The sequence below is a fragment of the Triticum aestivum genome, chromosome 4D (assembly GCF_018294505.1).
Source record: "Triticum aestivum cultivar Chinese Spring chromosome 4D, IWGSC CS RefSeq v2.1, whole genome shotgun sequence".
Lineage (NCBI taxonomy): Eukaryota > Viridiplantae > Streptophyta > Magnoliopsida > Poales > Poaceae > Triticum > Triticum aestivum.
This window is the reverse complement of record NC_057805.1, coordinates 141,382,050-141,454,138: the sequence shown is the minus strand read 5'-3', so window position 1 is coordinate 141,454,138 and position 72,089 is coordinate 141,382,050.

Below are 72,089 nucleotides of genomic sequence, written 5' to 3'. Positions count from 1 at the left end.
GAAGAGTCTTGAGCTTTTGCCAAAATTTGTCCTTAGCATTTTGAGGGGTCCACATCTCTAGTCCATGCCATGCCAATAATTGAACTTCCTGTAATATTCAACTTGAATGGATATTGGTTCAATGAGCTATATGTTGTTATGAATTACCAAAACCATCTGGGGATTAGTTGCACTTTCAGGGGGGTCCCGACCCCCCCTCCCCCCCCCCGGCTCGGCCTCGCGCTAACGCGGCGGTGCGCTCGTTTGACAGGCGCAATGCGGTTATTCTGTTCCCCCTCCCCCCACGCACGCACACCCCCTAAAAAGATAGATAATGGGGAAAGTCATGTTACGGACTCGCGTGCGCATGTGACGCTGCGGCACGCCACGTCGTCGCCTTCTATGGCTCGTTCCTGGCTCGGCCTCGCCGGGATGGGGAGCCCCCCCAGCTCGGCCTCGCGCTAACGCAGTAGTGCGCTCGTTTGACAGGCGCAGTGTCGTTATTCACCCCCCCCCCCCACACACACACAAACCCACAACCCCTAAGATAGATAATGGGGGCAAGTCCATACAAGAAAAAATATGTGTCAGTACAACTATGCCCCTCTGTGCGGTGCTGGTTTTTCCCCTAAAAAGATAGATAATGGGGCAAGTCATGTTACGGACTCGCATCCGCATGCGACACCGCGGCATGCCGCGTCGTCTCCTGCTGCGGCTCGTTCCTGGCTCGGCCTTGCCGGGATGGGGGAGGGGGGCGATGCGCTTGTTTGACAAGCGCAGTGCGGTTATTCTGTTTCCCACACCCCATGCACCCACGCCCCCTAAAAAAGATGGCCTTCAGTCCATACATCAAAAAGTGTCAGTACGACTATGCCACTCGGTGCGGTCCTATATATCTTAACCGGATGTTTCATCAAAAATCCAAAAAAATGCTGAAAAAAATGAGAACAAAGAGAAAGCAAGGGAAACACACTATAAAAAAGTTGTCAGTTCAAGTAGAGGAGAACATTCAGTACTAAAAATAAAAAAATAGTTCTTATACTAGGCAAAAATAAAATCATACAAACTAGAGAAAAAATGCTAAGAAACCAAAAAATTGACCGCCCATGGGACAGACCGGCCCAACGCAGGTGGGTACTAGGACTCAAGCCAACAGTGAAACCACCGGCGAATTCCATTGTAAACCAGACTACAGGGCCAACCGACCAGGGCCCACGGGTCATGACAGAAAGCGAATGTCGTGTATAAGCGCTCAGGAATGTACTGAGAGGAGTTCGACCAGTAAGACTCGCGGCAGCACTTATAAACAGGTTGAGAGCCCCCTCGGTTAACTAGGTGGGACTAAACGCATCGCGCACGCGCACGCGGCACTGCACAGCCGCGCGGACGACCTATTTGGGCCGAAAACAATGGCTCCGGGGGAAGGCCCAATACAATAGTGCGACCCAATAATAATTCCTATCGATCACACATGAACCAAATTAAAAGGGACAAACGTAGATAATTTAAAAAAAACATCATAAAATATCCAGTTCAAAAAAAGAATGTAGAAAAGTTCAAACACATGTACGTTGTAAACAATAAAAAAATAAACAAAAAATACTTTTTTTGAAGATAACTATATAAAAGGATACTTCAATGTAGAAGATTGTAATAAAAATTTCAGAAACAAATTTTTAAAAAGTTCAACTACTAAAATTCAAAAGGTTCAAGTAAAATTAGTATTATGCAGCAAGATTAAAATCTTTTTATTTAAAAAATACTAGAAAATCACTATTCAACTAAAAAATTGTGCTCTAAATTCCTTTCAATAGTAAGAAAAAAATGCTCTACAACAAACGGATGCGGTTGGCCATTGACATACAAGATAGTTCAGTACTATCATTAACATCATGCCAGTTCAACAAACTCAACCCAAGGGGGCCTACATCCATCATTGGGTATATTTTTCATGTGCGAGCTATGTACATGAAAATATCCCAGTATAAACAAATGATGCACATCAGTTCAACTATAATTGTTGCAATTCAAAAATATAAAATATAAAAAAATAGTTGTGCTTGAGCCAAAATAGGAGGCATTACATTAAAAAAATAGCGCATACAATAGCATACGGACAAATTGTTCCAAACCATATGGTAATAACATAGACTTCAACCATCTCACATGCATTATTTAAAAAAATACTACAACATAATCAAACCCACACAAATCTCACAACTAGCGTCATTTGCCACATTTAAACCTGCAGCACATAAATTCTGAATGTCAGAGAGTCATCTTCCGTGGAGAACATAACAACATCTCCATTCTCAATTCCAGACTCTGCCACAAACTCCTTCCACCCAGTATTTAGGTTAATGCAACCATCAAAGTCGATGTGGTAGGCAACTTCCATCAACTGATACCTGTATTTGTCTGAAGTCTCCATCTTCAGTATCCCTGAACTAGGAGCAACAATCCTGATTCTGGGTTACACTTTCTGCAAATGGGCATGGGAGTAGAAAATAAAGTGAACACCTAACATAACTGAATATTTGCACAGATGTAGCAACTGTTGCATAACAAAGTGAAAAAAATACCCGAACCAAAACAAAAACACCAAACTAACTAGTGATATGTCCTGACTAAACTGAAGAAATATACATCTGACAAAAACAGAACAAGGATTATACAAAAAGGGATAAATATTGTTAACTACTGAACAAATACACACACAAATCCCTACTACTAACTTATGACAAAACCAAATAAAAATTATAGACAAACTATTGATAAAAATAAACTACAGATTCAGTCCATGGCATTCAAAAAAGAGACCTATAAAAGAAGAAAACAAAAAATAGAAAGACATACCCATGATTCCTCCAAGTCCCCAGCTGTCAGGCGACAAACATATGGAGAATGAAACCCATGGTTGCTGTACAGCAGAGACAAATGTTGCCCACGGTGCTGACTCTCGGTGAGCTCCAAACCAGATGTGTACACACAGTCGTCAGCTATGCATGCCATCTATGCGAGACACCCGCATGAACAATCCTCCATGGGAAACACAGGAAATGGAAGAAAACAACAGAGAGAAGAGGGAGGAACCTAGATCTGATTCTGGAAGAAGGAAGAAAAAGGAGGGGGAGACTGAGCCACACACCACACATAGATGGATAGAATTTATAGCTAGGAAGACTCACAGATTATAAAAATAATAAATAGGCAGGTGGGCAGCCAGCTGGTAGAAAATAGTTATTATACAAGTCATACAACATTGACTGTAAAACAATTCAACTTTAGATACAGCAGCAGTTCAAAATAACTATGGGAGCACATACGGCAGCAGTTCAAGTATCCATCACCTCGCGAGCAAGGCGTCTGTTGAACTCTGCCTCCACTTCCTCCTCAGCAGCACGTTGTGCCTTCTGCCTGCACCTGCGCCTCCTCCTCCTTCTTTGCTCTGCTACTGCAGCCCTCACATCGACGGCATCCCCCTCCTCCTCTGTGACCTCTCCCAGCTCAGGATCCATCTGGCTTTTTCTTTGGTGGCAGCTGGTGGAATGAAAGTGACAGAGGGCAGGGGCTTTATAGTCTAAGTGTAGATGGTTGGGTAGGCAGCTAGTAGAAACTACTTAATCTGATGTCAACACATAGTAATACAACTTGACAAGGAGCAGTCCAACTACACATATGGCATCCATTCAAACAACACATAAAAACACGAAACTTAATTCCACCGTTTGACCAGATTACAAGAAATTGTAGGGTACAGTCAGCCACCATATGTCGGATTACGGGTTCTGGCAAACCCTTGAGGTTCGAACACTAGGGTGTGCACGAAGATCTCTCTATTCCTAGCTTGCTCTCGCAACGATCTCAAGGCCTAGCTCGCCAAACCCAAGGAACAAGAGACACGAGAGTTTATACTGGTTCGGGCCACCGTTGTGGTGTAATACCCTACTCCAGTGGGGTGTGGTGGATTGCCTCGGGGGCTAAGGATGAACTGGTATAGTGGATGAACAACCTCCTGAGGGGAGGTGTTCTTGAGCTTGATGAGATTGTGAGATAGCCTTGGTGGAGTGGATCCGATCAAAGATGAGCCAATCCCTGACTATGGTGGTGGCTAGGCCTATTTATAGAGGCCCTGGTACTCTTCCCAAATGTTAGGCGGGATGGGATCCCACAACGGCCAAGTTTGAAGGGAGACAACTAGTACAAGCTATCCTGACAAAAGGTGGTCTTCGCCTGCCAAAGGCTCTGGTGGTGATGCAGCTGTGGGCTCCGCGGTGACCTCCGTCCCGTTGTCCTGCTAGTCTTGGTCTTGTTGCACCGATATGGAAACATTTGCATGATGCCTCGGGACTCCTCGCCTGCGCTTACCCCTTTATCACCAAAGAGGAAACTGGTACTCTGCGCCTTGATTGCCACATGGCGATTGACGGGCCGTGGGCGTCTTCGCTTCCCCATGCTGCCTCGGCAACCGTTCGACTTGACGAGACCCTGCTGCATGGAGAAGAAAACCATCATTACCTACGATCATGGAGGCCGGCGGTTGGCCTCCTTCTGGCTATAAATGAGGAGAGGGGCGGAGCCCTCGTTACTCATCTCTTCCTCCATTCCGCCTGCTTCTTCTTCCTCTTGGCTCCACCGCCTTGCAGCGACACTCATGGCGCCGACAAAGAGGTTCTCGACCGCAGAGAACAGGAAGGCTCGCCAGGAGGGACCCGGCTTGCCACCGCCTAAGAGGGGGCGTGGTCGCCCCCGCAAGCATGCCACAACCCCCGCTTTGGTCCCTCGTGGGCGCGGACGAACTTCTTCGGGGTCCGGCGCCGTCCTTGGTGGCCGCGGCGGTGTCTCTTCACGCGGTGGGAGCCGCCCGAGATGTGGCAGTCCTGCCCACGAAAGGAGGTGCGCCATGGTCGCTCGGCCTCCCCGGCCGCGATTCCACTCGGCGGAGGTGCTGCCGCAGTTCGTCGTGTGGTCGGAGAACCTGTCCGGCACCTTGCTTCAGCTTCCGCGCTCCTTTGCCGGCGAGTTGCCGGCCACGGGTCTTGGCGGTCTCTGGCTGCTCCAGCAAGGCTTCGTGGGTCGCGGTGGAGGTCTCTGTCACGAGCAACGTAGCCATGGCTCGCGGCTGGCAGACGTTTGCCCGCGCGCGCGGTCTGCACAGACGGTGCACCCTCCACTTCAAGTACCATGGTGCCGCGACCCTCTTCGTGAGGGTGTTCGGGAAAGACGGTCGCCGCGCCGGGTGCTACCCTGAAGACAACGATGGTGACGAAGTGCTCGGCCTTGGCGACGGTTGTGATGAGGATGAGGGTGAACTCGCCCTCGGCGGCGGCCGCGGCTCGTCCGGCAACAGCAGCTCCTCCTCCGGCTAAAGCCCCAGCAGCGGCGGCTATGACCAGCCGCCACATCGTCGGGCTCGCTTCGAGGACGGTGGTGGGTCGTCCTGTCACCACGCCCCAGTGAAGCGCGAGGAGGGCTCCGGCTGAGTACGGGGGGCCGATCCTCGTGAGCAGCCACGTTGTAGGAGCCGCTTTTGCCTGTCCTTTCATTTCCTCCTGTATCACAAGAAACAAGTATGGGGCCCTGCGAGGGCGTGTAATGGATCGTAGTGCTTATGCTGCTTTGTGCTATGTCTATTGTTTCCGGGTTGTGTTGTGGAATATGTGCTTTATGCAGGCGTAGAGGGGTAACTTAGCTTGATACATCTGGGGTAGCTTCCACCTTGTGAGGGCGCGCGCCTCCTGGCATCTGGTAGGGCTTCCCTGCTGCCGACTCGGGCTACATTGCAAAGCTGCGAAAATTCGTTAGGAAATCCTTGTCCCTCCTTGCGCGAGGCCTCAGGCATGGGCTGATCATGGCCTAGCGCACCACGTCGCGGTACCCGTGGGGCATGGACTTAAAAGGGGGTGCACCGATCACAAGCTCAATCAAGGGCGCCTCGCGGAGACCAGGGGAGCGCGCACGCGCGCACACCTGTCCAGCCCCCTCACGAGGCGCGCGAGGGAGAGTGTCGGGCAACTGCCGCCCTCCCTGGCGCAAAACAAAGAATCGAGGGAAGAATCAGAGAGAAGAGGGGATTCAACCAAGCCATCGAGAAACACCAGAACTTCAAATTCCATTAAAAGGGGTGCAAGCCAACTATAGAAAGCAAATGAACAGCCGCATCTGGTACCTAGTCTAGTCTTCTTACCAACGCGGAGCAAAGTGTTGCCACTAGGACATGGGAGGGAGCCCCCGAGGCCCGAGGGCGGCACTCCGGAGACTCCGGGGTGTGTACAACCCCACTCATTATTACGTGAGAGTGTCACAAGCGGAGACCTTCACGGGCACTGGGCCTTGCTTCATGGGTATAACTTCGGAAGGTGTTGGATGTTCCAGGCGTAATCGATGGGGATCCCGTCCTGTGTCTCCACGCGCGCGGCGCCAGGCCTGGAGACGCGGGCTATCCTAAATGGGCCCTCCCACATGGGTGAGAGCTTATGCAGCCCCTCCCTGGAGAGCACCTGCCTCAGGACGAGATCGCCCAACTCGAGCGTCCTGGAGCGTACCTTGCGGCAGTGGTACCCTTGCAGCGCCTCCTGGTATCTCGCTGCCCGGAGCGAGGCTTGACGGCGGCGCCCCTCCCCCAGCACGAGGTCCATCCCCCGCATGGCGTCCTGGCGTGCCTCGTCAAATGCCAGGACCCGCGCGGAGCGATGCTTGACCTCGTGAGGGAGAAATGCTTCTGCTCCGTAGACGAGGAAGAATGGAGTCTCGCTTGTTGGCTTGGCGGCGGTGGTGCGTATGGACCACAGCATGGACTGGAGCTCGTTGTGCCAGCCCCTACCGTAGGCCTCGAGCTTCTTCTTGAAGGTCCTGGTCTTGAGGCCTCTCAAGACCTCTGCGTTGGTGCGCTCGGCTTGGCCATTGCTCCTGGGGTGCGCCACTGAGGCGTAGCATATCTATGTTCCAAGGTTAGCACAATACGACATGAAGAGATTGCTAGTGAACTGCGAGCCGTTATCGGTGATGATGCAGTTAGGGACCCCAAACCAGCTCATGAGGCCCTTGATGAATTTAACTGCTGACCCAGCCGGGATGGTGCGGACGGCTTCCACCTCTGCCCATTTGGTGAACATCTCGATGGCGACGTAGAGGTAGCGGTAGCCCCCGGGCGCTAGAGGGAACGAACCCAGGATATCCAGCCCCCAGACGACAAATGGCCACGAGAGTGGGATAGTCTGGAGGCCCTGGGTCGGCTGGTGGATTTGCTTGGCATGGAACTGTCAGGCCTCGCAGGACCTTACCAGCTCAGCTGCGTCATTGAGTGTCGTGGGCCAGTAGAACCCGCTGCGGAATGCGTTGCTAACCAGGGTGTGCGACAATGAGTGATGCCTGCAGTCCCCGGTGTGTATGTCAGCTAGCAGCTCGCTCCCCTGCTTCCTGGAGATGCATCGCAAAGAAACATCATTTGGTCATTTTCTGTTCAGCTCACCGTCCTGGATGCAATATGTTGTAGCCTGCCTGGCCACACGCTCCGCGTCCTCCTCTTTCTCCAGCAGTGTTCCTTGTACCAGGTATGCCTTGAACTCCTCGGTCCAGCACCCCTCCTGAGGCTCAAGCGCCAGGAGCAGGCATGCTCCTGAGGTCGGGCCACAGGCGGGGGTTCCCGAGGCTGGCGGCTGGGGGAGTTCGTCTTGAGGCGGTGCAGGCCCCGCGGCCGAGGGGGCCGCCGAGGGCTTGAAAAGTTCCTCTTCAAAGACATCACGCTCTTGGGGCTGGCGCATTGACGCTCTCTTGGCGATCTCATCGGCTTCCTTGTTTGTGCCGCGTGGCACATGTTGTAGTTCCAGGCCCATGAATTGCTTCTCCATCTTGCGCACCTCCGCGAGGTACGCCTCCATGTGCTCGTCCCTCGGATCGTACACCTTGTTGGAGAAGTTGACGAGGAGTTGTGAGTCACCCTTGATGGTGAGACGCTTCACCCCTAAGGCCGATGCGGCCTTGAGGCCGGCAATCAACCCCTCGCATTCCGCGATGTTGTTGGAGACCTTCTCACCCTGCTGGAAGTAGAGCTGGACGGTGAAGTATAACTTGTCTTGGGTGGGCGAGATGAGCACAGCGCCAGCACCCGCACCTTGGCGTGCGAAAGTGTTGTCGAAGTACATGACCCAGCCATCTGGCGCTTCAATTCCTGGCGATAGGGATCGGCTCTCGCCTGCTTCGGGCTCCAAAGCGTCAGTCCATTCTGCCACAAAGTCGGCGAGGGCGGCTCCCTTGATGACCCTCGTTGTGCCGAACTCCAGCTGAAACACTTGAAGTTCGATGTTCCACTCAGTGACTCTTCCCGCAGCGTTGGGGCTCCGGAGCACACTCTCCAATGGGTAGGCTGAGACGACCTTAATTGGGTGGCCTTGGAAGTAATGACGCAGCTTGCGTGAGGCCACCAGGAGTGCGAGCAAAAGCTTATGTGGCATGGGATATCGTGCCCTTGCGTCCCGTAACAACGTGCTGACGAAGTATAGCGGGTGCTCAATGAGGACGGGAGCGTCGATCGAGCCTGTGGCCCGCGGAGCTTGTGGCGCCTCTTGAGGTGGGGGGACTTCAGGAGCTTGGTCACCCATCAGGTCCTCCGCAGGCCCAGTAACACCGTCTTGTGGGGCCTGATCATCTGCGGGCGTCGTCGCGGCTTTAGCGGCGCCGTCTTGGCGCCGCACCGTCCCACCTGGAAGTATGGCATCACGTGGCGCGCTCTTGGCCTGGCGCTCCTCCCGGACAGCCACCAACACCACGCTGGCTGAGTGGCGCGTGGCGGCCAGGTAGAGCACCAGGAGCTCGAGGGGACGAGGCGCTACCATCACCGGAGGGCTGGTCAAGTATCTCTTGAGGTCTTGAAACGCCAGGTCAGCCTCTGCGGTCCACTCGAATGGGCCCTTCTTCTTCATCAGCTTGAAGAACGGCAGGGCGCGCTCCCCCAGCTTGGAGAAGAACTGCCCCAGCGAAGTCACGCAGCCCGCGAGCTTCTGCATTTCCTCGAGAGTTTGTGGCGGGCTCATATCTTCTATTGCCTTGACCTTCTCCAGATTGGCCTCGATCCCCCTGTGTGACACGAGGAAGCCCAGTAGCTTGCCGGAGGGGACACCAAAGATGCACTTCTCTGGGTTGAGCCACAGGTCCACCTGGCGCAGGCTGGTGAAAGTCTCCTCCAGGTCCTGGATGAGGGTTCTTGCCTCCCGAGATTTTACTACGATGTCATCGATGTAGGCTTCAGCGTTTCTCCCTAGCTGCTGGCCCAGGGCGATGTGCATCAGCCTTTGGAAGGTCGCCCCAGCGTTGCGTAGCCCGAACGGCATGCAGGTGTAGTAGTATACCACACACGGGATCGAGAAGGCCGTCTTCTCCACGTCCTCGACCGCCATCTTAATCTGGTGGTAACCCGAGAATGCGTCCAGGAAACACAGCAGGTCACACTCGGCGGTGGAGTCGATGATCTGGTCGATGCGTGGGAGCGGGAACGAGTCTTGGGGGCAGGCTTTGTTGAGGTTGGTGAAGTCGACACAGATGCGTTCCTTTCTGCCTTTTTTGGGCATGACAACGGGGTTCGCCAGCCATTCCGGTTACCGGACCTCGCGAATGATGCCCGCCGCTTCTAGTTTGCGAGTTTCCTAGACGATGAAGGACTGCTTCTCCGTGGACTGTCGCCGTGCCTTCTGCTTCACAGGCCGCACATTCGGGCACACCCTTAAGTGATGTTCGATTACCCCCCGGGGACCCCTACCAGCTTCTTGGGCTCCCAGGCGAATACCTCCTTGTTCACGCAGGAACTTCACCAATGCCTCCTCTTGGTCCAGGTCGAGGTTGGCGCCTATGGTGAGGGTAGCTCCCGAGGATCCATCCTCCTCGACCGGCACTTGATTTGTTTCGGGCCGATCCTTAGTGAACAGCAGCTTCTTTTTCACCGGCGCGGCCCCCTTAGCCCCTGGGGCGGCTTCGTCGGCGGGCGTGCTGCCGCGGCGGCCCTGAAGGCGAGCTTGAGGGCCGTCAGAGCCTCCTTGGTGTCTCCAGCCATGGTGAGGACGCCGCTGCTGCCCGGCATCTTCATGACGTTGTAGGCCAGATGGGTTGCAATGCCTCGGATGTAACATACCATAATTGTAACTCCAACTCTTGCCATTTCCGGCTACGTTATATGTTATATCCTCTGTGGTTGGGTTTTGTCCTCGTTTTGCATTTTGTTCATGTCATGCATTTCATCTCATGTCATCATGTGCATCTCAATTGCATTCGTGTTCATCTCATGCATCGTCCGTTTCGGAATCTGACACTCACACATGCACCCATTGCACCCCTCGAAATTCGTTTCATGAGCGGGAGAAAAAGGTTCTTGGAATGGACCGAGATTTGTCGAGTGGCCTTGGTACATCACTAGTAGGCCGCATGTCAAATTTCGTTTCATTTGCAGGTCGTTTGATGCCCCAACGGTTAACCGGGTAACCGCAAAAGCCCCTCTCTCATTGCAGCCCAACACCCCTCTATAACAGCCCACTAACCCATCTAAACCCCCTCCATGCTCTCCGTCATTGGATCACGATCGTGTGGGCAAAAACCGCACCTCATTTGGACTCTCCTAGCTCCCCTATCTATAAATACACCTCCCCCTCCTCAAATTGCGGATGAAACCCTAGCAATCTTCCTCCTCGCGCCGTCGGATACATCAGTCCGCGCCGGACACGTCACCCAGACCAATCCGGGGACGCCACCTCAACTCCACCTCATAACCACATCCTACCCATAAGCTTAAATAGTCTTGATCTCGTGGGTTTTGAGATGGCTGAGTCCTCGTGACTCACGGATACTACCAAAACAGTTGCAGGTGCCGATGATACCAGTGTAGGTGATGCTACCGAACTCAAGTGGGAGTTCGACGAGGACCTTGGCCGTTACTACGTGTCTTTTCTGGATGATTAGTAGTGGTGCCCAGTTGGGACGATCGGGATCTAGCATTTGGGGTTATCTTCTTTTCATTTGGATTTGTCTGTAGTAGGACTATGTGTGTACTCTGAATGATGTATGAATTATTTGATCATTGTGTGACGTGGCGATTGTAAGCCAACTATTTATCCCTTCCTTGTTCATTACATGGGATTGTGTGAAGATGACCCTTCTTGCGACAAAACCAAAATGCGGTTATGCCTCTAAGTCGTGCCTCGACATGTGGGAGATATAGCCGCATCTTGGGCGTTACAAGTTGGTATCAGAGCCTTGACCGACCATAGGAGCCCCCTTGATTGATCATAGTTATCCTCTGTTGAGTCTTGAAAAAAAAATCCGAAGTCTAGTTATATCGGAGAGTAGGAATTCTTTTTACTCCTCAGTCCCCTTCGTCGCTCTGGTTAGGCCTTCTGACGTAGATGTTTTGTCTTTCCTCTCCTCAATTTCACTAACAAAAATTTAGCATCACGCGGGTATCTTGGTATCGTTCCGATATTCTTGTGACGAGAACATTGTTCTTGGTGCCTCCTGACATTTAGGGGTTGTGGCAGTGTCCCGGGGAGTTGAGCTCCGAGGTGTTGTCGTCACAATTTTATCGTTGCAGTTCTGGAATACCTGAGTTCGTCGACATCGAAAGTCTCTTTTATGCAGTTAGTGGTGAGATAACCTCGACGACACCCATGAAGGAAACATGCCCTAGAGGCAATAATAAAGTATTATATATTTCCTTATATCATGATAAATGTTTATTATTCATGCTAGAATTGTATCAACCGGAAACATAATACATGTGTGAATACATAGACAAACAGAGTGTCACTAGTATGCCTCTACTTGACTAGCTCGTTAATCAAAGATGGTTATGTTTCCTAGCCATAGACATGAGTTGTCATTTGATTAACGAGATCACCTCATTAGGAGAATGACGTGATTGACTTGACCCATTCCGTTAGCTTAGCACCCGATCGTTTAGTATGTTGCTATTGCTTTCTTCATGACTTATACATGTTCCTATGACTATGAGATTATGCAACTCCCGTTTACCGGAGGAGCACTTTGTGCGCTACCAAACGTCACAACGTAAAAGGGTGATTATAAAGGTGCTCTACAGGTGTCTCCAAAGGTACTTGTTGGGTTGGCGTATTTCGAGATTAGGATTTGTCACTCCGATTGTCAGAGAGGTATCTCTGGGCCCACTCGGTAATGCACATCACTATAAGCCTTGCAAGCATTCTGACTAACGAGTTAGTTGCGGGATGATGTATTACGGAACGAGTAAAGATACTTGCCAGTAACGAGATTGAACTAGGTATCGAGATACCGACGATCGAATCTCGGGCAAGTAACATACCGATGACAAAGGGAACAACGTATGTTGTTATGCGGTCTGACCGATAAAGATCTTCATAGAATATGTGGGAGCCAATATGGGCATCCAGGTCCCGCTATTGGTTATTGACCGGAGAGGTGTCTCGGTCATGTCTACATAGTTCTCGAACCCGAAGGGTCCGCACGCTTAAAGTTACGATGACAGTTATATTATGAGTTTATATGTTTTGATGTACCGAAGGTGGTTCGGAGTCCCGGATGTGATCACGGACATGACGAGGAGTCTCGAAATGGTCGAGACATAAAGATTGATATATTGGACGACTACATTCGGACACCGGAAGTGTTCCGGAGAAGTTTCGGATTAAACCGGAGTGCCGGAGGGTTACTGGAACCCCACGGGGAAGTATTGGGCCTTAGTGGGCCTTGAGGGGAGAGAGAGGGCAGCAGCCAGGAGGTGGCGGTCCCCCTCCTAGGAGGAGTCCTAGTTGGACTAGGAGAGGGGTGCGCAGCCCCCTTTCCCTCCCTCTCCCTCTCTTTCCTTCCCCCCTCTTTTCCTAGTAGGACTAGGAAAGGGGAGTCCTACTCCTACTAGGAGGAGGACTCCCCCCTCTCCTTGGCGCGCCTAGGGCAGCCGGCCTCCCCCTTGCTCCTTTATATACGGGGGCAGGGGGGCACCTCTATATACACTTGATATACGATATTTTAGCCGTGTGCGGTGCCCCCCTCCACCATATTACACCTCGAAAATATCGTTGCAGAGCTTAGGCGAAGCCCTGCGTCGGTAGAACATCATCATCGTCACCACGTCGTCATGCTGACGAAACTCTCCCTCAATACTCGGCTAGATCGGAGTTCGAGGGACGTCATCGAGCTGAACGTGTGTAGAACTTGGAGGTGCCGTGCGTTCGGTACTTGATCGGTCGGATCGTGAAGACGTACGACTACATCAACCGCGTTGTGATAACGCTTCCGCTTTCGGTCTACGAGGGTACGTGGACAACACTCTCCCCTCTCGTTGCTATGCCTCACCATGATCTTGCGTGTGCATAGGAAATTTTTTGAAATTACTACGTTCCCCAACAGTGGTATCTGAGCCTGGTTTTATGTGTTGATGCTATGCACATGTAGAACACAAGTGAGTTGTGGGCGATATAAGTCATACTGCTTACCAGCATGTCATACTTTGGTTCAGCGGTATTGTGAGATGAAGCGGCTTGGACCGACATTACGCGTACGCTTACGCGAGACTGGTTTCACCGTTCGGAGCACTCGTTGCTTAAAGGTGACTGGCGGGTGTCTGTCTCTCTCACTTTAGTTGAACCGAGTGTGGCTACGCCCGGTCCTTGCGAAGGTTAAAACAGCACCAACTTGACAACCTATCGTTGTGGTTTTGATGCGTAGGTAAGAACGGTTCTTGCTAAGCCCGTAGCAGCCACATAAAACTTGCAACAAAAAAGTAGAGGACGTCTAACTTGTTTTTGCAGGGCATGTTGTGATGTGATATGGTCAAGACATGATGTGATATATTTGTTGTATGAGATGATCATGTTTTGTAACCGAGTTATCGGCAACTGGCAGGAGCCATATTGGTTGTCGCTTTATTGTATGAGATGCAATCACCATGTAATAGTTTTACTTTATCACTAAGCGGTAGCGATAGTCGTAAAAGCAATTATTTGGCGAGACGACAACGATACTACGATGGAGATCAAGGTGTCGCGCCGGTGACGATGGTGATCATGACGGTACTTCAGAGATGGAGATCACAAGCACAAGATGATGATGGCCATATCATATCACTTATATTGATTGCATGTGATGTTAATCCTTTATGCATCTTATCTTGCTTTGATTGACGGTAGCATTATAAGATGATCTCTCACTAAAATTTCAAGATAAAGTGTTCTCCCTGAGTATGCACCGTTGCGAAAGTTCTTCGTGCTGAGACACCACGTGTTAATCGGGTGTGATAGGCTCTACGTTCAAATACAACGGGTGCAAAACAGTTGCACAAGCGGAATACTCAGGTTAAACTTGACGAGCCTAGCATATACAGATATGGCCTCGGAACACAGAGACCGAAAGGTCAAGCGTGAATCATATAGTAGATATGATCAACATAGTGATGTTCACCATTGAAACTACTCCATCTCACGTGTTAATCGGACATGGTTTAGTTGCTTTGGATCACGTAATCACTTAGATGATTAGAGGGATGTCTATCTAAGTGGGAGTTCTTAAGTAATATGATTAATTGAACTTGAATTTATCATGAACTTAGTCCTGATAGTATTTTGCAAATTATGTTGTAGATCAATAGCTCGCGTTGTTGCTTCCCTGTGTTTATTTTTGATATGTTCCTAGAGAAAAATTATGTTGAAAGATGTTAGTAGCAAAGATGCGGATTGGATCCGTGATCTGAGGATTATCCTCATTGCTGCACAGAAGAATTATGTCCTTGATGCACCGCTAAGTGACAGACCTATTGCAGGAGCAGATACAGACGTTATGAACGTTTGGCTAGCTCAATATGATGACTACTTGATAGTTTAGTGCACCATGCTTAACAGCTTAGAATTGGGACTTCAAAGACGTTTTGAACGTCATGGACCATATAAGATGTTCCAGGAGTTGAAGTTAATATTTCAAGCAAATACCCGAGTTGAGAGATATGAAGTCTCCAACAAGTTCTATAGCTAAAAGATGGAGGAGAATCGCTCAACTAGTGAGCATGTGCTCAGATTGTCTGGGTACTACAATCGCTTGAATCAAGTGGGAGTTAATCTTCCAGATAAAATAGTGATTGACAGAATTCTCTAGTCACCATCACCAAGTTAGTAGAACTTCGTGATGAACTATAGTATGCAAGGGATGACGAAAGTAATTCCCGAGCTCTTCGTGATGCTGAAATCGACGAAGGTACAAATCAAGAAAAACATCAAGTGTTGATGGTTGACGAGACCACTAGTTTCAAGAAAAGGGCAAAGGGAAGAAGGGAAACTTCAAGAAGAACGGCAAGCAAGTTGCTGCTCAAGTGAAGAAGCCTAAGTCTGGTCCTAAGCCCGAGACTAAGTGCTTCTACTGCAAAGGGACTGGTCACTGGAAGCGGAACTACCCCAACTATTTGGTGAATAAGAAGGATGGCAAAGTGAACAAAGGTATATTGGATATACATGTTATTGATGTGTACTTTACTGGTGTTTATAACAACCCCTCGGTATTTGATACTGGTTCAGTTACTAAAGTAGTAACTCGAAACGGGAGTTGCAGAATAAACAGAGACTAGTAAAAAGGCGAGGTGACGATGTGTGTTGGAAGTAGTTCCAAGATTGATATGATCATCATCGCACACTCCCTATACTTTCGGGATTAGTGTTGAAACTAAATAAGTGTTATTTGGTGTTTGCGTTGAGCATGAATATGATTTGATCATGTTTATTGCAATACGGTTATTCATTTAAGTTAGAGAACAATTGTTGTTCTGTTTACATGAATAAAAACCTTCTATGGTCATACACACCAACGAAAATGGTTTGTTGGATCTCAATCGTAGTGATACACATAATCATAATATTGAAGCCAAAATATGCAAAGTTAATAATGATAGTGCAACTTATTTGTGGCACTGCCGTTTAGGTCATATTGGTGTAAAGCGCATGAAGAAACTCCATACTGATGGGATTTTGGAATCACTTGATTATGAATCACTTGATGCTTGCGAACCGTGCCTCATGGGCAAGATGACTAAAATGCCGTTCTCCGGAACTATGGAGAGAGCAACAGATTTGTTGGAAATCATACATACAGATGTATGTGGTCCGATGAATATTGAGGCTCGTGGCGGATATCGTTATTTTCTCACCTTCACAGATGATTTGAGCAGATATGGGTATATCTACTTAATGAAACATAAGTCTGAAACATTTGAAAAGTTCATATAATTTCAGAGTGAAGTGGAAAATCATCGTAACAAGAAAAATAAAGTTTCTACGATCTGATCGTAGAGAAGAGTATTTGAGTTACGAGTTTGGCCTTCAGTTAAAACAATGTGGAATAGTTTCACAAATTCATGCCACCTGGAACACCACAGCATAATGGTGTGTCCGAACGTCATAACCGTACTTTATTGGATATAGTGCAATCTATGATGTCTCTTACCAATTTACCACTATCGTTTTGGGGTTATGCATTAGAGACAGCTACATTCACGTTAAATAGGGCACCATCTAAATCCGTTGAGACGACGTCTTATGAACTGTGGTTTGGCAAGAAACCAAAGTTGTCGTTTCTTAAAATTTAGGCTTGCAATGCTTATGTGAAAAAGTTTCATCCTGATAAGCTCAAACCCAAATCGGAGAAATGTGTCTTCATAGGAGACCCAAAGGAGACAGTTGGGTACACCTTCTATCATAGATCCGAAGGCAAGACCTTTGTTGCTTAGTATGGATCCTTTCTAGAGAAGGAGTTTCTCTCGAAAGAAGTGAGTGGGAGGAAAGTAGAACTTGATGAGGTAACTGTACCTGCTCCCTTATTGGAAAGTAGTTCATCACAGAAATCTGTTCCTGTGACTCCTACACCAATTAGTGAGGAAATTAATGATGATGATCATGTAACTTCAGATCAAGTTACTACCAAACCTCGTAGGTAAACCAGAGTGAGATCCACACCAGAGTGGTACGGTAATCCTGTTCTGGAGGTCATGTTATTTGACCATGACAAACCTACGAACTATGAGGAAGCAATGATGAGCCCAGATTCCGCAAAATGGCTTGAGGCCATGAAATCTGAGATGAGATCCATGTATGAGAACAAAGTGTGGACTTTGATTGACTTGCCCAATGATCGGCGCGCCATTGAGATTAAATGGATCTTCAAGAGGAAGACAGTGATAGTAGTGTTACTATCTACAAAGCTAGAATTGTCGCAAAAAGGTTTTCGACAAGTTCAAGGTGTTGACTACGATGAGAGAGTTTCTCACTCGTATCTATGCTTAAAGTCTGTCTGAATCATGTTAGCAATTGCCGCATTTTATGAAATCTGGCAAATGGATAAACAAAACTACATTCCTTAATGGATTTATTAAAGAAGAGTTGTATATGATGCAACCAGAAGGTTTTGTCAATCCTAAAGGTGCTAACAAAATATGCAAGCTCCAACGATCCATCTATGGACTGGTGCAAGCATCTCGGAGTTGGAATATACGCTTTGATAAGTTGATCAAAGGATATAGTTTTATACAGACTTGCGGTGAAGCCTGTATTTACAAGAAAGTGAGTGGGAGCACTACAGCATTTCTGATAAGTATATGTGAATGACATATTGTTGATCAGGAAATAATGTAGAATTATTCTGCAAAGCATAAAGGAGTGTTTGAAAGGAGTTTTTCAAAGAAAGACCTCGGTGAAGCTGCTTACATATTGAGCATCAAGATCTATAGAGATAGATCAAGACGCTTGATAAGTTTTTTCAATGCGTACATACCTTAACAAGATTTTGAAGTAGTTCAAAATTGAACAGTCAAAGAAAGAGTTCTTGCCTGTGTTACAAGGTGTGAAATTGAGTAAGACTCAAAGCCCGACCACGGCAGAAGATGGAAAGAAAATGAAAGTCATTCCCTATGCCTTGGCCATAGGTTCTATAAAGTATGCCATGCTGTGTACCAGATCTATTGTATACCCTACACTGATTTTGGCAAGGGAGTGCAATAGTGATCTAGGAGTAGATCACTGGACAGCGGTCAAAATTATCCTTAGTGGAATAAGGACATGTTTCTCGATTATGGAAGTGACAAAAGGTTTGTCGTAAAGGGTTACGTCGACGCATGTTTTGACACTAATCTAGATGACTCTAAAGTCTCGGTCTAGATACATATTGAAAGTGGGAGCAATTAGCTAGAGTAGCTCCGTGCAGAGCATTGTAGACATAGAAATTTGCAAAATACTTACGGATCTGAATGTGACAGACCCGTTGACTAAAATTATCTCACAATCGAAACATGATCACACCTTAGTACTCTTTGGGTGTTAATCACATAGCGATGTGAACTAGATTATTGACTCTAGTAAACCCTTTGAGTGTTGGTCACATAGAGATGTGAACTATGGGTGTTAATCACATGGTGATGTGAATTATTGATGTTAAATCACATGGCGATGTGAACTAGATTATTGACTCTAGTGCAAGTGGGAGACTGAAGGAAATATGCCCTAGAGGCAATAATAAAGTATTAAATATCTCCTTATATCATGATAAATGTTTATTATTCATGCTAGAATTGTATTAACCGGAAACATAATACATGTGTGAATACATAGACAAACAGAGTGTCACTAGTATGCCTCTACTTGACTAGCTCGTTAATCAAAGATGGTTATGTTTCCTAGCCATAGACATGAGTTGTCATTTGATTAACGAGATCACCTCATTAGGAGAATGACGTGATTGACTTGACCCATTCCGTTAGCTTAGCACCCGATCGTTTAGTATGTTGCTATTGCTTTCTTCATGACTTATACATGTTCCTATGACTATGAGATTATGCAACTCCCGTTTACCGGAGGAGCACTTTGTGTGCTACCAAACGTCACAACATAAAAGGGTGATTATAAAGGTGCTCTACATGTGTCTCCAAAGGTACTTGTTGGGTTGGCGTATTTCGAGATTAGGATTTGTCACTCCGATTGTCGGAGAGGTATCTCTGGGCCCACTCGGTAATGCACATCACTATAAGCCTTGCAAGCATTGTGACTAATGAGTTAGTTGCGGGATGATGTATTATGGAACGAGTAAAGAGACTTGCCAGTAACGAGATTGAACTAGGTATCGAGATACCGACGATCGAATCTCGGGCAAGTAACATACCGATGACAAAGGGAACAACATATGTTGTTATGCGGTCTGACCGATAAAGATCTTCGTAGAATATGTGGGAGCCAATATGGGCATCCAGGTCCCACTATTGGTTATTGACCGGAGAGGTGTCTCGGTCATGTCTACATAGTTATCGAACCCGAAGTGTCCGCACGCTTAAAGTTACGATGACAGTTATATTATGAGTTTATATGTTTTGATGTACCGAAGGTTGTTCGGAGTCCCGGATGTGATCACGGACATGACGAGGAGTCTCGAAATGGTCGAGACATAAAGATTGATATATTGGATGACTATATTCGGACACCGGAAGTGTTCCGGAGAAGTTTCGGATTAAACCGGAGTGCCGGAGGGTTACCGGAACCCCCCGGGGAAGTATTGGGCCTTAGTGGGCCTTGAGGGGAGAGAGAGGGCAGCAGCCAAGAGGTGGCGCACCCCTCCGAGGAGGAGTCCTAGTTGGACTAGGAGAGGGGGGCGCAGCCCCCTTTCCCTCTCCCTCTCCCTCTCTTTCCTTCCCCCCCCTCTTTTCCTAGTAGGACTAGGAAAGGGGAGTCCTACTCCTACTAGGAGGAGGACTCCCCCCCTCTCCTTGGCGCGCCTAGGGCAGCCGGCCTCCCCCTTGCTCCTTTATATACGGGGGCAGGGGGGCACCTCTATACACACTTGATATACGATATTTTAGCCGTGTGCGGTGCCCCCCTCCACCATATTACACCTCGATAATATCGTTGCGGAGCTTAGGCGAAGCCCTGCGTCGGTAGAACATCATCATCGTCACCACGCCGTCGTGCAGACGAAACTCTCCCTCAACACTCGGCTGGATCGGAGTTCGAGGGACGTCATCGAGCTGAACGTGTGTAGAACTCGGAGGTGTCGTGCGTTCGGTACTTGATCGGTCGGATCGTGAAGACGTACGACTACATCAACCGCGTTGTGATAACGCTTCCGCTTTCGGTCTACGAGGGTACGTGGACAACACTCTCCCCTCTCGTTGCTATGCATCACCATGATCTTGCGTGTGCGTAGGAATTTTTTTGAAATTACTACGTTCCCCAACAACCCAGTACTAGGGGTTCGGGAGTATTGCCATAGCTCGTATAACGGATGCTTTTCGAAGGGTGAGGTACACGATTTCCGCAGTTTTCTTGGTTATGTGTTGACGGATGGATACAGTTGGAGTGTAGGGCTTGTTAGTTGTGTGATATATATTGTGCCTCCCTATATCCCCAACACCAAATTGCATAACCAGAAAGTTTCGGGAATTAATAGGTGGGAATTCATGTAGCTCTTAGTTATTCTTCCGACAGATAATTGTTATGGGATTGGGTGATCCTTACCATTTATTTGTTCCAGTCGTACCTTGTTGTTTCATTCATCAATCTCTTTTAAAGTGGCTTCTCACCTTAATGGTCGTGTAATGTTAACTTGGGATTTCATTCATTCAATCTTTGTTCGAATGTTTATTGTAAAGACTATATGTTGCACATATCTATTCGTTGATCCAGCTTGTCTATCATGATTCTAACGGATGTCACCCTCTTTAGGATGGCTCCCCCCAACGGGTCTGAATCTGCAACATGCTGATGGAGAGCAGTCCAATCCTCCGCCACCTCCTCCGCCTCCAGAGGCATGGCAAGTTGTCATGGCAGCCATCAACGCCAATACCTAGATGCATTTGCAACTCTTGCAAGAGCGCAATCAAGGTCAAGGAAACCAAGGTAACCAAGGTCAAGGGCAATTCAACAATCAGCCTCAGTTTGCTACCCTCAACCAGTTCCTTGCAAATCAGCCAAAGTCCTTCAGCAACTGTGCCGAGGCCATGGGCACCAACATTCGCTTCAGCATGGCTTTCCATCCTCAAACAAGGGGCCAAGTCGAGCGAGTCAATCAAATCCTTGAAGACATGCTCAGAGCTTGTGTCATCTCTTTCGGTATGAAGTGGGAAGATTGTCTCCCTTATGCCGAGTTCTCCTACAACAACTGTTTCCAAGCAAGTTCGAGCAAGGCCCCATTCGAAATTCTTTATGGCAGAAAGTGTCGTACTCCTCTCAATTGGTCCGAGACTGGTGAACGCCAACTTCTTGGCAATGACTTGATCACAAAAGCTGAAGAAATGTGTAAAGTCATCCGTGAAAATCTCAAAGCCGCGCAATCGCGCCAGAAGAGTTACTATGATAGCAAGCACCGTGACTTGGCTTTCGAGATCCAGACCATGTCTACCTCCGCGTCTCTCCAATGAAAGGCACTCGATGCTTCGGTATCAAAGGGAAACTTGCCCCTAGATACGTGGGTCGTTTCAAGATCATTGGCAAAAGAGGCGACCTCGCCTATCAACTCGAGCTTCCGTCCAACTTCGCAAATGTGCACGATGTGTTTCACGTGTCACAGCTCTGCAAGTGCTTCAAGACGCCTGAGCGCACCATCAACTTCGAAGACATTGATCTCCAAGAAGACTTGTCTTATCATGAGCATCTCGTTGCCATTCTTGAATAAACTGAGCGCAAGACTCGCAACAAGTCAATCAAATTCCTGAAAGTTAAGTGCTCTCACCATTCCGACCGAGAAGCCACCTGGGAGCGCGAGGATCACCTCTATTCCGAATATCCGGAGTTCTTTCAGTCCTAGATCTCGGGTCAAGATCCTCTTGTAGTGGTGGAGAGTTGTAACGCCCCGGATGTAACATTCCACAATTGTAACTCCAACTCTTGCCATTTCCGGCTATGTTATATGTTATATCCTCCGTGCTTGGGTTTTGTCCTCGTTTTCCATTTTGTTCATGTCATGCATTTCATCTCATCTCATCATGTGCATCTCATTTGCATTCGTGTTCATCTCATGCATCCGGTCTTTTCCCCATTGTCCGTTTCGGAATCCGCCACTCACACATGCACCTGTTGCACCCCTCGAATCTCGTTTCGTGAGTGGGATAAAAACGCTCTCGGAATGGGCAGAGATTTGTCGAGTGGCCTTGGTACATCACCGGTAGGCCGCCTGTCAAATTTCGTTCCATTTGGAGGTCGTTTGATGCCCCAACGGTTAACCGAGTAACCGCAAAAGCCCCTCTCTCATTGTAGCTCAGCACCCCTCCATAACAGCCCACTAACCAATCTAAACCCCCTCCATGCTCTCCGTCGTTGGATCACGATCGTGTGGGCAAAAACCGCACCTCATTTGGACTCTCCTAGCTCCCCCTATCTACAAATACACCTCCCCCTCCTCAAATTGGGGACAAAACCCTAGCAATCTTCCTCCTCGCGCCGCCGGAAACATCCGTCCGCGCCAGACGTGTCCGCCGGACACATCGCCCGGACCAATCCAGGGACGCCACCTCAACTCCACCTCATAACCACATCCTACCCATAAGCTTAAATAGTCTTGATCTCGTGGGTTTTGAGATTGTTGAGTCCTCGTGACTCACGGATACTACCCAAACAGTTGCAGGTGCCGATGATACCATTGCAGGTGATGCTACCGAACTCAAGTGGGAGTTCGACGAGGACCTTGGCCGTTACTACGTGTCTTTTCCGAATGATCAGTAGTGGTGCCCAGTTGGGACGATCGGGATCTAGCATTTGGGGTTATCTTCTTTTCATTTGGATTTGTTCGTAGTCGGACTATGTGTGCACTCTGAATGATGTATGAATTATTTGATCATTGTGTGACGTGGCGACTGTATGCCAACTATTTATCCCTTCCTTGTTCATTACATGGGATTGTGTGAAGATGACCCTTCTTGCGACAAAACCAAAATGCGGTTAGGCCTCTATGTCGTGCCTCGGCACGTGGGAGATATAGCCGCATCTTGGGCGTTACATGGGTCGCTCCCATGAACTGAGCCAAGGCAGGGTACCCGAGGATGGCGTTGTATGGAAAGCCGATGCGGGCGATGTCGAAGTCAATCAACTCGGTGCGGTAGTTGTCCCGGGTACCGAAAGTGACCGGGAGGCGTATCTGCCCCAGGGGGCTGGTGGATCCGCTACCGACTCTGAAGAAAGGCTTGGTGGGGCGGAGCCGGCCGTATGGCACGTGAAGCAAGCCTAAAGCTTCCACGGGGAGCACGTTGAGGCCAGCTCCGCCATCGATGAGGGTCTTGGTCATGGCAATGTTGCAGATGGTGGGTGTGCAAAGCATTGGGAGCGCGCCTGCGCCAGGAGTGGTAGCGGGGTGGTCCCCTGAGTCGAAGGTGAGGTCGGCCTTGGGTGCCGCCCATCCTGGAGGGCGCCCCTGCTGCAACGAGGTGGTGCCGATCTGGCAGAAGAACTACTTGACATGACGGTCCGAGGGCGGTGCCTGTGAGCCGCCGAGGAGGGCCGCGACAGCGACAAGCGCCGGCGCCGCGAAGCATGCGAGAAAAGCCCGCGCAGCTCCTCCCAAGAAGCCACGGAGGATCCTGGCAGGTTGAGCAAATAGGCGTGCGGTGTGCCAGCGAGGTCCATGGGGAACTAGTTGGCCAAGACCTTGTCCTTGCCTCCAGTCTCCAGAAAGGCCTCCTCATATGCCAGCAGGAAGGTCGACGGATCCGCCGTGCCGTCATAGCGGGGTGGCATCTTAGACCTAAACTTGTGCAGCCACTGCACCCGCCGTAAGGCGGGGGTGAGGTCCCTGAGCCCCATGCCGCCGTGGCGGGCGTTCGTCGGTCCAGTCGGAGGAGTGGCTCCGGTCATGGGGGCCAAGTGGAGAGGTGAAGTTGGTGGAGGAGCGAAGCTTCGGCGCACCCCTACCTGGCGCGCCAAATATCAGATTACGAGTTCCGGCAAACCCTTGAGGTTCGAACACTGGGGTGCGCACGAAGATCCCTCTCTTCTTAGCTCGCTCTCGCAACAATCTCAAGGCCTAGCTCGCCAAACCCAAGGAACAAGAGACACGAGAGTTTATACTGGTTCGGGCCACCGTCGTGGTGTAATACCCTACTCTAGTGTGGTGTAGTGGATTGCCTCGGGGGATAAGGATGAACTGGTACAGTGGATGAACAGCCTCCTGAGGGGAGGTGTTCTTGAGCTTGATGAGCTGGTGAGATGGCCTTGGTGGAGTGGATCCAATCCAAGATGAGCCGATCCCTGACTATGGTGGTGGCTAGTCCTATTTATAGAGGCCCGGGTCCTCTTCGGAAATGTTAGGCGGGAAGGGATCCCACAATGGCGAAGTTTGAAGGGAGACAACTAGTACAAGCTATCCTGACCAAAGGTGGTCTTCACCTGCCAAAGGCTCTGGTGGTGATGCAGTTGTGGGCTCTGCGGTGACCTCCGTCCTGCCGTCCTGCTGGTCTTGGTCTTGTTCCACCGATATGGAAACCTTTGCCTGATGCCTCGGGACTCCTCGCCTGCGCTTGCCCCTTTATCACCAAAGAGGAAACTGGCACTCTGCGCCCACTGGCCCTCGCCTGGCCTTGGTCGTCATGGCCCACGTCACGCGAACCTCGCGAGGTGCCCCTTGCATAGATATCTCCGCTCCTCAGGAGCCAGCCAAGTGAGGCCGCCCCTGAGGAGGTCTTGGGGTTGTCCGCCTCACGAGGCTTGGCCCCTCGCGAGGGTCTTGAGTGGTTGTTGCTGAAGATGGGCCGTACTAGGCTGTTGGTGGAGCCAGGCCCTGGGCCGCAGGCAGGCAAGTCTGGGTACCCCCGTTCCCAGGACGCCGACACCATACACCACCTCCGCCAACTACCAAATCAAATGGGAATCCGGGGTAGAAACAACTCAACAAGCAAAATTGACAACGCAAATCTATCCATACAATCCTCGTCTCTCTTCCTACAACACCAATTTGAAAACAAAACATCAGAAAAAGAAGAACACATTTGCATGGCGGCCATGGCCAATGACCAAGAACATCAAAACTTCTCATCAGAAATTACAGTCAAAGAATCTCCAAAAACTCTCACCCACCGATCATTCTCACATCCCCATAACACATAAAACAACAAGCGGACGTAAAATCAACAACTACGAACACCAGGGTAAAACACCAACGCCCGAAACACCTCCACCGCCAAAGGCCCACGCCGTCACCACCAGTGACTTGAGATAGGTAAACACGACCAGGTGAGCGCGCGCACGTGCGGAATCTCGTACATGTCTCCTCTGGCAATGAATGGCCCAGAGCACCGCGTCGAAGAACCCCCGGAAGCTCCCCGTTGAATGCCATGTTTCCGTCCATCGAAGACACAGGAAGATTAGTTCACGTGGCAAACAGTGTCAGTCCAACCTGTCAATTGCGTCAATTCAAGTAGGGTAACAGAATATTATTCTGTTAGCAAAACAGAATAGCCTAGATTTATATATATATGTTATTCTTCTGTAAACAGAGCAAATCACACAGCTTATTAGCAGCAATTGTCTGTGTTATTATTGGTCTATGCACACATTTCTGATTACGGACCTGTTTGCCGCATATCACACACATCTTGTTCAATTGAACCGTTTCCATTGTGTTACCTAGTCACACACAGTTCATCCTAGTGAACTGTATGCTGTATATCGCACACACCCTCATCTGGATGCCTGTTTCTGTTGTTCTTCATCATCGCAAACAATTCTTCTGGATTAACCGTTTGCCACTCATCGCACACGCAATTCCAATATGAATCGTGTTTGGTGTCGCTGCCATCGCAAACGGTTTGCATCTTTTTTGACGGTTTTTTTAATCACTGTTTGTGATTGATGCATCACACACAGTTTCGTCGAAGGGTCTCTGATTCGACTGTCGCGTTTGGACCATCCTGCAGTAGTGGCTACCGAGGTATATATATTATCCTTGACCGATAATGAGGGGGCCCACACAATCTATCCCTTTGACCCAACAACGAGAAGGGTTTGACAATGAGCGCATGCGTTGGATGACACCCCCCCCCCCCCGCCGCCGCCTCGAAGTTGGGAATCCGACATCGTACATATTGAACCAGGCTTGGGGTTGGGTACGGTGTTTGGTTTGTAATGTAGTTGGTGGCCCATCGAGGTTGTGCATTCGGGATTTAAACACATCACACACCACTGTACCCATACATATTTTCGGGCCGCATGCAATGTATACATGGTCTTATGATCGACCACGTCTCCCTTGTGCGGTTTTTTGTCACGACACGCATATCAGTGGGCTCCCCGAGTGTATATATATCATCCCTTTGACCGATAACGAGGGGTATGTATTGGCCATGAATGGATTCCTCCTAGTTCGTGTTAGGGCCGGTCACCGTCACATGTCATTCAACCAAAGCTCGAGCTCATGCATTGTCGGGATTCCCTCCCACATGCTCGGATTAATGGGTTCGACCTACACCGTACCCTGCGTATCTCGTCCTTAACTACCTGGCCTTCATGGTTGTTGTCTGTCTCGAGAGGTAGGCACCACATCTAAATTGTACATTATTCTATATTGAAAACACACATCACCCCTTCCAACTTACACCATTTTGGGCTGCATGCAAGAGGTGCTGGTTTTGTGGTCCATCTTGTGCGGTTTTTATGATGGTTCATTCTATTGGCCCAAGCAGTTTATCAACAACAATAGTTGTCATTTGACCAAACGATAGATTCACTGGTCCGTCTTATGGTACGTCATGGTGACATGCATGTATGACCAAAGTATCATTACATGCATCCGCCCCGCTGACACGAAGTGGGAGGTGGTGGGTCAAGCACCCTAGCTAGCTACGACATTATGTCATTATAGATATATCCAAGGGTGCTTTCGGGTTTGCGAGGTAGGTGCCACCAAAGTTGTGCATTGTGTATTTAAAATTTTAAACATCAATATTCCTACATATATTTGGCCACTTCCAGGTGGTTCTTGACTTCTGGCCCCTCTCATCGATCTTTGACGACGCGCCCAACCGTGGGCCCACACGGTCAAAGTTGTGCATTGGAATTTAGAACATGCTAGTGTGGCTGTCTTCTGACCCTCTCTACTGGTTTTTGCTGCAAAGACTCTGATGACGCTCAACGGACACGGGTATAATGTCTTAACTGGGTGTGATGAAAGTGCGTTGTGAATCACCACGACTGCGCAAGCGCGAGCAAAGGTGGAGGTACTAGCTCAACCATGTACGATGCAAGTGCGTTGCAAAATCACCACGACTGCGCAAGCACGAGCAAAGGGTGGAGGTACTGGCTTAACCGTGTGTGATGCAAGTGCGCTGTAAAATCACCACCTGCGCAAGCTAAAGACGGGTAGTTTATTTAGATTGAATTCCATGTCCGCGTCTAAAAATTAGGACGAATCGTTTGCAATAGACCAGCTAGCTAGAAAACTAAAAAACTACATGCCTTGAGTGTTGCAAAAATTGGCGGTTCCGCCACTTTTCCTTATTATCATACATGTATATTCTTATTGGACCGTGCGTGATCTTGGGACTCCCGCCCTGCATCAATTCCTTTACCCAAATTTTAGTAGTCGCCGTACTTCAACCGTCGCCCACACTCCTCCACCACCTACCTTATAGTAAAATTGCAATAGCCGAGGCATTGGAACCGTCGCCCTCCCTCGTCCACCACCATCTCCAACCACCATTACTAAAAATTTCAGTAGTCGTGGTGTATCCTCAAACACCACCACCCCCCCTCCACAGTCCCCCCACTCGGCCCCCTCCCCCCTCGAACCCTAGCTAGCTGCCGCTGCCGCCTCCGCCAACCCCAGCCGGTCTGCCCGTTCCTCCTAGCTTAGATAATAAAGTTCAGGTTACCTAGTGATGCCCATACCGTCGCCCCACTCCCCTGAGTTTTTAGATGAGGCATGTGGTGTCTTTCCCCGCCAGATCCACAACCCCTGCTCTAGAATGTCGCAGCCTAAGCTCGACCACGTATCCCGGGTAGCCTGATGAGCGTTCGGCCAAGAAGAGGTTTATCATGGCCTCTCCGTTGGACGTTGGTGAGGTGGCCGTCGTTCGCCCCGACCTATCGATCCCGGAGCAACACGTCGCTGCGGAAGCCGGCGAAGACGTTGACTACATTGCCTTGCCAAAGGCTTCATGTCAGCGTATTAGCGTAATACAGTATCTCAAGAAAGCTGGCTATGACATCAAGCTCATCGACAGCGACGGCTTCACGCGGGCCATGTCATAGGTTAAGTACTCCATCCCCAACCCCTCTGGTTCAACCGCCGTCGATCTCTTCGATGGCCATGCCACTGATCTCCTTCGCCAAGCGGTCAAGGATTTGCGATCCTCGTACGCCATCGAACCCATTTTGTCATTTCTGAAGGACACATTCTACGGCGGCGGCTTGGGATCCTCAATTGCCAAGTCAGATCTCATCGACCATGACCACGAGGAGGGCACCCACAAAGGTTCTTCCAAGGTGAAATAGCCCATCTATGACATCAGAGAGAGCACCATGGGTCTATGCTCTTCCAACTGGAAAGATCCCGTCCATGACATGTGAGGCAACATCCTATCAGCAAATCTTACCTTTTCTAGCTTGCCAACCCATACCCTTTGTTGTAGTAGCATTTGTCCAGTTTTCAAGCAGATGCCTTGTTTATCTGTATTTGCTTGTTAGGTTGGTTGTAGTGAGACTCTGTCCAATTTTCAATGGCTATATTTGGTTGTTATACTGATCATTTATGCCTTGTTTATTTCAGTCATTCACAATGTGATGTTCATTATGTGCAAGTCGGAATTGTGCCGCTCGACTGCATCAATACCAGTTTGAATGGCTATATTTGGTTCTAGTTATGCCTGGTGTAGTTAACACATGCACTTTATTTCAGTTTTACACATTTATCTAGTGTGATGTTTAAGCATTACCTACGTTCTATTCATTTTCAACAATACCAGTTTGAATTGCAATATTTGATGGCTGTTAAGCCTGTTGTCGGTAACATTGCCTTCCATTTTATATCTGGTTTAACAGCTTGCTGAAACAAACACATTCAATATATCATTTGGAGATGATGTTGTTTACCTTTGCTATATTTGTTTGATGTTAAGGTTGTTGTACTTATCATGCCTTTCCACTAGTTATGCAGGACAACAATGGGAGTGGCCACCATTTTCCGCCGAGGTTAGTTTCATCCCTCGGCTTGTAATCCCCCCATCGTTCCATAATGTAGTGCATATAGATCTTGGTCTGGACACTTGTTAGCTTCTAATATTGACTTATTTCTTGTAGTTACATATGACCTTGGCAAGGATCCATGCATCGACCCTTTTTGCGTATGGGGCAATGAGATATTCATGAACAAGCATCAAGTGAGGAAATTGATAAGGATTATTAGCAAAAAGATACTAATGGTGGCAAGAAAATTATTTGTTTATGCTCTATCCAACACAAGAGTGAGTTGTAGGATGGTAACTACAAACTCTGCAGCCTTCTCTTTTTGCTGCCCATAATGAGTTGTTAGACAACAGTGTCTGAATCTTTTTCATTCGCAGTGGTTCCTGAAGCAGTTCACTCAAGATTACCTCGCAAAGTACATGATTGGTGGACACGCAATGAAGGTTAAAGTATTTCATCCAGACTACAATGAGCATCGAGAAGTCCTAATGAAGACAGTGAAGGATGGACAGGCAGCCATCACAAGGGGTTGGCCTAGAGTCGTGCGCGCATTACGCATGGAGGAGGGCACAATATGGGCATTCCGCTTCAGCTTCTCCAGCAACCAGAATGTCTTTCGCCTCTCTCTTTATAGTCTTTAGTTCAACTGTGCTTCATCATTCTTTACTTGGTGCTTCTGTAGTTCTTCAGTACATGTACATGTGCATCGAATTATGCATTCGTGGTCAAACCTATGTTTGTAATAAACATGGTTGAATATATAATAAGTGATTGCCTACTTTGAAATTCAAAACATGTGATTTTTAAATTAGGGATTATTTACGGATTACACTACACACGGTTTGCGAAAGCAAAACGTCTGCGATAGACATGGAGATCAGATGCGTTTGTAGGATCCACTACGTGTGCGATCAATCTCTACTGCACACACGATCAGCCAAGAAAAAATGTGTCCGATTAACAATAGCATCACACACAGTTCTTTCTTATTAAATGTTTGTGATAGTGTCGGGACCCCGATTCTAAGTCACACCGATCTAGCATGTAACACCTCATATCACTTTGCGGCCTCACGCACGGTATTCCCACGGGTGTCGCCTTACCATGGCCCGGGACCGTTTGCGCCTTTTGGCTCACGTATATGATAGTGTCGCTAGCATCCATATGACAGAGAACCCGGGCCGACATGACTAGTCGTGAACCCAAAGTGGCACGAGTGTGCTTACGAGACTCCTCGTAAGTGAGCTGAGCTGTCTCCGCATTAATGGCCTTGTTCACAAGAGCCTGGAATGTATTGCAATGGTGCAAGTGAAGATCACGACGAAACTTGGTTTTGAGACCCTTCCGGAACCTAGCCTGCTTCTTGGCGTCTGTGGACACTTCTTTTGTAGCATAGCGGGCGAGGTTCTCAAACTCTCTATTGTAAGCATCAACAGCCATCTTACCCTGGGTGAAACTACATAACTCTTCTCTCTTGCGGTCAATGAGAGCTTGAGGAATGTGATGTTCACGAAAGGCTTCAGTAAAATCTCTCCAGGTAGGTATCTGACCAGCTGGAAGCATAGCCTCATAGTCCTGCCACCAAAAACTAGCAGGACCTTCCAGGTGATATGCAGCATAGGTGACCTTGTCACCTTCAGCTACGCTCGCGGAACGCAGCTTGTGTGTGATACTACGGAGCCAGTCATCTGCATCGAGTGGTTCAATGGAATGATGGAAGGTAGGTGGTTTCAAACCAATGAAATCATAGATGGTTGCTGACTCTTTGCACTGGGGTGCGGTGTTCTCCTTGATACGTGCTAACAAGCGGTCAGACTCATGCTTGTTCCTCTCCATCTCTAACATAAAGTCTGCCAACGAAGACTGGTCGGGAGGACCCTCATCCCTACCATCTCCGTGGTTCAGGCTACGAGCAACAGAACTTTGGTTAACTGACGACATCCTGAGAAACGAAACCAAGGACGGAGTTAGCATCAACTATAGGATGTAGTATGTAGCACAAGGAAATTAGTATCTCTCGAACTCCTAGGACAATTCTGGCAGCATAACGGCAGTAAAATGCTCAAAATGAGACATCCTGCTATGGTGGGGTAGTACCATAATCAACATCATCACTCAAGGTTCTGTGATAGTACTAAACAACTACACCGGAATACTCGAAAGCTGGAATATGACTCTGATCAACCAATCCTAAGAGACTACGGAGTAGTAACACGTGATCCTGATAGATAGAAGAGGAAGCCTAGTTCCTAACCCCGTAGGAAAGATAGGATGACTCAGATCAGAAGGGCATGAGATATAAGGAGTAAAAAGATCCTTATGTTCCCTTCCACAATCAATTCCCTTACATAACTAAAGAATTTCTAGACTCAACTTCGACCAGTTTGGCTTGGTAATCCTACAGGCAGTCAGGCTCTGATACCAAAGCCTCGGGACCCTGATTCTAAGTCACACCGATCTAGCATCTAACACCTCATATCACTTTGCGGCCTCACGCACGGTATTCCCACGGGTGTCGCCTTACCATGGCACGGGACCGTTTGCGCCTTTTGGCTCACGTATATGATAGTGTCGCTAGCATCCATATGACAGAGAACCCGGGCCGACATGACTAGTCGTGAACCCAAAGTGGCACTAACTTACGGGGACACGCATACATGAAACAACATCGAGCATGTCGGTCAGCAGTGTGTGAATCCGGGCTGTAGCAACTGGGCTAACAGGACTCCGGGAACCTGGGCTGTAGCAGGCTAGGCAGAACTCCGGATGTCACCGCGTGACATTTCCCCGAAGGGACAGACACAGGAACAAAGTGAATCACATGCCGGCCAGTCTAAGTATTCCGGAGCAGTAGTGCTGGGCTAGCAGGACTCCGGTAAACCGGGCTGTAGCGGACTACCATGGCTCGGTGGGAGCACTAGACTACATTTCCCCATAAGAGAGGCTACCAAGGATAGACAACTAGGTTGTCGGATCCCACACATAGCAATACACGTTACACTTACGCATTACATGCAAGTATGTGCTGTACAACATGGCATCACAACATAACGCAAACTCATATAGATAAAGGCCCAGAAGAGCCACATAGCATTAAATACAAACAGGGGTCACATGACCCATCATTCAGAGCATACAAGCAACGAAAGCATTACATGTCTGAGTACAGACAACTACAAAAGAAAAAGGCTGAGAAGCCTGACTATCTACAAGACCCTCCCAAGGGTACAAGATCATAGCTGAGGTAACAAGCTAGTCGTCGAAGTCCATGCAGAACTACTACTGAGACATAAGTCTCATCTACAAAACATAAATTAAGCAACGGAGTACAAAGGTACTCAGCAAGACTTACATCAGATCCTATCATACATGCATTAGTATCAAGGAGGCAATGTGGGGTTCAGTTGCAGCAAGCCAGCTTTGACTCAGTGGCTAACCTATTCTACGACTACGAGTAACTTCTTTGAGGTAAGAAAGCGCACACAAGTCCACTAATCACCACCTCAATACACCACTATGGATTCACTCCCGTCTCACTACGAGAAGCCATCCATAGCACTCACACTTATCTTGAGCATTTTAGAGTATCCACTTCAAGTTGTCTATGTACCACGTAAGCATCCAAGAAGTCCATAACCGAGGACACGGCTATTCGAATAGATCATGATAACCCTGCAGGGGTGTACTTCTTCACACACGCTCTCGCCACTTACCGCCATGTACACATCATGTATCTTGGCAACCTTCAAGCGGAAGCATGGCGAGGGTGTCGGCCACGACCTAACTAACCACACAAGACTCTAGTCCAGGTTTATCGCCTATTCGGGTTCCATCCGCAAGGAGATCCGGCCGGGGTGTCGCTCACGGCCACAAACGAGGTGAGCAGGGTTCCCAAGCCCACCATCCGGGTGCCACTTGGTACACCGTGCCACCTGTGCCTAGTCTGTCCCAAGCCCACCCTGTCGGGTGCCACTCGGTAGAAAAATAGCACTACCTACAAACACCAGAAACTATTTGCAACTCCTGGATAGAGATCAAGGCGGTTAATAAGTCGAGAGAGATTGGAGCGCCCGGAGCCCAATGTGTGGTAGTAGCTAGTCATTGGACAACTTACACAGAACTCAGTTCTTAAGGACGGTCCCAATGAGACAACCCACCATGTACTCCTACATGGCCTCTCACCGCTACCTTTACCAAATCGTGTTCACACACTTAACTCTCAGCATCAGAACATATCATAACACTCCAATCCATTCCCAATGAATCAGACCTGACACAAATCTAAGCAATAGCAGGCATGGCATGGTAGGAACACAACATGGCTCATTCAACTCCTACACATGCTAGTGGGTTTCAACTATTTACTGTGGCACTGACAGGTCATGCAGAGGAATGGGTTCAACTACCGCAGCATAAAGTAGCAGTTGAATCGTTGTTATCCTAATGCAATAAAAGAGAGCAGGAGTAAGAGAGTGAGATTGTATCGGAATGAACAAGGGGGGTTTGCTTGCCTGGTAGATCAACAGGGGGCACTGCTCCACAGACAGGTACTCTGGAGCACTCTCCGGAGCAGGACCTATCGAGAAGGAACGGTGTCGACAATCAATACACAACATATGCAACAATATAATGCATGATCATGGCATGCAAATGTGATGTTTTTTGTGCTAATGCATCTAGCATTCTATTTGTAAGAGATCCATTTGAACAAAGGGTTCAAATGCAACTCTAAATTAAGTCTCTTAAAATGCCATAATGTGTTTTCTCATATACAGCATGTATAAGTTGGTTTGTCATGCATGAAACTGGTACAGATGGATAGATTGAATATTTCTGATAATTTTTCATATATAAATTATTTCAATCTGAGCTACAGTTGAATTATCATGATTTTTTTAAGTTTAAACAATATTCTGGAATTTCCTGAGTTAAAATAATTCCAGAAATCATTTATTGCGTCAGCTTGAGGTCAGCACTGCGTCAGCAGTCAACTTGGGTCAAACCTGACGTGTGAGGGCCACACGTCAGTGACACAGTGGTTAAGCCCGGGTCAAACCCGCACTGACCAGGGTTTGACTTGGCCCCGGGGCCCACAGTCAGCGGCTGGTAGGGGGTTTAGGCTACGGGATTAGGCGCTAATGACAACCACGTCGGCCTCGCCGGAGTTCGGCCGGCGACGACCTCGAGCCGAGGCGGTTCTTCGCCGGAGTCGCTGTTCCGGCGTCCAAACGACACGGGGAGAGGAGCTACGGGGAGCTGGCGGAGTGCCGCATCCAACGGTGCAAAGGGTTTCGCCGGAGGTGGCCCAGAACGACGGCGGCGGCGACGAGTGCGGCGGCCGGAGTTCGGCCATCGGGTTTTGATGTTGCGGGGCACGGGGGAGGCTGCGAGTGGGTCCGCTCAACTCGCCAAAGTGCACTGAGTGCAACGGCGAGCTCGGCTGCGAGCTGCGGCGGCTGTGGCCACGACAGCGAGGAGCTGCGGCGGCAATGGCTTCGGCCATGGTGGAAACGACGGCTATGACGCGGGAACGAGGGGGAGAAGAGAGGGGAAACGGGGAGATGCTCACAGCGATCACGCGGAGCAGCACAGCAGGCTCGGGGGAGACCTGGTGACGGCTAATCGACGGCGGCGGACGGCGGAGCCCGAGGAGGAAGACGATGGCGATGGCAGCGTTCCAGGGTGTCCGGCGCTGTGCGTCTCGACGAGGAGGCGTAGCCCACAGCGGCGGGGCACGTGGGCACGACGGCGAGGCGAGAGGGAGGCTGTGGCCGCATCAGCGTGTGGCGGCGCTTTCCGGTGCGTTCGGGCGTCGCGGGAGAGAGCGAGAGAGAGGAGGGGAGAGGCGCAGGAGAGAGGGAGTGAGGCCAGGGGGAGCTGCGCGCTTCTGCCAAGGCTAGGTCGAAGAGGGGAGAGGGCAGGCAGGCAGCTGCCGTGGCACGCATGCGCGCGGCGTGCGGCGACCATGCGCCATGTCTCTCTGGCGCGAGGAGGGGACGACTGGCGCGGCCAGCTAGCTGGGCCGGCCTGCTGGGCCGCACAGTGCCAGGCCGCAGGTAGGTCTAGGTAAGGGTTTTCCCTTTTTGTTTCTTTTCTATTTCTAACATTTGTTTCTGATTTAGTAAAAATACTAAATCAATTTATTTTCTTATGCCAATTTTTGTAGGAGCTAGTGGTATTATTCCAGAGCTCCTCAACAACTAGCATAATTTTTGGACATATATTATATATGTAACATATATATATCCAATGCAAATAATTATGCATTAATTCCAAGTGGCCAAAATAAATATTTATGAGCTCCTAGAAATATTGGTTTGAATTTTAACTCTGACCAATATTTTCAGAGAGTAACATGAACATTTTCTTGGACCTTTTTGGAGTAATTATTATCTGGGTCATTTCCAGAAATGATTTCTGAGGGTTTCACAAATCCCCATTTCAAATTTGAATTGAATGCTCACAAGAAGGCTAGCCTAGGTCATACCAGAACTAGGGATGTGACAGATAGTCACCTTATCACACACGCTTCGCAATTATGGAGTGTTTGTGATCTTGTGCACATCGCAAACGTTTGGTCATAGAAGAATGTGTGTGATAGGTCGATCATCCTATGCAGCTACGACGGATGAATCGTGTGGGATGTATTCAAGCTTCTCATATAGTTTTATAGTAACAACTTTGTGCACTCTTACATCGAATCTCACACAGTAGAGGAAAAGTAAATGTGTGTGATTGTCTACTTCTATAATCGTGAACTATTTGTGATGGGTCGCGCATCATAAGCGTAGCACCACAGAATACCGACTGCGATGGCAATGCGAGCACAGACGAGTAGGGAGTACTGTATATGCATCGAGGATCCATATCCTCGACGGTTCCTGGGTCGTGTGGGAAGAACCCCCCTATCGCAGTCACTCACTTGGCGAGGTTCAGAACGCCATCGCGGAAAGGGGTTAAAACCGTTTGTATAGCACCGCGCTGTACCAGTGAATGCTATCTCCTCCAGTGGATGCACAGTTATCTATTTACAGGAAACAAAGAAGCCTATGATTGATCTTGCTTTTGTTAAATCTTGCTGCCCTCGTCGTTTTGATAAATTTGCATTGGTACCATCTCGTGGTGCTTCTGGGGGCATTGCAACAATCTGGAATAGCTCTGTTTTCTCTCGCTCTATGGTTTACACTGAAGACTTTGCTTTGGTCATTAAATTTCAATCGACCATGTCACTTCATACTTGGACACTAGTGTAACGCCCCAAGACCGACGCTTTAGATGCCTTTCATGTTTCCGTTGTCGTCGTGTGTTTTATTTGTTTGTTGCTTTTCATCATGGCATCATCCGCATTGCATCGGCACTCATTGCCGTCATTGTTTTTTAAAACTTGCATCCGGTCGTAGTTGCCGCGCCACCCCCCCCCCTTGCTTTTGTTGATCGTTCCGAGACCAACCTTGTTCTTCGTTTTCCCTCATGTCTAAACCGGAGTCTCTCTATATAGTGCTCAAACCTCTCGCGCGCGTTCGAAAGCTGTCCCGAACCCGACTCGGGAAGTCGTCACCATTGGATTCGGATCATCCCCAAACATCTCTAAAACATCTCCGTTTCTTATTTAGACTTACCTAGCCTATCTATTCTCGACCGTCGAATTTTGATCGGATGATCCAACTCCCCTCTTTTCCCATATATATAATCTACCCCTAGTCTTTTGGACCAAACCCTATTTTCTAGGGACCCTCCTCCCCGCCGCCGCTCTCTCTGGTTCCCCTCCTGATCACCAGCGAACCATCCAGCGCCTCCCTTGGTCTCCTCCTCGTTTTCCCCATCGACCCAATCCCCTAGAACCGCCACCTCTCCCTCGGGATCCGTCCCGATCCCGAAACCACCAATCAACAGCCCCCTCCATCCTCCAGCGCCTCCTCTGCTCGATCCCGAGGGGATCACGAGTAGCAGCACCACCAGGACCCCGTCGCCCCTTCCCCTCTTCTTCTTCTCCGTCCCTCCTCCCTCTGGTTCTCTCCCTCGTCTCTCATGCCTCTCCCCCTCTGTACCAGGAACAGCCATGGTTGGCCGCAGCTCCCTCGCCGCCGTTTGCACCAGGCCTAGCCGGGAGACGGACGGATCCGTCCTCCCGCGTCCACCCCCGCGTCCCGCTCGTCCCGGAGCTCCCTTGCTTCGCCAAGTCCAACGCCGTGGGCGCCTCCTCCGCCCGACCCCGTCTCTGTCTCGTTTTTCACCATGGTCGTCCGTCCATGGAGATGAGTCGCGCCGCTGCTGACTTCTCTGCCTCGCCGTCGTTTTGCTGCAGGAGCCGAGGCTGTCGCCTCCTCAGTTCGTCCCGCCGCCTCCAGTTCTGCCGGATCCGCCGCCTGCAGGGCCTTCCTGGCCGGATCCCGCCACGTTGCCGCTCCTCGCCCACAGCTCCGCCCAGCTGCCGCCATCTTCTTCCCGGAGGTCCGCCGACGCCGGAAGCCCCGCTTCAAGTCCCTGCCATGGCCGCTGCCCTTCTGCAGAACCTCGTCGCCAGGGAGCCGTCGCCAGCGCCAAGTCCCTCGTCCCCCCTCTGCTTGCCCGCTTCGCCAGCGCCAAGCCCCGCTCGCGTTGACCGCGCCAAGGCCCAGCGCCCCTTCCAGCCTTCCTCTCCACCGACCGGCCTCAAGGCCCAATGTGAGCAGCTCCCCCAGCCCAGTTTGGCTCAGATTCAGCCCATAGTTGTTTTTTCTGTGCGCTGTGAATTTGTCTAATTCCCAGAGAACGCCGTTTTGCAGAAAAGTCCCTCTAGATCATGCATTTAATAACTCACAAATGGTGCATCGGATTAAAATGATTTAATATGTAAAATGCTTATAATTCTGTCTAGTTTCATAATATGCAACTTTCACCCCTGTTTAAAATGTTTAAAATGTTGTTTGTTTAAATTTGCTCAAATGCCATGCTAAAATGATTTATTTCATAACTAAATAACCGTATCTCCGAATTTAATAAACTTTATATGTAAATGGGGTAGAAAAATGCCTAGTTTAACATGGTACACTTCATTTTGTTGTTTAACAACATTAAAATATGTTTTAGGGCAGACAGTAGCTAATTCAAAATATGCATAAGGGGATTTACCGGAATTGTTGTTTGTTGTTCCGGCCTCATTTAAACTTGCCTAGATAGGTAGTTTTCATATGCTTCACCTCTTGCCATGTTAATCAACATTTAATATTGTTGGGTACATAAACGAGAGAGAACTAAATATTTGATGTGGTGTTTCGTCAATATGCAACTCGTTGCTTATTGAGCTCCACTTAATTTGTAGTATTGTTTGTGCACTTTGCCATGCTATGCCATGCCTATTTAAACCGGACATGCATCATACGTGATTGTGCACCATGTCGTGTTGATATGATGGTTGTTTACCATGATGTTTGCTTCTTTCCGGTTGCGCTTCTCCTTGATAGTTCCTCTTACGTTGCGGTTGTGAGGATTCGTTCGTCTACGTCCGTTTGTCTTCTTCATGGACTCGTTCTTGTTCCTAGCGGTATCTCAGGCAAGATGACCATTACCCTCGATATCACTTCTATCTTTACTTTGCTAGTTGTTCGTTCTATCACTATGCTTGCGCTACCTACCACTTGTTTATAAAGCCTCCCAAATTGCCATGTCAGCCTCTAACCTTTTCACCCTTCCTAGCAAACTGTTGTTTGGCTATGTTACCGCTTTTGCTCAGCCCCTCTTATAGCATTGCTAGTTGCAGGTGAAGATGAAGTTTGTTCCATGTTGGGACATGGATATTGTTGGGATAACACAATATATCTTATTTTAATTAACGCATCTATATACTTGGTAAAGGGTGGAAGGCTCGGCCTTATGCCTGGTGTTTTGTTCCACTCTTGCCGCCCTAGTTTCCGTCATACCTGTGTTATGTTCCTTGATTTTGCATTCCTTACGCGGTTGGGTGATTTATGGGACCCCCTTGACAGTTCCCCTTGAATAAGATTCTTCCAGCAAGGCCCAACATTGGTTTTACATTTGCCTAACAACCTAAGCCTTTTTCCCTTGGGTTTCCGGAGCCCAAGGGTCATCTTTATTTTAGCCCCCCCGGGCCAGTGCTCCTCTGAGTGCTGGTCCAAACCGAGCGATGTCCGGCGCCCCCTGGGCAACCAGGGTCTATGCCAACCCGACGTCTGGCTCATCCGGTGTGCCCTGAGAACGAGATATGTGCAGCTCCTATCGGGATTTGTCGGCACATCCGGGCGGTCTTGCTGGTCTTGTTTTACCATTGTCGAAATGTCTTGTAACCGGGATTCCGAGTCTGATCGGGTCTTCCTGGGAGAAGGAATATCCTTCGTTGACCGTGAGAGCTTGTGATGGGCTAAGTTGGGACACCCCTGCAGGGTATAAACTTTCGAGAGCCGTGCACGCGGTTATGTGGCAGATGGGAATTTGTTAATGTCCGATTGTAGAGAACTTGACACTTGACTTAATTAAAATATATCTACCGCGTGTGTAGCCGTGATGGTCTCTTTTCGGCGGAGTCCGGGAAGTGAACACGGTTTTTGGGTTATGTTTGACGTAAGTAGGAGTTCAGGATCACTTCTTGATCATTACTAGTTGACGATCGTTCCGTTGCTTCTCTTCTCGCTCTTATTTGCGTAAGTTAGCCACCATATTTGCTTAGTCGCTGCTGCAACCTCACCACTTTACCCCTTTCCTACCCATTAAGCTTTGCTAGTCTTGATACCCATGGTAATGGGATTGCTGAGTCCTCGTGACTCACCAGGTACTTCCAAATAGTTGCAGGTGCCGATGATACCAGTGCACATGACGCAACCGAGCTCAAGTGGGAGCTCGATGAAGAGCTTGGTCGTTACTATGTTTCGTTTTCCTGATGATCAGTAGTGGAGCCCAGTTGGGACGATCGGGGACCTAGCATTTGGGGTTATCTTCTTTTTTCTGGTTTTGACCGTAGTCGGTCTCTGTGTGTATCTTGAATGATGTATGAATTTATTTTTGTGTTGTGTGAAGTGGCGATTGTAAGCCAACTCTTTATCCCATTCTTGTTCATTACATGGGATTGTGTGAAGATAACCCTTCTTGCGACAAAACCTACAATGCGGTTATGCCTCTAAGTCGTGGCTCGACACGTGAGAGATATAGCCACATCGTGGGTGTAACAAGTTGGTATCAGAGCCATCCCCGACTTAGGAGCCCCCTGCTTGATCGAATCACTGACATTGTTGAGTCTAGAATAAAAATGTTCTGAGTCTTAGGATTATATATATCTGAGAGTAGGATTCTTTTTACTCCTCAATCCCTTCATCGCTCTGGTGAGGTCTCCTGACGTAGATGTTTTGACTTTCCTCACCTCAATTTCACTTAAAAAAATTAGGATCACGCGGGTATCTTGGGATCGTTCCGATAGACATGTGACGAGACCATTGTTCTTGGTGCCTCCTGACATTTAGGGGTTGTGGCAGTGTCCCGGGGAGTTGAGCTCTGAGGTGTTGTCGTCACAATTTTATCGTTGCAGTTCTTGAATACCTACGTTTCGCCGACATCAAAAATCTCTTTTATGCAGTTGTTGGTGAGATCACCTCGACGCCACCCAGTACTGGGGCGGGAGTTCGGGAGTATTGCCATAGCTCATATAACGGATGCTTTTCGAAGGTTGAGGTACACGATTTCCGGAGTTTTCTTGGTTATGTGTTGATGGATGGATACAGCTGGATCTAGGGATTGTTAGTTTGGGTGAGATATATTGCGTCCCCTGTATCCCCAACACCAGATTGCATAACCAGAAAGTTTCGGGAGTTTTATAGGTGGGAATTCAAGTAGCTCCTAGGATGTCTTTTTGACGGATGTATGATTTGAGATTGGGGTCCAACGTCTAGTGGTTCGCTTTTCATGGTCAATTTGCAGTGGTCATGAGACGTCTTAAAGAATCCTTGGCTATGCCGATTCGGGGACGTCTTGTTTGTCATTCGTGACGTCCACTGTACGTCGTGCCCGTGGGGCCTCATCACGAACACTTTGGGCGAAATCTCTATCATATGTTTGTTTCCGGCTTATTCTGCAAGCCAAATCCTTTGTTTTGTTTTATTTGTGGTATTCGAGTTGCTTCGGTGTCAAGTGTTGATTCCATACCTTTTCCTAAGCGGTGTTCTCATATTTCTATTGGAGTACTAATCCTTCTTGATCACTGAGGTTGTCGTGTCAACTCTTTTCCAGCCGGCGTGCTTCTCTTCAAGTGGATCCGATCATTTCAACATTCGCAAGATCACCTCTCAGTTTCCTCAACGGTGTCTGTTTCATCCATCCCAAGTTGCCTTTGTTTTTCCCGCCCTCCCACCCTTTTATTCAAGGACTCATATATCTTAATCAAGCATCCATTTTATTGTTGTGAAGTCTCTTCATTATTTTGCTTCAATGTTCTTATCCGGTGATTCTCATGAAGATCCTAAAGGAAGCTCCAAGTTTATCATTCTTTGTTCTCTTATCTTTCTCGGTGGATTCAATTCAAGCTTTGTCGATCATATCCTTTCCTCGTTTCAAATGTTTGCTCATGTCGGTGCACCTCTCAATCATCCATTTTTCGCCATCCATTTGTTCTTGAATACGGAAGATATCTCAGGAGATTCGTGTTTTCATTCCTAATCCATTCAAGCTATTTCGAGGTTGTTATCTCATTCAAGTCATGTAATTCAACCGGTGCAATATCTTTCAAGCAATTGTTCAACGGTGTTTCTTTCGAGTGGGCCCTAACACACAGGTCTTTTCCCAGGATCTTACCTGACTCTTCTAACTTCTCCGGTGTTATTCTCAAATTTATTTAAAAGTTTGACGTAAGAATGAATTATCATCAGTCAAATGTCTTTCTCCAAGATCTTTCAAATCATTTTCATCGTTCGTTCAATCTTTTCTAATTTTCATCCCGGAGTATCTCAACAATTCATGGTGGTGGTTTCTTGTTGCCATTCTCGGATTTTCAAGACCGAAGAAGAGTTTTTCCTCCAAATCCTTACCCATTCTTCCAAAGATTCATGGTTCAAGCTTGATGCCATCCTCCCATAATTGTTTTCGATTGCGAGAATTCTTTTCTTACCCATCCGGAGCAATTCAGAAGTCTTTTCAGTTTGATTCTCCAGAGGCCATCATCTCAGAATTATTCATTCCAGCTTTCAGCCCTCTTCTCCAAATCCTAGCGGTGCATCATTCAAGTATTCTCTAATCAGTTCATGATTTATTCGTTCTGGTGTACCTAAATTCTGTCAAGTATCTTCATTCATTTTCTAATTCTTCCCGGTGAATTGTGCCTTTGCTACTTTCATTTTCAATTCTTACGGTGGTTCGTTCAAGATTTCACTTCCTTCATTATCATATTAATTCATTCGTTGTTTCCAAATCCCACCGGTGGTTCCATCAATACCTTCTGAAGTTTGCGCTATATCTCTCTTAATCCTTTCTACGGGAATAAGTAGTATGCCAAATCCATTGTTAGTCATCAATTTAATTTGATGAAGGATAAGCATACAATAAATCTTATTCTTATTTCCTCGAGGTGATTCAATTCTTTTCTTTCGGAGATTGTTCATGATGAAGTAATTCTCGGTTCTAGTGTTTCATCTTTTCCTTTTCCAGAGTTCCAAGTTTTCTCGGTTATATCATCATGATGCTCCATCTAAATCATTGCATGGCTTCATCTTGTTCCTTTCAACTTTCAATTGCTTTCCGTTATCCTTTTCTATCCGGAGTTCTTCATGGAGGCTCTACATGGTGATTCGTCAAGGATTCTTTTCATTCTTCAATTGTTCTTCAAGTTTTCTCTCGAAGTTATGATCCGCCAAGCTATACTCAAAAATAAACATGGTGCTCAACACATGTTTTGTTTTGAGGCGTTCAACTATTCTTCATCTTGCATTCCAAAGTGCAATTCTTTCTACCTTATCTTTTGAGGTGGTGTTATGTCATTCTTGACAATTTCCCTTCGTGTTTCATGATTCATAACTTGTCAGGAATGAGATATCTTAAATCCATCATTTTCAATTCGTTCAGGACTTCGTTTCAACCAATCAATTTCTTCGTTGGATGTTATCTTGGTATAGATTGCACCCAAAGCCTTCCCTAAGGAATGTTGCTATTGTGGTGCTTATCTATGACCCAAGTTTTCTTCTATCCTCTCGGCGGAAGAAGTTTTTCATCTTCTCGTCGATCTAAAGCAAGCAATTGTTTCCGTTTGTGGCAGGATTTCTACTCAAGTTTTGAGAAGTTTTTCCATAATCCCTCAACAAGCTTGTTCTTTTCGTTGTTGATTCTTCAATAACTCCGTTCTATCCTTCTTTTTAAGGATGCTATATCAAATTCATTTGAGGTAGAAGATGTTATTGTCTTCTCCGTTCTTTTCATTCCATTCGTTCTTTTGTTCCGGAGGCATTGTGTTGTTGCTCTCGTCAAGTATTTTCCCATCTTGTCAAGTTTTTGTGGAAGGCTCGGCCTTATGCCTGGTGTTTTGTTCCACTCTTGCCGCCCTAGTTTCCGTCATACCTGTGTTATGTTCCTTGATTTTGCATTCCTTACGCGGTTGGGTGATTTATGGGACCCCCTTGACAGTTCCCCTTGAATAAGATTCTTCCAGCAAGGCCCAACATTGGTTTTACATTTGCCTAACAACCTAAGCCTTTTTCCCTTGGGTTTCCGGAGCCCAAGGGTCATCTTTATTTTAGCCCCCCCGGGCCAGTGCTCCTCTGAGTGCTGGTCCAAACCGAGCGATGTCCGGCGCCCCCTGGGCAACCAGGGTCTATGCCAACCCGACGTCTGGCTCATCCGGTGTGCCCTGAGAACGAGATATGTGCAGCTCCTATCGGGATTTGTCGGCACATCCGGGCGGTCTTGCTGGTCTTGTTTTACCATTGTCGAAATGTCTTGTAACCGGGATTCTGAGTCTGATCGGGTCTTCCTGGGAGAAGGAATATCCTTCGTTAACCGTGAGAGCTTGTGATGGGCTATGTTGGGACACCCCTGCAGGGTATAAACTTTCGAGAGCCGTGCACGCGGTTATGTGGCAAATGGGAATTTGTTAATGTCCGGTTGTAGAGAACTTGACACTTGACTTGATTAAAATACATCTACCGCGTGTGTAGCCGTGATGGTCTCTTTTCGGCGGAGTCCGGGAAGTGAACACGGTTTTTGGGTTATGTTTGACGTAAGTAGGAGTTCAGGATCACTTCTTGATCATTACTAGTTGACGATCGTTCCGTTGCTTCTCTTCTCGCTCTTATTTGCGTAAGTTAGCCACCATATTTGCTTAGTCGCTGCTGCAACCTCACCACTTTACCCCTTTCCTACCCATTAAGCTTTGCTAGTCTTGATACCCATGGTAATGGGATTGCTGAGTCCTCGTGACTCACCAGGTACTTCCAAACAGTTGCAGGTGCCGATGATACCAGTGCACATGACGCAATCGAGCTCAAGTGGGAGCTCGATGAAGAGCTTGGTCGTTACTATGTTTCGTTTTCCTGATGATCAGTAGTGGAGCCCAGTTGGGACGATCGGGGACCTAGCATTTGGGGTTATCTTCTTTTTATCTGGTTTTGACCGTAGTCGGTCTATGTGTGTATCTTGAATGATGTATGAATTTATTTATGTATTGTGTGAAGTGGCGATTGTAAGCCAACTCTTTATCCCATTCTTGTTCATTACATGGGATTGTGTGAAGATGACCCTTCTTGCGACAAAACCTACAATGCGGTTATGCCTCTAAGTCGTGGCTCGACACGTGAGAGATATAGCCGCATCGTGGGTGTAGCAACTAGTCAATGTTTATGGTCCTTGCCAGGGGGACAATAGGGTAATCTATTCCAATTGGCTCTTAAACTTAAACATCCCAGACGATGAGGACTGACTTTTATGTGGGGACTTTAACTATATCCGAAGCCCTGACAACAGAATTAAACCTGGTGGAAATTTTAACGATATGAATACTTTCAATGATTTCATCATAATACAATCCCTGATTGAATTGCCTATTAAAGGCAGGGCCTATACCTGGAGCAACATGCAGACACAACCTCTTTTAGAACAATTGGATTGGTTCTTCACATCCACTAATTGGACAAACTCTTTTCCAAATACAATGGTTAAGCCCATGGGCAAACTTGTTTCAGATCGTATACGTTGTTGTGTAACAATTGGAACATCTATACCCCGCAGTAAAATTTTCAGATTTGAATCCTACTAGGTTGAGCACCCAGGGTTTATGGAAACTCTAACTTAGGAATTGTCCAAACAGATTAATACTACCAACCCGGCTAAAACTCTTTGTATGAAATTAAAGAATCCGAGAGGAGCCTTAAAGAGATGGAGCAAACACATCTCCAAACTTTCAGTGGCAATTGAAACTCAAATCTGGCACTAGCTAACTTGGATGCCCTGGAGAATAAAAGAGATCTCACTATCCCTGAATTTAATTTTAGGAGAATTCTCAAGAAACACCTTTTAATACTCCTATCCTATCAAAGGCAATATTGGAAGAAACGTTGCACTTTACGATGGATCAAATTTGGGGATGAGCAACGAAAATTCTTCCAGGCCATGGCTTTAGAGAGATATAGCAACTCCACAGTACAGGACCGTGCCGCTAAAGAGGCAATCATTTTTAACGCTTCTAAGTCAAGACTTGGAACATCAAAGCCATATGAAATGAAGTTTGATCTACCCAACATCATCAAGAGAATTGAAGACCTGGACCAACTCACAGTTCCCTTCTCACATGCTGAAATCGACCAAGTAATAAAAGAAATGCCCGCAGACCGAGCCCCACGTCCTGATGGATTCACTGGAACATTTCTGAAATCCTATTGGCATATTATCAAAGAAGACTTCTATGCTCTTTGCTCACAATTCTTTGAAGGGGGCCTAAATCTTGAAAGCATAAATGATGGTTTCATCACTCTTATCCCCAAGATCAATTCGCCAGCAGGTGTGAATGATTATAGACCAATTACATTACTGAATGGTTGTCTGAAAGTGATCACTAAACTACTTGCCAATCAACTCCACAAACTAATTCTAAAAATCATACATCACAACCAATATGGTTTCATACATCAGAGATCCATACAATATTGCCTCACATGGGCATTCGAATACATTTTTCAATGCCAAGCCTCCATTCTCCTCAAGCTAGACTTTGCTAAAGCTTTCGACATTATTGAACATGCAGCAATGATTGAAATGATGAGGAACATGGGTTTTAATGATAAATGGCTTGGATGGATGCAAAGCATTTTCTCATATGCAAAATCTTCAGTCCTCCTCAATGGAGTGTCAGGCTGATAGTTCTTCTGTGCGTGTGGGGTGCGCCAAGGTGATCCCCTATCCCCTATCTCCTTCAAGCTGCATTAAATGAAGCATACAAACAAGGACACATTCAACTCCCATTTCCTCGACCGGACCAGACAGATTACCCGGTCATCCAATATGCGAACAACACTATCATTATTATGCCAGCATGCCCCACACAAGCAACAACAGTCAAGGAGATCTTAACTGATTATACAATCTCAATTGGCCTCAAAATAATTTTCATAAATCAACTTTGATTCCAATTAATTGCGACAGCCAACTCAGTGCAAACATGGCTCAGATCTTTGGATGCAATATTGGTAAAATGCCCTTTACTTACCTCGGGCTACCCCTCGGCACAGCAAAACCATCGGTACATGATCTTATGCCCCCAGTTTGCTCTGTGGAACAGTTTGCTCTGTGGAAACAAGACTCGCGTCTACCCTTACCTTGATGTCCTACGGAGCAAAGCTTTCCCTCTTAAATTCAGTGATCACATCTTTAATGATATTTGCTCTCTGCATGTTAAAAATTCCACCTAAGATCCTTGAATTGCTCGACAAAGTATGCAGAGGATGCTTATGGACAAAAAATCCAAGCTAGGGGAATCAGCATGCCACTCCCTTGCTTCTTGGGACAGAGTTTGCTAGCCAAAAGCTTGTGGAGGCCTTCGGATCATCAACCTCCGTGTACAAAGTGATGCTTTATTATTGAAATGTCTCCACAAATTTTACAACAAAATGGATTTACCATGGGTAGAGCTGATCTGGAACACCTATTACAATAACAAGATACCACATGCATCGGACACATGCGGTTATTTTTGGTGGCGTGACGTTCTCAAACTAGTGCCAATCTACCGTGGTATCACCAAAGTTATGGTGAGGTATGGATCTAATGTATTAATGTGGAAAGATCAATGGACAGATTTGATCCTGGCTGAATCACACCTATGAGCATTCTCCTTCACTCGAGACGAAGATGTTTTGGTGAGGGATTTATTGAGCATCACGGCGCTAGGAGAGGCATTTCACCTTCCTATTTTTGTCCTTGCACGCGAGGAGTTGCGTGACATACAAGTCATCACGGCTGACACCCACCTTCGGAACGATACTAACACTACTGCAGGATGCTGCTAATGCGACACTACAATCAGTGACCCTTCGACGAAACTGTGTGCAGTGCAATAATCGCAAACGGTGGTGTAAAAACCATCAAAAAAGATGCAAAACATTTGTGATGATGGATGCATCAAACACGGTTCAGATTTTAGTTGCGTGTGCGATGTAGGGCATATGGTTTAGTTCAATTAACTGTTTGCGATGAGGAGGAACAAAAGAAACGGGCAGCCAGATGAAGGTGTGTGCGATATACAGCATACGGTTCACTCAGATGAACTGTTTGTGATTAGGCAACACAAAAGAAATGGTCAGCCAGATCAAGGTGTGTTCGATATATGGCATACGGTTCACTCGGATGAACCAAGAGGACATAAACGGTTCAACTTAACAAGCTATCTGTGATACGAGGCAAACAGGTCTGTAATTGGAAACGTGTGGGAAGACCGATAACAACACAAACAATTCCTATTAACAAGCCATGTGTGTTCAGCAAACGATTGCTGGTATACAATTGTCAGTGATTGATGAAATCATCACCGACGGGTTCCATAATTTAGTCCGTGTGTGATGTGATTTGCTCTGTCTACAGAGCATCAACATATATACTTAAAAAGGCTGCATTGCAACACCAAATTAAGCATACAATTACACAAGTGACTACACACATAACATTTCCACACACTAAAGTAAGCAATTACATCCATACTAAACTAGGAGAAACGGGGATCTAATCGTCTATTTATTGTTGCGACGACGCTTGCCATTGCTCTGCTTCCGGCTGGATCCCTAGCCGTTTTGGGGAAGGAGGCACTTCCTCATGTCAACGATCCACCTATACATGTCGTAGCTCGTGTATGCCTCCTTGGCCGTGTACATGACATGAGCTTTGTCGAGTTTCTCCATCCAGGCCGGGTGCCAGGCACGCTTGTCCTTGTTGCAGGAATCCTTCATGTATCTATAGTAGGGGTTGATGATGGCCTTGGCGAGGTGAACTAGTGAGTCCTTCTCATGCTCCTTGCTGCCCCAGATCTTGTATTAGCCCTGGATGTCGACAAGATTCTGGCAGGCGATGCCCGAATTCTCGAGCGCCTCTACATCATTGGTGATGTCCACCGTAGCGAACATGTAGTGGGGGCTGTTGACAAACCTGGCAATACGCTCGCAAGGTCTTGTGGCCAGGCAGTAGTGGTAGATGAGGACGTGGTGGCGCACGCACATCTAGGCGACGGCGACCTTGGGACGATACCGGGCATGAGCGCGGGTGTACTTGAGGTCGAACCCAACCACCTTGTACTTCTCCTCGGCAAGCAACAACTCCATGATGTTGATGGAGTGCTCCACCCAGACCGGGTCATTGGTGTACACCATTGAGAGATCCGTGAACCTTCTGTGGGTGTCCACCACGGCATGCATGGTGAACTGCTGCTCGTTGTCGGCAGCCGCTCAGAGCGCCATTGGAGCCGCGCAGGATACCCTTTAAGAATTTCTCATGGTGGGTGTGCTTCTTGCAATGGTGGGGCGCGATCGAAAGGTTTAAGAGAGACAATGGTTAAATGGCCACTGTAATAAATGGGGGCCGGTCGGCCTGTAATCGTCATGTCTTGTCATGGCGTTCATAGCGGAGGATTTCAGTGCACGCTTGGCAACACTGCACCGCACGCATTTCGTTTGACCACGCATGGGCTCGAAGAGGCGCCAAATGTATCGTCGGTGAGGTTGTTCCCGTGCTACCGCGCAGTTTACCACGCAAGCTTCCCGCCCAGCTAGTTTGGCCACGCGTTGGCTAGAAGAGGGACAAATCGTGGGCGTTTATTGGCAAAAGGCTTTGTAAAAACGAAGTGTGTGGAATGACTTCGGTCATAAGTTTATCCGTGGGTGATGAGGTCAAAGTTACACAGAAGGGTTATGATGGACACTCGAGTGCGATAATTAATTATGCGCTCTACAGGGCACACGGTTGAAGAAACCAACTTTGGGCAATAATGTCGAAGATTGCAGTCGAGTTAGCTATACAGATCGTGTGCTATGAGACCGACAAGGTAAACAAATTCGAGAATGGTTAATAAAATCTAAGACCATTGCATATTAAGGTCAAAATAGTGCTACCAAAATACGAGTCTCGTATGATGCCATTTCAACGGTTGTACCACAAAAGCTCAAAATATTACAAGGTTCAAATTCCATAGTTATATGGCTCAAATTCGAAGATTACAAGGTTCAAACTGATATTAGAAATGAAATTTAGCTCATCAGCTGCAAAGGCCCGCGCTGATCCGTTGAACATGGATACCAGAGAGGTTCAAACTAATATTACCACATCTAAGTCTGCTTGGGAAACCTCATAATTTTTGCAAAGGGGTTAGCCACTGAGAAGTCATGTATGGGGTCGACACGATGACTTCCGATTACTCTGTCATCTGAAGTTCCAAAATGAAATTCAGCATTTTTGGAGCCTATTCCATTCTGCTGCAGGCGTCGGCGCTGATCAACAAACCCTTCATTTTTGCGAAGTAAATGAAGGGCAAAGCTCATTACCTTTAGCATCCTTGCTTTGACAACAAAGAACCTAGCGAATATAATCTCCGGTAAGGTACCTCGGTAGGAGTTCAAAGTAATTGTTGGACCTTCTTGATCAACTACAAGTAATCTCTCAAGTGTAGGTGTGTCCTCAATGACCATACCATGGTACACATCTTGTGATGTGTTCCTACCACTCCAGGAACACACATAAATAGTCCGGAGAATCATGGAGGTGATGTGGAAGCTACTCAACCCATTGATCGCCTGAAGATGAAGGTACTCGAGTGCAGTGCAGCCACGGAGCAAGCGCTCCATCTCACCATTTGGGAGGCAGACAACAACGAGCTCGAGGTGCTTCAGTCGTGGTAGAATAAGAGCGGGCACGTCATTAAGGGGGGATGGCAGTTCCTGAACTTGGAGACGCGCAGCGTGGGCGCGAGGCGGAGCGCATATGCCCATCATCAAAAGTGAGCTCCTCGAGCTGATTGAGGGCGGGGGATCGGAACCAGTTGTCAAGCTTGGCTCGGTCCTTGCCATTGGAACGGAACTTGCCCATTCTAAGGCCTCTGGTTGGGCCAAGGTGACTGCCGAGGATCTTGGAGAATGCATCCAAGCTTTTGTGATAGCCATGGAAGAGCTTGTGGGTGTCGATGAGGTCGAGAGGGGTGGAGTTCCATAGGGGGTGCCACCGCTGGGAAAGGACGGTTGTCCGCACCCCATATTTGACTAGGAGGAGGGAGATGATGATTGTCAGCATATCATCGGGGGGTTGCTGATGAAGTCTAGGCAAGGACGGTTGTCCGCACCCCATATTTGACTAGGAGGAGGGAGATGATGATTGTCAGCATATCATCGGGGGGTTGCTGATGAAGTCTAGGCCTGCTGGAGTCGCTTGCGGTTCTTGCTCTCCTTGCCTCCGCTTGTTGGCAGCCCCATTCTCCACCTCCGGAGTCTCCTTGTTAGTGGTGCTTTCTGATAGAAGTGGGAGTATAGGGAATATTTAGTTAAAATAGGGCAATAGAAAAGTGTATTGGTAACTAGAAGTTATTAGGTAGGAATATAGTAAGAAAATGGATTAACAATTGGTTGCTTAAATACTACACAATTCATTTGATATTGCTGGGTAAGTCAGCATGCAGATACTTAAAAAGAAAATTTACTTCGAACAAAGTCTGGACGGATGATATCGTTGGAGAAGTTAGCATATATCTCATGACCAGGCCCTTTTATGTGCAGTGCAATTATAGGGCCAGCTTTCAGTACATAATACTTAGAAATTTCTTTCCAAAGGCCAGTGCCAAAATAGGAGTCACCACGCTCATCAAGTCTTATAGTAGCAACGATTGTAAATCCATGGTTTGTGTTCGGTATGACATCCCTGCAATCTTGATTTATGTAAAGGGAAAGATTGTGCACTACCGATTATGTTGCATAGTAAGGGACGCGCTGTAGAAAATGATAGGATTGTTAAATAAACTATGGTAATGCAAATATGGGCCCAAACTGAAAGAACTGTACAGCAGTTGAAATCGAAGGACAAAAATCTATAATTAAACAGATAGGGTAAACATGATGTCATTTAAATATGGGAGTAATCGAAAGGACAATACATCATTAATTTGCCTAATATAGAAAGAAGAGGGGAAAATCCCCTTTGACGTATATGGTGCATGTGGCACCTTTTATTCAAATGTAGCAATATTTAGAATATGTTCAGGAAAGTAGGCCATGCCAACAGATTTAGGGTGAGATTGAACATACGCGCGCATCCTCAAGTCATCTGGTACGGTGAGATTGAATGTCTGGCGGAGGCCGCAAAGTCCTGATGTGTCTGCGGACTGTACACTCTATGAATGGAAGAAAACCCTCAAATCAGCTCGAATAAAAATGAATTCACGGTGATTTCGGCCGGATGATTAAAGGAGGCAGATGAACTGGGATAAGAGATGAGATAATATCTCTTTAAATTCCCTTGTTGTCCATGAGAAAGAACCCTCAGTACGGAAGATTCCCCAACCGAGCGAAGCTGGGTCGACCGCGAGCAGGGTCGAGAAAGTCGATGGTGATAGGCGGCGGCAAGCGGAAGTGGCGAGATGCGGTGGGCTTTGCCGGCAGCCTGGCGGCAGTGGCAGGCGTCGAGCTAAGTGGTTACCGCCGCAATAGGAGGTGCCATGCATAGAAGCGGAGGAGCTTGTGCAGGTGTGAATGGGGACCGGAGGGGGTGGCGGGCATGGTGAGGGTTTTTGTGACGTGGGGATGGTGAGGGTTTTCTTTTTTTATTTTTTTAATTGGGTGGTGAGGGTTTTCTGTCCCACAAAGAATTTCGGAGGCAACGGTTTGCTAGAGCCAACCATGTGTGATTGATGCAACAGGCAAAATGAAAGTCATTGGATACGGTTCCAATTTTGGGAACCATGTGTGATTGATGCAATAGGCAAAATGAAAGTCATTGGACATGGTTCCAATTTTGGGAACCGTGTGTGATTGACATACTACCTCCATCCTGCTTTATTGGTCCCCTTTGTAATTTGTACCAAATTTTGATCAAGTATTTAACTAAGAAATTTTTATGCATGTCACAAAAAATTATATCATTGAACACTATGTTCAAATACGCATCCAACGATATAATTTTTCCTGACCTGCACTAACATTTTGTCAGTTAATTCTTTGGTCAAAATTTAAGACAAATTACAAAGAGGGCCAATAAACCAGGACGGAGGTAGATTCCATCGACCGAACTGATTGCATCCATATACCACATTTAGACATAATTAAACATAGATTAAACATACTCATACATAGATAATAAGCGGACACAAGCATAGTTCAACCGTAAGTACATAGTTCAACCATCGTTAAGCATACTCAAGCGTACATAGTTCGATCCCACATCTAATCTCACAGGCCGGTATGATCCGGAAGCTTCTCCAGGTACTCGGCATACGTGTCGTGCGCCACCCTATGAGAATACTTCTGCTTGAAGGAGCCACGGCCCGTCCGCTTGCATGCGCCAGAACACTTAGATACGCGTCATGAAGCTTGTGGTTGCAAAATGGGCATCGATAGCCACCGTTCCAGGTCCTAATACGCCTGTTATGCTTTCCCGCATAAAGCTCCCTCGGGATTTGACTCTTGTACCTCCTCTGGCCATCTTCATCCTCGATGTCCACATCGTCAGACGGCACCTATACAAATAGTAAAACAAAATTTGGCATCAAATCAATGTTTACATGACGTGAAGTAGGATTAGGAATTTATGGCTATTTATTTATACATATCCAGATATGGTTCGATTTTTAAGCACGGTCGTCTACGTACAGACCAATCTTGAAGAAAATAGTGGCACAAACATATATGTAGGTCATTCAAAATCAGTTGTCAAGTCCTGGATAGGAATTATTAGCACGAACACTAACCCTAGTCGGATTACTAGCAGAAATCATTTGCACAGATGAAACAACTAATCACTTATCACTTGTACCATTGAAACAATCAATACACTACACGGATCTAACGAAACTTACTCAGATTTCATGGATTGGGAGTACATAACCATAGGATTTCTATTCCAAAAAGGGGGAGGCAGGAGTAACCAGAGAAACCCTAGGATCTATTTGACACATAATTGGGTATAGATGACTAACCAGTTGTCCATCGTCGTTGGAGTCGTCGCCGGGGTCGTCGTCGGAGTCGTCGCCGGGGTCGTCGCCCAAGTCGTCACAAGACTCGGTGTGGAACTCCGCCTATGGTTGTGGAAGCTCGACGCCGTCGACGACGTCCGGGTGCAGCGATAACTCGCCGCCGATGACGGCAACCTCTGTCTCCAACTCCATGCTGTGCTCCGGTGCTTCAGCAGCCCCGGCGTCGCCACTCCCTTCGATGGGGCACTTCGGCGGCATCCTCATAAACTGATGGCTTTGAGGACTGAGAGCGGCGTCGAGGATGCAAGCGGAGAGAGAGGATTGTATGTGTGGCGAGGATGGGGGTGCGGCCGCTTGGGCGCACCATTAATATGGAGTAGTAGGAGAGAGGCGTGCGGCGATCAAACCACTGGCTCGCCTCCCGGTGAGCCTACGCACCAGACTACTGGCATGCCTACCATCGTTTCACACAACTACTCGCACGACTCCCGATGACACTGCACAGCGAGCATGCCTCTGTCAATTCGCACACCTACACGCACGCCTCCCTGTCTGCCTGCGCGGCGGACTGCTCGCATGCGTCCCGTCAACTCACCCCTGCTCGCACGGCACACGGGTCGCGTGGTGGCACGTATATTGTTTTTCTATTTGGATGATTAATGATGTCGTTTTATTGCTTAACCGAAGCATGGCATGTAACCATTGTTGGTCTAAAGCTCACAGTTCGAATAAATAATCCATTTGGGATATTGGTTCCCAATTATTAATAATCTCCCATTTGTAATTAGAAAAAGATTACATCAAAACTGGTCTCAAATTTGACACAAAAAAAGTACAATGCCACTTTGTATTGGTGTCCATATGACAACACGATAAGTTTCATGAACTTCAAATAAGTTTTGGATGTACTAGAATTTAAAAATCAAGATTCTCAATGTTTGAAATTTCTTGCACGGGGAGTAAAACATGCACCCAGTGACACACATGTGTTTTTGCAATCCATTTAGGTGCACTGTCACGTGTGCATGTAGCTCAAATTTGATTTTTGCACATCATACCCATAGAAAATTGATCAATTAATGTACTAAAATGTCTTAATGATCTCTGTTTTTTTAGAAATTAAAACGTCCCTCCTTTGGGAACATATGTTCACCGCGGGATAATTTAACATGCATCGTAGTTGTGGTGGATTCGCAATGTGTGTGCGTGTGTGGGTGTGTGCGTCTGGGGGGTGGCAGGTGGCTCGCAGTACACTACAAGTGTGAGCCACCGTGTGGGTTGGCCTTTTTGTTAGGCAGGTGCCACATCAGAGTCGTGAATTCATTATTTAAAACATTACACAACCCTTTCATACATACATGTTTTGGCCACATGTAGTCGATGGTTGTCCTACACGACACTCGATACTTGCGTGTGACACTTTTTGTGGGCCCACGAGGTCGTCGTCCATCACTTCGACGAACAGCCGACGGTGAGGTTAATTTGACCAGGAAGGTAGAATCTTTTTTGTTGTTGTGTTATGGTGGTATATAGTACGCGTCGAAGAGGTGGGAGGGGACTAGCATATATACTGTACGTACCGTCCATGAACAAGTACACCTCACTCAGTGTCGGGACTTTTTGGTTTCCGAGGCACGTGCCACATCGAAGTTGTGAAATTGGCTATTCAAACATCACACAACACTACCTCTTTGTCCCACATGCACGCAGGCGGCGGTTATCCTAGCTAGGACACTCACGTGTGACGCTTCCATCTGTGGGCCCACGAGGCCATCATCGGTGCATGCATCACATTGACCTACATCAGAAGAGGTTAATTAATTTCACCATCGAGGAGGATTCTTTTTGGGTTGTATTACAGTAGGAGCATATAGTATGCTTCAAAGAGGGGGAAGAGGACCATAATATGTAGTACGCTTCATGAACCTCGCTCTGTGTGGGGGGTTTACGGTTTTTGAGGCATGTGGCACATCAGAGTTGTGCATTTTGGGTATTCAACATATGTTTGGCCCACATGCAAAGTGATGGGGGTTGTCCTCTCGCACCCACTTAAGCAGTTAGCAACGATATCAATGCTTTCCATCTGTGGGCCTGCTTGGTCCATCACTACTTTTTGCCTGACAACGAGGTTAATTTGACCTAGGAGGGATTTTTTTTTGCTTGTAATACAGTATATATATATATAGGTCATGCTCTGCGATGACATGATACCTTTTGCGCACACACAGATGCATGTGTACGCATGAATCCCTCCCATCAAGTTGAAGTGGCTAGTACAATGACACATCATGAACCGACCTCGCTCTGTGTGGGGACTGTACGATTTTCGATGCACGCGCCACAGCAATGTTGTGAAATGGTATTCAAACATGCATGCACACATCACCTCCGTACATATGCATGTAGTGGTTGTCTTCGAATGGTACACTCCCTCGCGTGGTTATCAGCGACAAGCCTATATATTCGTGGGCCCGTGTGGTTATCAGCAAAGTTATTCCATTGTGTATTTAAAAACCACCTCTCCATACATATATATGTTTGGGCCACACGCATGCAGTGGTTGTCTTCGGGGACTAGCTACTTCCGTGATTATTGGCGAGCTAGCCAATCTCCGGGGTCGCATGGACAGCCATCACTTTGACCAACAACAAGAGAGAGGTTGTACGACCAAGGTGGATTATTCTTGGTCCGTTTTACGATCCATCTTGGTGAGATGCCTCTCTGGCCCGCTAACTGAAAGTGTGTGGGGGGCTGCTAATTCGCACTTTGCTAGGTGAACCTCGGTTGGGGGCATGCATTCATAGCTTAGGATTCCCTTCGTGCCGACACGAGGGGGGTTGTTAGCTACTTCGCACTTTGCTAGGTGAACCTCGGTTGGGGGCATGCATTCATAGCTTAGGATTCCCTTCGTGCCGACACGAGGGGGGGCTGCTAGCTACTTTGCACTTTTCTAGGTGAACCTCGGTTGGGGGGCATGCATTCATAGCTTAGGATTCCCTTCGTGCCAACACGAGTGGGGCAAGCAATACCGTGCGCTTTGCGAGGTAGGTACCACATCGAACTTGCATTTTGTATTTGAACATCAAACCACCCTTTTCATACATAAATTCGGTCCACATGAAAGCGTGTTCGTGTTCTGACCCTCTCCCGTGTCATTTTTTGCCAAATTTATGAACATTAGACAAGTCAAATGACGCAACAGACATGGTTCACTCAAACTAACCGTGTGCCACGCCGGTGCCCCTGTCACGCACACATACACACAGTACATTGGGCTCCACGAGGCTTCCCCTCTCAAAAATATCTACCCGTGTGCAGATTTTTTTTGTTTGATATCACACAGTTATTGTGTTTCGACCGTGTGTGAGTTTTCTTGTTCCCAATCCCGCCTGCATCCCTCGAAAATATATGCCCGCCCCGAGGATTTTTCTGTTTTATAACACACGGTTGTTATCTCCGGACCCTGTGCAATACACCATCATCAAAATTTTCAATAGCCCCGGCATTACACTCCCGCGTGTGACTACCGCGTAGTAAAATTTTCAATACCCGCATCATTTCCTCAAACACAGCCCCCCTCCACACACACACACACACACACACACACACAGAGAGAGACCAAAACCTCCTCGGGCGCGCGCACACACACACACCCTCCCTCGCTGGAAACCATAGCAAGGTCCCCACCGCCACAAGGCCTCCATTGTCAACATCTGCCGAGTTTGCCCATGCAGCTTACCCATCGATCTCCATACCCAGGCCACCATGAGTTTCTTAGATGACGCCTGCCAAACGCCCCCTTTCCCACATATCCCCATCCCAATCCCGATCCCCCACTCCAGAGCGTCGCAGCCTAAGCCTGGGTACGCTTCCTGTGTAGCTCGAGGAGCGACTGGCCCAAAAGAGGTGTATCGCGGTCTCTTCGCCCGACATCACCGAGGAAGCTAACGACCATTACTGGCTGCAGGCACTCAAGCACCGGGCTAGAGTATGCGGGTATGTCGCGGACGCCGGCTACGACATCGAGGTCATCGACAGTGATGGCCTGAGGCGGGCTATGTCACAGGTTAAGTGGCCCACCCCCAACCCCTCGGGTTCAACCGTCATCGATCTCATCCATGGCACCGTCGCTGATCTCCTATGGCTCGTTGTCAACAATTTGCCATCCTACATCGCCATCGAGCCCCTTTTGTCATTTCTGAAGGACACGTTCTATGACGCTGGCTTGGGATCCAGAGCTTCCAAGTCAGACCTCATCGACGGCGACCGCGAGGAGGGCACCCTCTCCAGCTCTTCCAAGGGGAAAGATTCCATCTGCTCTTCCAAGGGGAAAGAGCCCGTCTGCGACATCAGGGAGGGCACCCTGCAGTCGTGCTCTTCCAAGGTGAAGGAGCCCATCTGCGACAACATGGAGCGCATCCAGGGTTCGTGCTCTTCCCACGGGAACGATCCCATCTATGACAAGTGAGGAAACCCATGATTTATTTTGCTGTGCCTCTTCACAGGGGGAAACCCATGATTTGTTTTGTCGAGTCCCTTTTGTAGTGTAGTGAGAATATGTCCAGTTTTTAATTGCTATATTTGGTTGTTTGCAGTATGCCTTGTTTATTTCAGTTGTTCACAATGCGATGCTCTATATGTGCAATTATTTATTGTGCAGTACATTTCATCAATCCAGTTTTAAACATACCGATAGGAATGCATATATTTGCTTGCTTAATCCTGTTATAGCTAGCATATGCCTCTTTTTAAAAAAATGATTGTTCGGTTTTTGTAGTTAGCATATGTCCAGTTTCAAATGCTATCTTTGGTTGTTCATAGTATGCCTTGTTTATTCCAGTTATTCACAACGTGATGTTCTATATGTGCAAGTATGAACTGTGCAGTTCAATTTCATCAGTACCAGTTTCAACAATACCACTATGAATGACTACATTTGGTTGCTGCATCTTGTAGTTAACACGCATTTCCATTTTTATTTAACAATAACCAGTTTACTTAGACCGGCACAATACCAGTTTGAATGACTATGTTTGCTTGTTGTTAAATGTTAGGCCTGTTGCAGTTAACACACCTTTCCATTTGTTTTGATTTACTAGCGTGCTTAAACCTGCACACTGGAGCTATCTTTGGGAGATTATTTTGTCTGCCATGAATAATTTTGGTTGATGTTTAGCCTGTTGTGCTTAACATGCCTCTCGATGTACCTACACAGGACAATTTTGGGAACGACTGTTGTTTTCCATCGAGGTTAGTTTCATCCCATGGCTTATATATACTCACTATTCAGGATATCGGTAGCCGGTACCATATAGGTCGGGGGCTGATAAGGGACTAACCGGTGAATCGGACTTTTAATTGAATATATCTGTAACTCATTTGTCGTTAGGTTAACTAGGGTCATATGTAATATATCTGAGGCTACATAGCAACAAGCACTATACTTAATGTCTAAATATGCAATCCTAGAAGAGCAGCAGCAGCAACAACAACAACAACAACAACAACAACAACAACAACAACAACAACAACAACAACAACAGCAATAACAGCAACAACAGCAACAACAGCAACAGCAGCAACAATAGCAACAACAACAACAACAGCAACAACAACAACAACAACAACAACAACAACAACAACAACAACAACAGCAACAGCAACAATATGGGCACAATATGGCCATTCCGCTTCACCTTGTTCAGCAACCAGAATATATTTCGCCTCTTTCTTTATCGTCTTTAATAGTACAAGTATACAACTATGGTTGACCATTCTTTATTTGGTTCTTACGTAATTCATGGACATATGTACCTATGAATCGAATAATGCAATTGTTGTTTGAATCTGATGGATATGAATAAAGCTATAGTATACATTCAAATTCAAATCCGGTACAATTTGAAATTGCAGCAATTAAATTACGGTAAAATTACGCTCTCCAGGTCATTACGGCACACACGGTTGGTAAAACACAAACGTTTTTGATATACACCATAATCCAACACGGTTCACAGAGAGGAAACGTGTGCAAGCATGCACACAGTTGCCGTTTGCAAAGCGTGTGCGATGTTAGACAATATCACAAATGGTGCGGGCAAACTAGACGTTTGTGATAGTTGCCTTATCGTACATGATTCGCAACCATGAATTATTTCTGATGAAGTATGCATCGTAAACGTTGCACCACAGAATAGCGTGTGCGATAGTAGTCGGGTACGATGATGTTACGATAGTCTGGTGTTTCGTAATCCTGTCCGACACTCGTATGATGATTAGCTAATCTTCTTAATTAGTTATCGCATACTGTTTGGTAAAAGCGAATGTGTGTGATTGTATGCTTATCATACACATTCTATAATAGTGAACCATTTGTGATGGGCCGCGCATCGCAAACGTAGCACCACAGAATACCGATTGCGATGGCAATGCGAGCACAAATGAGTAGGAGTATTGTATATGCATCTTGGCTCCTTATCCCCGACGGTTTCTGGGTCGTTTGGGAAGGACCCCCTATTGCCCACACTCACTTGGCGACGGTTCCAAATGCCATCGCGTAAAGGGGTTAAAAATTGTTTGTATAGCACCGACGCGCACCAATGTAATGATACCTGGTCATACATTTGGGGTGCTGGAAACTTCACGGCCAAGAGATACTACAGATTTTACTTCAGAGAAATCAAAGCACACAAGTCAATCATTGGCTATGGAAATCTAAAGTCATGATTAAAATCATGGTTTTCGGATGGCTCTTACTCTCTGACCGCCTAAACACAAGGAACATGCTCAAGCGAAGACACTTTAATATCGACGATAGCTATAATTGCATTCTCTGTGGGAGGATAATTGAAGAAACCATTGAACATATGATCTTTCACTGCAATTTCAGTAAAAGTTGCTGGGACAAGCTCAACATCACGTGGGAGGATGATAGTCCACGTCTATGCATGATAGCAGAAGCGAAAAATGTGTGGAACAGACCACTATTCATGGAAATCTTTCTCCAAGCAGCCTAGAGCATTTGGAAGGAAAGGAATAATAAACACTTAAGATGCATTCCCCATCATGACCCATTTGGCCCAGATGTTGTCGGCTCTCTTCCCGGTGCTCCAGATCGAGTTGGCCTTGCCAGATGCGACGAAATTGGCGAACCCGGAGACATGTCCATCGCTGACGCGAAGGAAGAAGAAGTGGCGCAGAAGAGCCACGGACGGCATCACGCCCAGATACGCCTCGCAATAGTAGGAGAAGATGGACAGGAGAAGGATAGAGTTGGGATGGAGATGCAACGCATGCAGCTCGTAGTGGTTGAGGACCTCATAAAAGAAATCGGAGAAGGGAGCAACCAACCCGGCGGAGATGCTGCCCGAGAAGAAGGGGAAGAAGGTGCTTCCCTCAGTCTCCGGTACGTCGGAGGCAAGCCGGAGCTCCGTCTTCCCCCATTCATTGCTATCCCCCGCCGTCAGCAAGCGCGTGGAGGCGAGGCTCTTCTCCGTGACGTTGGGCGCTTCAAGAGCTGGCTCATACCAAGTCGGCCTCGAGGAGGGCTTGACCTTGCGCGGCGCCATTAGTCGTGGGTGCGGAGCAAAATTGGAGCAGATCTGGAGGTATCGGCAGCAAGGAGCTAGAAAGGGGATCTGAGGCAAGGCAAAGAGGAACAGTGAAGGCAAGCGTTGCCTGTGCTAACCTTCTGTCAAGTCAGGCAGTTGCCAAGGCAGCATGGGGAAGCGGGGACGCCCACATCCAATCAACCGCCACGCGTCGACCAAGGCCGCAGGCTTTTGGGGCCTGCGGCGCTCCGCGCTTGACCTTTGGCTTCGCCGCGAAGCCAAGCCCGAGCGCACCTTGGGCCCGAGGGCTACTGTCGGCGTTCTGGAACGGGGGTCCCCAGACTTGCCTGCCTGCGGCCCACGGCGTGGCTGTGCTGCAGGCTTGTACGGCCAATCTTCATCAGCGAGACATTCAAGACCCTCGCAAGGGGCCAAGTCTCGCGAGGCAGACGACACAAGACCTCCTCAGGAGCAGCCTCACCAGACTGCCTCGCGAGGAGTGGAGTAATCAAGGCAGGGCGAACCTCGCGAGGCTCTCGTGACGTGAGCCATGACGATCAAGATCAGGCGGGCGCCAGCACACGTAGCATCCTTGTTTCCTCTTTAGTGCTAAGGAGGCAAGCGCAGGCGCGGAGAACTGAGGCATCAAGCAAAGGTTTCCATATCAGTGCAATGAGACCAAGACCAGCCGGATGGCAGGACGAAGGTCACCATGGAGCCCAAGACGGCGTCATCACCAGAGCCTTTTGCAGGCAAAGACCGCTTTTGTCAGGATAAGCTGTACTAGCTGTCCCCTTTCAAATTGGCCTTTGTTGGCCTCCTTCCCCCTCAATATTTGGGGAGAGGACTAGGGCCTATATAAGCAGAACTAGCCACCATAGTAGAGGCAAGGAATCTGACCCTGAGCCAATCCTTAGCCACACACCGAGCACAAGAACACCTCGACCTCAGGAGGCTGTTCTTCCCCTTGTACTGTTCATCATCAGCCCAAGAGGCAATCCACCACCACCACACTGGAGTAGGGTATTACACCACAACGGTGGCCCGAACCAGTATAAATCTTGTGTCTTTGTGTTGCGAGTTCGTCGAGTTCGTCCGCGAGATCTTAGCGAGCTAGGGCGTAGATCGGTAGGGAGGAAATCTCCGCGCGCACCTAGTGTTTGAACCTTAAGGGTTTTGTCAGAACCCGTGATCCGACAGATAGCTCCAGACCGATAAACCTCCTCGATAACATAGGGTCCTTCCCATTTTGAGAGGAGTTTTCCTGCAAAGAATCTGAAATGAGAGTTGTACAAAAGAACATATTCTCCGACTTTAAACTCATGCTTTTGGATTCTTTTATCATGCCATCTTTTAACTTTTTCTTTATATAACTTTGCATTTTCATAAGCTTGGGTTCTCCACTCATCTAATGAGCTAATATCAAATAACCTCTTTTCACCAGCAAGTTTGAAATCATAATTGAGTTCTTTGATTGCCCAATATGCTTTATGTTCTAACTCAAGAGGCAAATGACAAGCTTTTCTATAAACCATTTTATAAGGAGACATACCCATAGGATTTTTATAAGATGTTCTGTAAGCCCAAAGTGCATTATCTAATTTCTTAGACCAATTTTTTCGGGGCCTATTGACAGTCTTTTGCAAAATAAGTTTTATTTCTCTATTGCTAAGTTCAACTTGACCACTAGACTGAGGATGATAGGGTGATGCAATTCTACGGTTAACCTCATATTTCGCAACCATTTTACGGAAAGCACCATGAATAAAGTGTGAACCACCATCAGCCATTAAATATCTAGGGACTCCAAACCTTGGAAAAATAACTTCCTTAAGCATTTTAATAGAGGTTTTGTGATTAGCACTACTGGTTGGAATAGCTTCTACCCATTTAGTAACATAATCAACAAAAACCACAATATGTGTATACGCATTAGAGGAAGGAAAAGGTCCCATGTAATCAAATCCCCAAACATCAAATGGTTCAACAGCAAGTGAATAATTCATAGGCATTTCTTGACGCTTACTGATATTACCTATTCTTTGACATTCATTGCAAGATAAGACAAACTTACGGGCAGCCTTGAAGAGTAGGCCAATAAAATCCAGATTGCAACACCTTGTGAGCAGTTCTGTCTCCAGCATGATGCCCTCCATAAGCTTCGAAGTGACATTTCCGTAGGATTTGTCCCTGTTCATGCTCAGGTACACAACGTCTAATAATACCGTCTACTCCTTCTTTACAAAGATGTGGGTCATCCCAAAAGTACTGTCTTAAATCATAAAATAATTTTTTCTTTTGTTGGTATGTAAAGCTAGGTGGTAAATATTTAGCAACAATGTAATTAGCATAGTTAGCGTACCAAGGAGTGTTATTAGAAACATTTATTGCAGCTAACTTCTCATCAGGAAAACTATCATCAATAGGTAGTGGGTCATCAAGCACATTTTCCAGCCTAGACAAGTTATCAGCTACGGGGTTCTCAGCTCCTTTCCTATCAGTGATATGTAAATCAAATTCTTGTAGTAAGAGAACCCATCGAATAAGTCTAGGTTTAGCATCTTTCTTTTCCATAAGATATTTAGTAGCAGCATGATAGGTGTGAACAATCACTTTTTAATCAAAAATATAAGATCTAAATTTATCACAGGCAAACACCACTGCTAAGAATTCTTTTTCGGTAGTTGCATAATTTCTTTGAGCATTGTCTAGAGTTTTACTAGCATAATGAATAACATTTAGTTTTTAATCAACTCTTTGTCCTAGAAAAGCACCAACAGCATAATCACTAGCATCACACATAATTTCAAAGTTCCAATCAGGTGGTTAAACAATAGGTGCAGAAATTAAGGCTTTCTTGAGTGTTTCAAATGCTTCTAAACAATCATCATCAAAAATAAAAGGAACATCCTTTTGCAAAAGATTTGTAAGAGGCCTAGAAATTTTAGAGAAGTCTTTGATAAATCTCCTATAGAAACCAGCATGACCTAGGAAACTATGAATACCTTTGATATCTTTAGGACATGGCATTTTCTCAATTGCATCAACCTTAGCTTTGTCCACCTCAATACCTCTTTCAGAAATTTTATGGCCCAAGAAAATACCTTCATTAACCATAAAGTGGCACTTCTCCCAATTCAAGACAAGATTTGTTTGTTCACATCTCTGCAAAACTCGATCAAGATTGCTTAAAAAATCATCAAAAGACTTCCCGTAAACAAAGAAGTCATCCATGAAAACCTCTACAATCTTTTCACAGAAATCGGAGAATATAGCAGTCATACATCTTTGAAAGGTAGCAGGTGCATTGCATAAACTGAAAGGCATACGTCTATAAGCACAAGTTCCAAAGGGACAAGTAAAAGTGGTCTTTTCTTGATCAGGTGGAGAAACAGGTATTTGTGAAAAACCAGAGTATCCATCAAGGAAGCAAAAGTGTATGTGCTTAGATAATCTTTCTAGCATTTGATCAATGAAAGGCAGAGGGTAATGATCTTTTCTAGTTGCTTTGTTTAATTTTCTAAAATCAATTACCATTCTATAGCCTGTAACAATTCTTTGTGGAATAAGTTCATTCTTATCATTAGGAACAATAGTAATACCTCTTTTCTTAGGAATACAATGAACAAGACTTACCCATCTACTATCAGCTATAGGATAGATTATACCTGCTTCCAGAAGTTTTAAGATTTCCGTTCTTACCACTTCCTTAATTTTCAGATTTAACCAACGTTGGTGATCAACAACGGGTTTAGCATCAGGTTCCATATTAATCTTGTGCTGACATAGAGTGGGACTAATGCCCTTTAGATCATCAAGAGTATATCCAATAGCAGTTTGGTGCTTCCTTAGAACTTTCAATAATCATTCCTCTTCATGTTCTGAAAGGTTAGCACTAATAATAACATGATATATCTTATTTTCATAAAGATAAGCATATTTCAAAGTGTCTGGCAATTGTTTTAATTCAAACACAGGATCACCTTTAGGTGGAGGAGGACCTCCTAGAGTTTCAATAGGAAAATTGTGTTTAAGCACAGCACGCTGTTCAAAGAAAATCTTATCTATTTCATTTCTTTCATGCATATGTAAATCATTTTCATGGTCTAGCGGATATTGTTCTAAAGGATTAGTAGGAGGCACAGCAATAGAAGCAAGACCAATTATTTCATCCTTACTAGGCAATTCTTTTTCATGAAGCTTTCTACTAAACTTGGAAAAATTAAACTCATGAGACTCGTCACCAAAGCTAACACTGACAGTTTGTTTCTCACAATCTATATTAGCATTAACGGTGTTCAAGAAAGGTCTACCAAAGATAATGGGACAAAAGTCATCTTGTGGGGAACCAAGAACAAGGAAATCAGTAGGGTATTTTATTTTCCCACACAAGACTTCAACATCTCTAACAATCCCAAGTGGTGTGATAGTGTCTCTATTAGCAAGTTTAATAGTGGCATCTATTTCTTCTATCTCAGCGGGTGTTATGCCATCGATAATTTCTAGATATGAGGTACATGGAATAACACTTACGCTAGCACCTATGTCACGTAAACCATGATAACAGTGATCTCCTATTTTAACTTAGACAACAGGCATGCCAACAACAGGTCTATGTTTATTCTCTTTATCAGGTTTAGCAATTCTAGTGGCTTCATTACAGAAGTAGATAACATGCCCATCCATATCTTCTTCCAAGATATCTTTAACCATAGCAATGCTAGGTTCTACTTTGATTTGTTCATTAGGGTTAGGTGTTCTAATATAAATTTTGTTGACCACAGTTGAAACTTTAGCATGTTCCTTTATCCTAACAGGAAAAGGTGGTTTCTCAATATAAGCAGTAGGAACAAGTGGATCAACATTATAAAATATAGTTTCTTATTTAATTGGTACCGGTTCTTTAATTTCTTCTTTAATAGGTGGGTGATATTTGAACCACTTCTCCTTAGGGAGATCAACATGAGTAGCAAATGATTCACAAAAGGAGGCTACTATCTCAGAGTCAAGTCCATATTTAGTGCTAAACTTTTGGAAGGCATCGGTATTCATAAAAGATTTAACACAATCATACTTAAGCTTAATACCTGACTCTTTACCTTCATCGAGTTTCCAATCTTCAGAGTTGCGTTTAATTCTTTCCAAAAGATTCCATCGGGATTCAATAGTCTTCTTCATAAAAGAACCAGTACAAGAAGTATCAAGCATGGATTGATCATCACGAGTAAGCCGAGCATAAAAGTTCTGAATAATAATTTCTCTTGAGAGCTCATGATTGGGGCATGAATATAACATTGACTTAAGCCTCCCCCAAGCTAGAGCGGTACTTTCTCCTTAACGAGGCAAAAAATTATATATATAATTCCGATCATGATGAACTAGATGCATAGGATAATTTTTTTTGTGAAACTCCAATTTGAATCGATTCCATTCCACGATCCAATATCATCTCATAGCCTATACCATGCCAATGCTTTTCCCTTCAAAGATAAAGGTAAAACCTTTTTCATAACTTCATCTCCGAGTAAACCTACAAGATTAAACAATCCACAAATTTGTTCCACATATATCAAGTGCATATCAGGATGTTCTGTTCCATCTCCTGCATAAGGATTAGCTAGCAGTTGTTCTATCATACCCAAAGGAATTTCATATTCAATATTTTTAGTGGGTGCAGTAGGTTGAGGGGAAGCTAATTTTGGTTCCGGGTGAGGTGAAGATACCCCTAACAAACCCCTCAAAGGATTGTTTTCCATAGTAACAAGTGACAATAAATTTCAGCACACTATATAAATGTTTCCTTACCAAATTTCACTTACCAAAGGCACTTCACTCCCCGGCAACGGCGCCAGAAAATAGCCTTGATGACCCACAAGTATAGGGGATAAATTTTAGCTCTTTTTCATAAGTAAGAGTGTCGAACCCAACGAGGAGCAGAAGGAAATGACAAGTGGTTTTCAGCAAGGTAATGTCTGCAAGTGCTGAAATTGTAAGTAGCAGAGTAGTTTGATAGCAAGATAATTTGTAACGAACAAGTAACGAAAGTAGTAACAAATGTGCAGCAAGGTAGCACAATCCTTTTGAGACAAAGGACAGGCCAAAACGGTCTCTTATGATAAGCAAAGCGCTCTTGAGGGTACACGGGAATTTCATCTAGTCACTTTCGCCATGTTGGTTCGATTTGTGTTCGCTTCTTTGATAATTTGATATGTGGGTGCACCGGTGCTTAGGTGTTGTTCTTACTTGAACAAACCTCCTACTTATGATTAACCCTCCCGCAAGCATCCGCAACTACGAGAAAAGTATTAAGAATAAATTCTAACCATAGCATTAAACTCTTGGATCCAATCGGTCCCTTACGGAATAACGCATAAACTAGTGTTTAAGCTACTGTCACTGTCGCGACCCATCGTCTAATTGCTACTCCACAATGCATTCCCTTAGGCCCAAATATGGTGAAGTGTCATGTAGTCGACGTTCACATGACACCACTAAGGGAGTCACAACATACATACTATCAAAATATCGAACACATATCAAGTTCACATGATTACTTGCAACATGATTTCTCCCATGACCTCAAGAACAAAAGTAACTACTCAAAAATGATAATCATGCTCAAGATCATAGGGGTGTTAAATAGCATATTGGATCTGAACATATAATCTTCCACCAAATAAACCATATAGTAATCAACTACAAGATATATGTAATCAACACTACTAGTCACCCACAAGCACCAATCTATAGTTTCGGTAACAAGATTGAATACAAGAGATGAACTAGGGTTCGAGATGAGATGGTGATATTGAAGATGTTTATGGAGATTGCCCTCCCCAAGATGGGAAAGTTGTTGGTGATGATGATGACGATGATTTCCCCCTCCGAGAGGGAAGTTCCCCGACGGAATCACTCCGGCGGAGGGAAAAAGTTCTCCTGCCCAAGTTCCGCATCAAGGCGGCGGCGCTCCATCTCGAAAGTCTTCTCATCTTTTTTCTAGGTCAAAATGACCTATATACCAGAAGATGGGCACCGGAGGTGGGCCTGGGTGAGCACAACCCACCAGGGCGCACCTGGGCTCCCTGGCGCGCCCAGATGGGTTGTGCCCACCTTGTGGGCCCCCTCTGGTACTTATTTGCTCCAATATTCATCATATATTCCATAAAAATTCTCCGTGGAGTTTCAGCTTCTTTGGAGTTCTGCAAAATAGGTAGCCTGACGTAGCTTTTCCAGGTCCAGATTTCTAGCTGCCGGAATCCTCCCTCTTTGTGTGTACCTTGCATAATATGAGAGATAAGGCATTAGAATTACTCCAAAAAGCATTATTATGGATAAAAACATCATAAATAACAATAGGAAAACATGATGCAAAATGGGCGTATCAGTTAGCACCTTTAGGGTCGACAAAACCTTCTAGTTGCATCATATACAACTCTTTTTAAGAAATCCATTAAGGAATGCAGTTTTAACGTCCATTTGCCAGATTTCACAGTTATAAAATGAGGCAATTTATAACATCATTTGGACTGACTTAAGCATGGCTATGGGTGAGAAGGTCTCATTGTAGTCAACTCCTTGAACTTGTCGAAAACCTTTCGCAATAAGTCAAGCTTTGTAGATGGTGACATTACCATCAGCGTTGGTCTCTTCAAGATCCATTTATTCTCAATGGCTTGCCGATTATCAGGCAAGTCCATCAAAGTTTACACTTTGTTCTCATACATGGATCATATCTCTTATTTCATGGCCTCAAGCCATTTATCGGAGTCTGGGCTCATCATAGCTTCTTCATAGTTCATAGGTTCGCCTTGGTCTAGTAACATGCCTTCCAGTATAGGATTACCATACCACTCTAGTGCGGATCGTGCTCTGGTTGACCTACGGGGTTCAGTAGCAACTTGATCTGAAGTCTCATGATCATTATCATTTGCTTCCTCTCTAGTTGGTGTAGTCATCACTGGAACGGTTTTCTGTGATGTGCTACTTCCCAATTCGAGAGAAGGTACAATTACCTCATCAAGTTCTACTTTCCTCCCAATCACTTCTTTCGAGAGAAACTCCTCTAGAAATGTTCCATTCTTGGCAACAAAAATCTTGCCTTCGGATCTTTGGTAGAAGGTGAACCCAATTCTTTCCTTAGGGTATCCTGCGAAGACGCACTTCTCCAATTTGGGTTCGATCTTATCAGGCTGAAGCCTTTTGACATAACTGTCGCAACCCCAAACTTTAAGAAACGACAACTTAGGTTTCTTGCCAAACCATATTTCATACGGTGTCGTCTCAACGGATTTAAATGGTGCCCTATTTAACCTGAATGCGGTTGTCTCTAATTCATAACCCGAAAACGTTAGTGGTAAATCGGTAAGAGACATCATAGATCACACCATATCTAATAAAGTGCGGTTATGACGTTCGGACACACCATTACGCTGTGGTGTTCTAGTTGGCATGAGTTGTGAAATAATTCCACATTGTTTTAAATGAAGGCCAAACTCGTAACTCAAATATTCACCTCCGCGATCAGATTGTAGAAACTTTATTTTCTTGTTACGATGATTCTCCACTTCACTTTGAAATTCTTTGAACTTTTCAAATGTTTCAGACTTGTGTTTCATTAAGTAGATATACCCATACTGTCGGTGTCAAAACCGGCGGATCTCGGGTAGGGGGTCCCGAACTGTGCGTCTAAGGTAGATGGTAACAGGAGATGGGGGACACAATGTTTACCCAGGTTTGGGCCCTCTGTACGGAGGTAATACCCTACTTCCTGCTTGACTGATCTTGATGAATCTATACCTACTAATAAAGCAAGGTGTGTTTCGTCAAATTTTTCATCCGTTCACCGCCGAAAATAAAGGTTTTCTACCCGAGGTGGTACTTTTTTTGAGAATTACCCGAGGTGGTACTAAACTCTTGTGTGTTTGTCTGCTAGAAAAGGAATTTTCGTACGTGGGTTGCGCGTTGTGGCCCGGCAAAGCCAGCCCAAATATTATTCTGCCCACGAGCACCTGAGAAAATGCTATTTTCTGCACACGGCGACAAATAGACGTAGTTTCGCACAGGACAACCAGTAATGGGCTGGTCCATTTTCTTTATTTTGTGTGCTACTTCTATTTTTATTGTCCTTTCCCTACCTCTTTTTTCCCTTTCAAGCTTTATTAATAATTTATTTCTTAAATTAGAAATTCTCAAAAAATGTTCAGAATAATTTTTTTTGGAAAATATTCAGAATTAAAAAAAATTGTTGCTACTTTGAAAAATATTCGGAAGTTGCAAAAATTAAAAAAAATTATAGTTTTTCTAAATTGTCCAAGATTGGTAAAAAGAAAATGTTAGTTCAAAAATGCTCTAAATTTGAAAAATATTCATGCTTTAGTGAAATTTTCAAAATTCAAAATAATTTGTGTGTAAAAGATACACATTTTCTAAAAATCTTAGGAATTTTCAACCATATTCCTGTTTTATTAATATGTTCACAAATTCAAATAATGTTCATGGTTTTATAAAAAAGTTCTTGTTTTCTGAAAAAGTTTGTGAATTTGAAAAGATGTTCTCTTTCATATTTTGTTCGCATTTTTTCTAAAGTGTACATAATTTTCAAAAAACTGTTCAGGATTTAAAAAATTGTTTATGTTTTCAAGAATATGCAGAAACTTCATACCTTAAAATCCCATCGATTGAAAGGACTAAAAGGAAGAGTAGATTGAATAACTTATAGGCCTTACTCTTAAATGCCCTTGATCAATGAATGAAATAGCGGATCGATCCCTTCATAAGGGGGGGGGACCAAGAAACTAAATGTTCCTTTTCCGGGTGCACAAAGTGTTTTGCTTGCACATCTAATTCTCACTGACTTAAAATGCATACTATTTTATCTCCCGTTGCAACGCATGGGCATATGTGCTAGTATGAGTATTACAAGAGTTGATCTACCACGAGATCGTAATGGCTAAAACCCTAGAAGTCTAGCATGTATGACTGTATCCGTTTCCGGACTAAGCCCTCTGGTTCATATAGACACCGGAGGGGACTAGGGTTGTACAAAGTCGGTTATAGAGAAAGGAATATTCATATTTGGTCGCCAAGCTTGCCTTCCACGCCAAGGAGAGTCCCATCCGGACACGGGAGAGAATCTTCGGTCTTGCATCTTCACGGCCCATTAGTCCGGCCCATGTCCGACAGGCCGGACACCCGAGGACCCCTTAGTCCAGGACTCCCTAAGTAGCCCCTGAACCAGGCTTCAAGGACGAGGTGTCCGGCACGCAGATTGTCTTCGGCATTGCAAGGCGGGTTCCCCTTCCCGAATACTCCAAGATAGTCTTCGGACGCAACGAACGTGTCCGGATCTGCAACACAAGTACCACGCACACAGTCATAGAGAGTATAATATTTCATGAGTCCCATCCGCAGACAAATTTTCGCAAGATGACATCACGTCTGCCCGGTCATTATTTCGAACCGTTTTCGTCTGTCGTTCCACGTTTCGAGATGTGGTTTCCATTGGCATGTCTTGTCAAAGCAGAGATCGTGTCCCCTTATTGCGCAATTCTCATCAATACAGGCATGGGTAATCCAACCTTGCCATTTGCACAACCCTTGGGAATAGGCGAGTTTTGAGGCAAGTGGGGAGGCGTTCGACATTCACTGCTTTTATAAGGGGATAAGGATTCCCTTTCTTCACCCATGCCTTCTTTCTTCCTCTTCCCTTCCATTCTCGAGCTCCAGCGCCCAAGTTCTCATCTCTTCCACCTCGAGCAAGCACTCAACCATGTCCGGATCTGGAGGGCAAGGCAA